The sequence below is a fragment of the Peromyscus maniculatus genome, chromosome 19 (assembly GCF_049852395.1).
Source record: "Peromyscus maniculatus bairdii isolate BWxNUB_F1_BW_parent chromosome 19, HU_Pman_BW_mat_3.1, whole genome shotgun sequence".
NCBI lineage: Eukaryota > Metazoa > Chordata > Mammalia > Rodentia > Cricetidae > Peromyscus > Peromyscus maniculatus.
In genome coordinates this window covers 64,834,062-64,906,150 of record NC_134870.1, presented here as the reverse complement: position 1 = coordinate 64,906,150, position 72,089 = coordinate 64,834,062, and the positions used below count along the sequence as shown (strand labels likewise).

The following is a 72,089-nucleotide window of genomic DNA, read 5'->3' as shown; positions in this document are numbered from 1 at the left end:
TCAATCAGTAAAGTCCATACATTTTCTCTTGTTATTAGATTTATTTTTATTTGTGTGTGCGTGTGTGCGCACACACGCACATGTGTTATGTGTGTGCAAGTGCTTGTGGAGGCCAGGAGAGGTGGAGTGGTTGTGAGCTGTCCAACACAGATGATGGGAACCAAACTCTGATCCTGGGGAAAAGCAACAAGAGCTCTTAACTGCGGAGTCATTTCTCCAGCCCCAAGTTCAGGTATTTTCAAGGCTACACGCGATTTCATGTATGAACACAAGGTCATGAACAAATATCTTATTGGTATTAGATGACTAATTGTGTACACACAGGCAAGTCCAACCTACAGCCCGTGGGCTGAATGTGGCCAAGGATAGCTGTGAATGTGACCCAATGCAAAATTGTAAACTTACTTAAAGTATTATGAGTTGGCTTTTCATGATTTCTTTACTTTTGAAATGTATTTCTTGCCCATGTACCTCCTCTCCACATGTGATCAAGCACATCTGGTGCCGTTAGGTCAAACAAACACAGGACAAACAGGAAATTATCCTTAACTGTCTTGACTGCAAGCAGAACCCTTCACCTGCAAGGTACGGTTTCCCGTCTCAGTCTCGCACTAACTTACAAGATGTATTGTTCTTGTTCCTGTTTTGGTCTCACGATACATCTAGAAAAAGAATTTATCTATTTTTTTTCCAATTCAGTAGAATATATGTCTTTAAGGTATGGCCTAATAATTTTTCTAAATTTTATTGGTATCTGTTGTGATTGTTCCCCTTTCATCTCCAAAGTTTGTTAATTTGAATCTTCTCTCTCTTTTGGTTAGTTTAGCTAGGAATTTGTCAATGTTGTTTATCTTTGGAAAGAACCAACTCTTTGTTTCATTGAGTCTTTGTATTTTTTTTTTGTTTCCATTTTATTTATTTCTGCCTTGATCTTAATGATTTCTTTCCAGCTACTTATTTGGGTTTAGCCTGCTCTCCCCCACCCCCTCCCCGGCTTAACCCATTTAGCTAGCCTATGTCCTCTGCTTGAAGAGTGGAGGTCACTAATCTTTTCTTTAATTTAATTTAATTTAATTTAATTTAATTTAATTTAATTTAATTAACTTTTTCATTTTTTAATTTTATGTATTACTCTCCAAAATTTTTCCCACACTCCTCTCCTCCCAGTTTTCCTTCTTTTCTTTCTTTTTTAAAAAGATGTGCCAGGCAGTGGTGGCACACGCCTTTAATCCCAGCACTCTGGAGGCAGAGGCAGGCGGATCTCTGTGAGTTCAAGGCCAGCCTGGTCTACAGTCTACAGAGCTAGTCCAGGACAGGCTCCAAAACTACAGAGAAACCCTGTCTTGAAAAACCAAAAAAAAAAAAAAAAAGGTTTATTATGTATACACTATCCTGCATACACACACACACACACACACACACACACACACACACACACACACACACACACGTATGCCTGCAGGCCTGAAGAGGGCACCAGATCTCATTATAGAAGGTTGTGAGCCACCATGTGGTTTCTGGGAATTGAACTCAGAACCTCTGAGAGAGCAGCCAGTGCTCTTAACCTCTGAGCCATCTCTCCAGCCCGAGGTTGCAAGTTGTCCGGGTTATTGTTAAGGGGTGGGTGTCGATTGCTGTCATTCTCTGCTTTTGTGATGTGTTTGGAATCCTCCTTCAGGGAATCCTTCCTTGTCCTAGCTTCCTTTGTGTTGCTATCTTAAAAAGGAACTTAGGGGAGGAGAGGGTTTATTTGGTTTATATTTCCGGTCACAGTTCATCACTGAGGGAAGTCAAGGCAGGAACTCAAGCTGAGACCATGAAGGAGCACTGCTTGACGGCCCACTCACTGGCTGGTGGATAGGCCTCTTATACAGCCAAGGGCTACCTGTGTAGAGAATGGGGCAACCCACAATAGGCTGGGCCCTTCTACATCCCTTCTATATCAATTAAGACAAGACAACGCTTACAGACGTGTCCATAGGTAAATCTGATAAGGACAATTACTTAATTGAGACAATTGCCCTTTGCCAGATGACTCGAGGCTGTATCAAGCTGACACTTGATGCTAACTTTGATGATGTTATTTTCATAGGGTTAATTTGTCCTCATCCTGTAGCCTCTTGATTATGCTTATTATTCTCTTCATTTCTAGGAATTTCTTCTAATATTTTCTGCAGGCCTGGATTGGTGGACATAAACATGAATTCCCTTAGCCTGTTTATATCATGGAAAGGTTTTCTTTCTCATTCAATGATGGCAGATAGTTTTGCTGGGTAGATTAGTCTGGGTTGGCATCTCTGGTCTTTTAGGGCTTGATGTACCTTACTCTTAACCTCTTCTAGATTTGAAAGTTTCCACTGTAAAGTCAGCTGTTGTTCAGATGGGCTTGCCTTCATGTGTGACTAACAGCTTCTTGGTGACATTTCTTTGTTCTGTATATTTAGTGTTTTCACTATAATATGTGGGGATTTCTTTTCAGATCCTATTTGGTATCTGTGTGCCTCTTGTGTTTGAATAGGCACCTCCTTCCTTAGTTCGGGAAATTTTTCTTCTCTGATTCTATTGAAGATTTAATCTGTGCCTTTGACCTGGAATCCTTTGTCTTCTATGCCCATAATTCATAGATTTGGTCTTTTCATAATGTTTCAAAATTTCTGCATATTCTACTTATGAGTTTAAAAAAAATCATTTTCTTTGATTAAGTGGTCCAAGTCTTTTGCCACGTCTTAAAATCCTGACATCCTGTCTTCTTTAGGATCCACTCTGTTTGTATGGCTTTCCATTGAGATTTTTTAGAATTGGGTTGATGAAATTTTCATTTCCATATACATTTCAGCTTAGATTTTCTTCAATAGTTCAATCTCTTGGTCAAAGTCTCATTTTATGCCCCGAATTGTTTTTGTTATTTCACTTAGTTGTTTCTGTTTTCTTGGACTTCAACTGGGAATTTATTCCTATCCTCTTTAATTTCATTTAAGTATTTATTAGTCTTTGAATCCTTTGCTCCATGAACACGTTTATAATTATTCTTTTAAATTCTATATCTTGAAAGTTATTTACATTGTTCTTATTACTATAGGATTGATGGTCTTTGTGGGGAACATAGTCTTTTTTTTTCCATATTGCTTATGTTTTTACAATGGGATCTGGGCCCCTGGAGATAGGTTTTTTGGTTTGTATGTTTGATATGGGTTTTAAGCCTCCTGTGTTATATGGGGGTTTGATCCTTTTTTTTTTTTTTTTAATTGTTGTTTGCTTTTGTTTTTTCTTTTTTCCTGTTCTCCTATCTTAAGTGACTTTAGATAAGGTAGTGTGTGTGTAGTTAGTCGTTCAGACTCTCAGGATGAGTGGGGAGATTCCAACTCTGTGGCTACCAGGGGTAGCTGGGGTCAAGGTGGCTGTGTGAGTACTTGGGTGAGGTCTCTGGGTAGGCATCAGGGTGGGGCCGAGGTGTCTAACTCTGATGACTGTATGAGTAATAGTTTAGGGAAGATATGGGGCAGGTGGCACGGGAGGTAGGGCTGAGGGGACATAGCACCAGCACCTGTGGGTGTGGCTGGCTGCTGGGGTTGTGCCCAGGGAAAGCAGCTCACAGAAGGAGGCAGGGCTGGGGCTGCAGGGGTGGACCAACAGAGTCCTTGACTGCTTAGGTAAATTGTTTCCTAGTAAAGTGCTATTAACCCCTTTCAGACTTCTCATTTTCCCATGAGTTGGAGGAGACATGTCCTGTTGTTTCCTCACTGTAACTACGGGTTTGTCTAGGTTTTTGCTCTTAGTTTTATCAATTTTTGCCTTCTATGGTTTTGAGGCTATGTTTGCTAAGTCTTTCAGATGAATAGACCTTTCATTATTTTACAAGTACTTCTTTACCTGTGGTGATGTTTCTTGACCTTAAGGTATTTTTTTTCCTGATACTACTAGAATCCTTTCAAATTCCTTTAGGCATTCCATTGCTATTTGTGTGTGTGTGTGTGTGTGTGTGTGTGTGTGTGTGTGTGTGTGTAATTTGAGTTTTGCTGGTCTGCATGTTTCATTAGTTAAGTCTGTTCTTTGAAAACTTCATATGTATATAATGTATTCTGATTATCTCCTCCCACCCACTCCCACTCTTGTCTTCCTCTCATACCTACCAATCCCTTTCCTGGTTTCATGACTTTTGATTTTGTTTTATGACCTGTCTAGTTTAACCAGGGCCGTATGCCTATTGGATTAGAACTATCCACTGGAGGCTAGTGGGGTTGCCATTGGGTATATAACTGAAGGCAATGACTATCCTTATCCCTGGATCTATCAGTAGTCAATAGCCCAGCAGTGAAGAGTTGGGTCCCCTGGGGCTCTCCATCACCACTGCCTGACGTCTGATGGGCCCATTCTTGTGCAAACCTAGTGTGGTTGTAGACAGCTTCTGTGATTTCATAATCACAATAGTTATGTCTTGCCCAGAAGGCGGCATCCCATAGTCCTCTGTGTGGTGGTATTGTGTTCCCCAAAATATCGTGTACCTTAATAAACTTATCTGGGGTCAGAGAACAGAAAAGCCACTAGTTAGGCAGTGATAGCACACACCTTTAATCCTAGCATTCCAGAGATAGAAATCCCTCTGGATCTCTGTGAGTTCAAGGCCACATTGGAAAAAGCCAAGCATGGTGACACACGCCTTTAATCCCAGAGAGTGGTGGTAGAAAGCAGAAAGATATATAAAGCTTGAGGACCAGAAATTAGAAGCATTTGGCTGGTTAAACATGTGGCTGGTTAAGCATTTGGGCTTTTAAGCAGCAGTTCAGCTGAGAGCCATTGGGATGAAGACACAGAAGCTTCCAGTCTGAGGAAACAGGACCAGCTGAGGAATTGGCAAGGTGAGATAGCTGTGGCTTCTTCTGTCTCTCTGATTTACCAGCATGGACCCCAATAACTCGCCTCGGGTTTGATTTTAATAATAAGAACTTTTAAGATTCATGCTACACCTCTGTCTAATCTCTAGCTCTTACATTTGTTTCCACGCTCTTCTGAAATGCTCTCAAAGCCTTAGAGGCGATATCTTGAGCAAGTTTACAGTACCGGGTGTGGGTTTCTTTCTATGATGTGGGCCTCAAATCTAATCATGGGGTGGCTTATCCCCCTAACAATAGGGCAACTATTGCCAGGGGCACTTCTTGCCTGGCAGATCGCTGCTGCAAATTCACAGGGCTCACATCTGGGTAAGATCACCGTTGCCTTTCCCCTAGCATCCTCTGTAACTCGGAAGGCTAGTCAGTAGGGAGGAGGCTTCAATCTCAGTTCAGGTTGATTTCTCTTTACCATGCAACCAAGATGTGTGGTGTCTTCAGCAATACCGTCTTGTCATCTGGCTCTCGTGGGGTAACCAAGAGGAATGGAGAGATCCTGTATTGTTTGGGGGTCTCTGGGACCTCACTGACCAACCACTCATAAGGAGGCACCTCCTCTGGTGTTGGGCCTTTCGTGTAATAACCCACAGCTTCTAAGAGCAGCTTTTTTCAGGCATGCAGGGTGTCTACTTTTAAACTTCGAAAATTATAATTTTTTTTCTTGGACTCGGCAAATACGGTAGTGAGAAGAGAGGAAGTGTGGAACATGAGTTTTCAATCTGCAACTGATTGTGAACAATCAACTGTGATAACTCACTACCTTCAGACCAGCCCCTAAGTCATGTTTTTTAACTTGGTCACAGATAGACTTCCATATGGCCTTTTCACATTCCATTCATTTTTGTTAACTCTACCCCTCCCCTCTTGTCTCCCCTATTACCCCACCCCTCCCCTTTCAACATTTCCATCCCCAGTATTCTCCCCTTCTACTTATATGTTACCTGCTTTCTACTGCTCCCCTTCCTTAAGGTCCCCCAACCCCAATGGCCTCTTTCTAGTTCCTGGCTTCCACAGGTGCTCCGGGCTGAAATGTAAAATTAGAGATTCAATGCTAGGATCCATGTAGGAGTGCGACCAGGTGGCATTTGTTTTTCTGTGTTTGGGTTATCTTCCTCAGCAGAACACTTTCCAGTTCCATTTACCTGCAGTAATTACAATTCTGTTTTTTGTTACAGAGGAGTAAAATTCCATTGTGTACATGTGCCACATTTTCATTTTCCATTTCTTAGCTGCTGTGACTGGAGCAGCAATGAACATGGACGAGCAAGTATCTCTGTAATTGGAAGCAGAGTTATTTTGGTATATGCCATCTGTGTGAACAGCAGCGTCCTTGGGCTCTTGATACTGATCTACCAATGTCTGCTGTCCAGAGATCTTGACTTGCTCAGTCATTTTCCACTCTTCTGTTGGCTCTCTGATGCCTCCAATGACAGTTATTATTAATTTAGCTTCCCTAGTTGTTGAAACTGTTACCATCCGCTTATTCTCTCATTAATAGAAGTAGAAATTTAGGACTAACTGTACTCTATCTGCAGAAGAGCAGGTATAGAGTATTGCTGCTAACAGAGTAGCCTAACCCATGTGACTCAGCAGGACCTGGCAGCACAGCCCTGTAATACCAACTACGAGGAAGGCTGAGACAGGAAGATCACAAGTTCAAGACCTTCCTGGTCAACTTAGTGAGATCCTGTCATAAAAGGAAAAAAAAAAGAATAAAAGTAGGATATGACATAGCTTAGTGATCAGGTGCTTGCTCAAGATGCATGAGGCCATAATTTATTATATAGGTTCAATCCTGTCTTCATTAAGGTTTCTATTGCTGTGAAGAGACACCATGACCACAGCAACTGTTAAAAAAGAAAACATTGAGGTGGCTTACAGGTTCAGAGGTTCAGTCGATTATCATCATGGCGGGGATGGTGCTGGAGGAGCGGAGAGTTTTACATCTTGATCTGCAGGTAACAGGAAGTGAGCTGAGACGCTGGGTGTGGCTTGAGCATCTGTGAGACCTTAAAGCCCTACTCTATAGTGACACACTTCCTCCAACAAGGCCATACCCACTCCAACGAAGTCACACCTCCTAATAGCACCATTCCCTAGGAGCTTATGGGGCCAATTACATTCAAACTACAACAAATCCCCATTACTGGGGCAGGAAAGTCCCAGCCACAGTGTCTGGGAAAGGTGATTCAGAGACCCAGCACAACCCTGCATCAGAGGTTGAAGGTGTGTTGTTAACTAGGCTTGGGAACTTCATATATTGCTCATCTGTGTAACGAGTCTTTTTCTGTCCCACCGGCCAGCTCCCAAATAACTACATGGAGACTTATTATGAAATCTTGGCCTTAGTTTAGGCTTGTCCCACTAGTTCTTATAATTTAAATTAACCCATTTATATTAATCTATGTTTTGCCTTGTGGCTTTTTACCTTTCTTTCATTTTGTATGTCCTGCTCCCTCCATGTCTCGTCCTCTGACGTGTGCCTGGATTCATCTCCTACTTCCTTTCTCTCTGCCTGGAAGTGTCACCTAGAACTCCCATCTAGCTATTGGCTGTTCAGCTCTTTATTAAACCAATCACAGTAACATATCTTCACCCAGTGTACAAACATCCCACATCTGAGTAAACATAACCTAAAAAAGTAAACATAACTCAAAAGAGCACCTGAGGTGACCCGTGCCAGCCTGAGCAGAATTTGGATCATGCCCAGGGGCACTGACACTAAGCTAGTGTGAGTGCTTAGGGATGGTTCAACAGCCTGGGCCTCAGAGATAGGAGTCTAGACCAGAGATCAACAGCCAACCTGCCTTTGTTTAGGGCTGGGGACTAGTGAGTGATTTCCAAACCCAGAAGGTCTGATCCCTGATTCTAGACTTCCAGCCTCCAGAATGGTGAGGAAATGAATTCCTGTCATTTAGGCACAAGGGCACAAGGATGAGGGGAGGGTGGTGGTCAAAGACTCATTGCTGACAGGAAGGATGGTGCAAATTCTGTTCCGGCTGGCAACTGCACTCACGTGCTCCTGAAGTATCCACCTTCTGACAGACAGACAGACAGACACACACACACACATGCATGCACGCACGCACACACACACGCCTTTTCCTTTGCTCCATTTGTTTCTAAGTGGGGCTGCTTCACTTACAGTATCTTCCTTTACCAACTGCATCCTAGTGAGTTCAGCAACTTCTCGTCCTAGGAGACAGAAAGCCCAGATCTCTGAGATTGCTGTCTGTGGGGACCCAGCATCTGACATCTCTGCTCCACGGCTGGAGGCCCAGGAGACTGTCGACCAGACTTGAGTGCTCATCTCCTTATGGGCAGCAGGGCTGGCCTGGCACTGTGTGTTGTACACTTACTCATGGACATCACTGTTGTGGAATAATCCTTTTATACACTGTGGAGATGTGTCACTCGGACTGGCTTAATAAGAAGCTGAATGCCCAATAGCTAGGCAGGATTTTCAGGGCAGAGAGAATACTGGGAAGAAGGAGGAGTCGCCAGCCAAGTGCAGAGGAAGCATGACATGTAGGAAATAAGGTAACAAGCAGGAGCCATGTGGTAGCATGTAAATTAATAGAAATGGGTTAATTTAAGTTATAAGAGCTAGTTAGAAACAAGCCTAAGCTATTGACTGAACTTTTATAATTAGTAATAATTCTCCATGTCATTATTGGGGAGGCAGTGGTCTTGTTGAAAACATCCAATTACACATCACAGTTTCTGCTTATGAGCCTGTTGGGCTGCTTCTGCTTCTAAGGAGGATTGGTTCCTGGGAAATCTGAGCAGCAACCCCAACAAGGTCATGACCTTCCCTCCAGCTGTGCCATCCCAGACCTAATCTCAGGGATCTTCCAGTCCCCTGGCTTGAGAGGCCAGGGATCAGGGGACTTCGTGCCTGCGCTCCAAAGTTGTGAAACAGTTAAGTGTCTTAGTGTTCTATTGCTGTGAGGAGACACCATGACCACGGTGACTCTTATAAAAGAAATCGTTTGACTGGGGGCTGGCTTACAGTTTCAAAGGTTTAGTTCATTATCTTGGTGGGAAGCATGGCAGCATGCAGGCAGATGTGGTGCTGGGGGGAGGGGGGGTTTAAAGAGTTCTACATCCTGATTCACAGGCAGCAGGGATTGAGAGAGAGAGAGAGAGAAAAAGAGAGAGAGAGAGAGAGAGAGAGAGAGAGAGAGAGAGAGAGAGAGAGAGACACTGGGATTGGCTTGGGCTTTTGAAACCTCCAAGTCCACCCCAGTGACACACTTCCTCCTCCAACAAGGCCATGTCTCCTAATCCTTTCAAACAGTGCCACTTCCTGGTGACCAACTATTCAAATCTATGAGCCTATGGGGGCCATTTGTATTCAAACCACCTTGTTGCCATGGCAATGACCTCACCTGGTTATGGTGCCTTTAGCGTATCTGCAGCTCTTTAGGGAAACCTGTGTGTGTGTGTGTGTGTGTGTGTGTGTGTGTGTGTGTGTGTGTGTTCACATATAAACCATAAATCAGCTAGTCATTAGTTTGTGCACATATATAAAATTCACTTCGTCTTTATTGACCACAGCAGTAAAATCAGAACACTTCAAGCAGAAAGAATGATCAGAGACAGTGGTAGACAAACCCCCCCTGGGCCCCCCTGGCTGCTTCTTCCCTAACTTCCACCTTTGCCTCTTTCTGCCCTCTGCATCTGCTTCCAGGCAGCTCCGGGCAAGTGTGGTGGCAGCACACCTCCCTAGCATCCTTCCCTTTGCTAGTTCTCAGCCTCCAAATACTTCAAAATCCTTCCAGCAGTCACCATTGTCATCAATAATTGTAGATGTGTGATTCAAGTACAAAAAGTGATTTTTCAAACTGAGTCACGCACAGGACTCTTAACAAAGGAAACCAGAGTGCCGGAGCTGATGTAAATTATTTTGCTTATCACATTAAACATGAACATTGTTTGATATAAACACATATGACATCAACACCACACAAAATTGTGTAAGCTATGTGCTTCAACAGCTCTTATATAACTCTAAAACCCCAGTAAGTCTAGTAGTGAACAACCAAGGTCCCCACAAAACAGCCCAACCTGGTCAGCACCTTAATAAGAGCTGTTAGACTGTTTTCATAATCTACACTCTGTGAAGACACCATCCTGAAGGGATGATGCCTGTCTTCACTGTGACCTCACTGGAGAATGACATCAGCGCGGCGTTTGTAAGTGAAGTAGTCTGCTCTATTCTTTAGAATTAACTGAATTAAAGAAGTGGGGGCTGAATCTGGTGTCCAGGCTGGTCTTGGACGAGGATCACCCAATCCTCCTGCCTTGGATTCCCAAGTATCTGGGGTGCCTGAACCGCTGCCTGCTCTTTCTCAAAGATCAGCACTATGTGGGCCCGACGTCTCCAGAAGTAGTTTGTGAGATGGCTTTGCAAGTGATGGGAACATGTTCACATTGGTCTTTAAGACTGTCACCGGACTCAAACTGAAATTGTCACAGAGACTCTGTGTGGTGTTCTCGGGCTGTTTGTAGACCGAAGTCTGTAAAGCAAGCGTGTGTATTTTTCTGCCTTTCCCTGTGGGAACTGCTTTGGCTCTTCCTGCCGGGCCTGTCTCTAGTTACTCTAAACACCCTAGGGAGCCGAGGTCCCCTAAGGATCACAGGCCTGTTTTTGTTCTGCATTTCCTGGGTGGGGCTGGGCCCACACAATGCCCAGGTGGACCCCAAACACAAAAGGGCCTGCTCAAGGGTGGCTCCTGATCAGCATGCTCCTTGTCTGTGGCTAACCCCAGAGTTGCTTGGGGGTGGTGAGGGGGGAGCCTCAGTTCCCCAGCTGCTCCTGACTGGGATCCTGGTTGCTCACCGTGACTCCACCTGAGGAAAAAAAAAAATTAGCAGTTCAGTCCTTGGAAGAAATTAGCAACTCAAAGGACTGGGCATAGCAACTGAATGTGACAGGAAATGGGATTTCAGAAATGCCACAAGAGTCCCCATACTGCCTCAGAGTCTCAGTCCCCAACTGATGTCTGGGCCACTGGTAGGAACCAAAGCTGATGACTCCGGGCAGGGGTCCAGTAGCTGCTTACGCCACACCTGCCTCAGGCGAGACTCTGTACTTCTGGGTTCAGTTCTCACTGGTGAAGACCTCATGGAGGAGAAAGGGACACAAGACCCCACAACCCTGAACCCAGCAACCTTCTTTGTGACTATGCAGCCATGGGTGCTGTGGGATGATCCTTCTGTATGCTGTGAATATGTATTACCCCTCACTGGTTAATAACCAAGATGTTTGGCTAATAGCAAGGCAGGATAAAGTTAGGCGGGACAATCAAACTGAGGACTGGGATGAAAGAGGGTGGAGTTGACTGAGATGAGCGAGCCACCCGAAACGCAAGATGTCAGAGGACAGGTAAAGCCACAGACCATGTGGCATTCCACAGATGAATAGAAACGGGTTCATTTAAATGGAAGAGCTAGTTTGCAATAAGCCTGAGCTATCAGCTGAGCATTTTATAATTAATATAAGCCTTTGTATAGTTTATCTGGGCCTGGGCCGTAGGGACAGAAAAACTCGGCCTCTGTGTACACATGGGCAGATTGTCCTGATGAAGCACATCCCTTTAGAGGCCCCTACATGGTTTTTAGGGGAAAGGAGTAGGCAGCTGATGTAAGCAAGATGATCTTTGAGGTCATGAGAAGGAAAGACTAATCCATCTGTGAGGACTAGTGTTTCACTGCAGAGCTGAGAAAGCCCTGCACCCTGGAGCTCTAGATTGTCACATGGTGCAAGGCTCTGGGGAGCAGGGCACCATGGATGTGTGCATGGCTGTGTGAGCAAACTGCGGCTGAAATGTCCCCACCAAAGGGGATTTAAAGATTTAGTCATCTATTTTTAGATGAACCAACTCTCTTAGCTGGGTGGTGGTGGCGTACACTTTTAATCCCAGCACTCAGGAGGCAGAAGCAGGAGGATCTCTGAATTTTCAGTCAGCTCTAGTTTACATGGTGAATTCCAGGACAGCCAGGGCTACACAGAGTAACCCTACCTGGAAAAAAAAAAACAAAAAAACAAAAAACAAAAAATGAAAAGAAAAAAACAAACAAACAAATAAAGCACTGTTGAAACTAAACTTGGACTAAAGATCACACTAATACAGAAATTGCAGTGTGGAGCCCCAAATGGCAGGCATGTTGTTGGAGGGCTTCTCTCCAGGTTCCACCAAGCCCCGCAGTTCCACAATCCATGTATAAAATAATCACTCAGACGCTTATATTACTTATAAAATGTATGGCTGTGGCAGGCTTCTTGTTAACTGTTCTTTTATCTTAAATTAACCCATTTTTATAAATCTATACATGTTGCTTGTCCTGGCGGTGGCTGCAGTGTCTCTCCTTCTTCCTGTTCCCCTAATTCTCCTCTCTCCTTGTCCCGCCTATACTTCCTGTCTGGTCACTGGCCATCAGTGTTTTATTTATATAGAGCGATATCCACAGCACAGGCAGTAAAAACTCTTTAATCAGCAGTGATGGTGGGATTTGGTCAAAACTGAAATAATTCAAGACCATCAAAATATGGTTTCACACCTGTAAAATGTGGGGCAAAAGGTTGTCAGAATAAAAATGGAGTCATGTAAGTCAACCCTAACAAAAAAATAAAGCTGGAAGGCTATAAAGTGAGGGTTACGAATGTGCTCTCAGAGATGAACAAGGCATTGAAAAGTGTTCTTCTTTGTCTCAACCTTCCAGCCGAAGGGCCCGATCCCGGGCAGTAGGTCTCTCTGGCTTCAGGTGAATCGGAGTCAACAGAAGGCTTGTTTCACTTTCCGACCACTGGACAGGAGGTGAGCATCGGTGCTTTTTAAAAACAAGCTCCTAAGAGATGCTTTGGCCGCCTGGCAATGACCACAGTCTGAATGGGCGGAAGAGACACAGAGGCGAAATATCCACTGTCTCAAAGGAAAAGGCCAGGGTCCAGCTTCAAGTTCACGTTAGAGGCAGACACCCTGGCCTTGAATGTGGCCATGACACAGTCTATAGAAAGGGTGGAATTATAATAGAAGTGCTATGACTGACTGTGAGCAGGGGTGGTGGACACAGTGATGAAGAGCCTACCTACTGGCCTAACAACCACTGGACTGTGTGGCCCTGAGACATCTGAGGGCATCCTCTGGGTGGCCCCTCTCTGTGGCCCCTCGATATTTCTGAGTTGATTTTCTTTTTATCTTTGCAGTGCTAAGTAGTATCTTCAGCCCTATTTATTGTGGGTGTTTTGAGACAGAGTCTGAGTCTCACTTCGTAGTCCAGACTGGCCTAGAATCCATCCTGCTGTCTTTTCTTTTTTCTCTTGGCGGGGGCACGGGTGGCAGGGGGTGGGAGTGGGCCGCAGATTTATTTTGACCGGCTCAGTCTTAAGATAATTTGCAACATAAAAACAAAAGTCCCAAACCATATGACCTCTGATCCTTGTGTTGCCTTCTTGGGACGGAGAGGCTCAGTGCAGGCTTGTTCGTGTGGAGGAGCTGGGGGTTGTCGCTGAGAAAGCAGGTTGTGAGGGAGCATGGGCAAGTGGATGGTGGGGAGATCTGTGAGACCGCTGTGGGGCGGGCTTCCTCTACACCGCTTGTCAGGGCTTCAATCAGCCATCCTATGCCAAGGTCAGGAGCCAGAGGCTGAGCCAGGAGGTGGTTTGGATAAGCATGTGGATGGGAAGAAGGCATGTGTCAGCAGGAAGACCCTTCCCATCTCTGCCCCAAACCACCTTTTACAAGAGGCTCTTGAGAATCATGTCATACAACATGGGATGCAAGCACAGTGGAAGGATGCCCAGCTCAGACAAGGCAGTGAGATGGACAGCATCTCATGCTCATGCACATCCATGTTCACCCTGGCTACTTCTGAAGGGCCTCCTGTGGTGTCAGGAGTTTGCACCTTTTTGCATTGACTTTTGATGAAAAAAATACCAGAATTACAGACCTTGCCTGTAGGCTGTAGATTTTCAGGGACGATTGCAAGCAGCTTCTTCCTGGGCCCAGCATAGTCACATCTGGTGCTCCAGCCTAGGCAGTATGGAAGTCTCTGCTCATTGCTGTGCATGGTGCCCGAGAGTATTGTCATTAGTGTTTATTATGGAGCTTCCTGCAAAGGGCCAGGAGAGCCATGTGGGAATAACAAATTGTAGATGGTCTACACTGCCCTATGATCAGTGAGCTTGCTCAACTCCTCTGCTCTGTGAGACAGATTGCTGTAGTGGGACGTTTTCATTGAGACTGTTGGCTCTCCAATAATGACACAGAGACTTATTAGTTATAAAAGCTCGGCCAATAGCTTAGGCTTGTTTCTAACTAGTTTTTATAACTCAAATTAACCCATATACTTTAATCTACATTCTTCTGTGTAATTCAGTTACCTTTACTCTGTATTCTCCATGCTATTTCCTCTCCACCTGGCTGGGGACTCGGCCTTCTTCTTCCCAGAATTCTCTCTGCCCTGAAAAATTCTGCCCAGCTATTGGCCGTTTAGCTCATTATTAAACCAATCACAGTTGACATGTCTTCACACAGTGTAAAGAGATATTCTACAACTGAGTGCTGCTGACTGCAGATGGTCATGAATGTGGGGTACATGTGGAAAACAGCTGGGCCCACTGTACACACCCTTGCATCCTTATTGTATGCTGATTCAACGTGAACACACCCCAGAAAACCTTTGTAGGTTGCTCTACTGCAAGTTAAACTCGGGGCATCTGATGGATGAATTGGCATTAACGTAGTTAGTTGTCCATCCCCCCCCCCCCCCAACACACAGTGCTGTCTGCCTGTGATACCACTAATGAATAAACAAATACAAACACAGGCTTTCCTGTGGTTGTTCATCCAGAAGGACCTGTCTCTGGTGATTCCACGGACACCGTGCTGCTGGGAATATGAATCAGGAAGTTAGCTGGGTGTGGTGGCGCACGTCTTTGATCCCAGTGTCCAGGAAGCAGAGGCAGGCAGATCTTTTGTGAGTTTGAGGCCAGCCTGGTCTATATAAGCAAGCTACAGGACAGACCCTGTCTCAGAGAGAGAGAGAGAGAGAGAGAGAGAGAGAGAGAGAGAGAGAGAGAGAGAGAGAGAGAGAGAGAGAGAGAGAAGAGAGAGAGAAAAGAAAAGAAAAGAAAAGAAAAGAAAAGAAAAGAAAAGAAAAGAAAAGAAAAAGAAAAAGAAAAAAGAAAAAAGAAAAAGGAATTTGAGTTTAGATGTGGATACAAACCTTCCTCCTCTGCTCTGCCTTGAGTGAGTCACTTTGGCTTTTGAGCCATAGGTTTCCACCTGTAAAATGGTGATAACATGTCTTATTCATTCAGGGCAACTATGTGAGATGGGCATGAGGGTCTCTTATCGAGAATGCAGAGAACTAGGAGTTGCTCAGACGTCCACAGTTTTGGGGGTTCTAGAATATTTCCATAGACCTTCTTAGGTGTGCGTCACTCATTTGGAAATCTGAAGTCTAAACACTTCAAAATCTGAAACTTGCAGAGTGCCATGGTTCAAATACCTCAAACATTACAGCGGTGTGGAACAATCTGACCTTTCAGCCTTCCTGTGGTGAGGAAGGATCCTCACAAGTGGATGTGTGGGGAGGAAGAGGGGTGAGTGTGGGCGCAGCTAGGGGCAGGGCTGAGCTAACCTCTGGTTCATCGTCAGCTGACCCGTGGATGCCGGCATGGGAGCCTCTGTTCTCATGAGGTCTGAACGGCTTCCGTGGGTACCTCAAATGCAGTGGCTGCAAAAAATGGCACAATGGGCAGCCACTGTCTTCTAGACAGTCCCAGGACACAGCAGGTAGCATTAGCCAGTCAATACCCCACCCCCAGGTGTGGGGCACCCTGTGGTGTGTGTGTGTGTGTGTGTGTGTGTGTGTGTGTGTGTGTTTCTTTTCCTTCTCAGTTTCCCCTCTTAATCTGTCATTAACATTTTACCCTCAAAGCCAAGCTACTGACAGAAGACACTTAGGCCAGAGCCTGTTCAAATGGGGCCTTACGACTGGATGGTGCTAAGTTTTGTACTTAGAAACTGTTGAGAAAACTCAGTCATTTGTGACATACACGTGTCTTTACTAAATTCACACCCTGGCGTCACTGGCCGGTCGTGCAGCCTGTGGCCACTTTTGTGCCACACAGACTGCTCATGCTTTGACCCTTGGTGATAAAAATGTCTGCTTATCTCTGAGTTCCAGATACCCTGCCTTTCGGAATCACCTGTTTTAATTTTAATTCACACTCATGCCTTGAGCAACAGAGACCGGAGCTCACGCCCATGAGCTTTTTTGGAGGGCCTAAGCTTCCCGTGGCCCTCCTTTGCAGGAGCGTGCACCGGGTCCTGCCTTCTGATTTCAGCTCCAGCTGGCTGACAGTGGGCCTTTAAGCCAAATGGCCACCGGAGATCTGGACTCCTGAGCTCACAAAGGAAGACAATAGCTAGCCAATGTTTTGAGAAGGAAAGGGCCACTCCAACACGAAGATTGGCCGATTCTACAGCATTCTGCTAAAAATCTAGTTCTTCTCTCCAATTTTCAGTTTGACCAAATTACTATAGACTTTTGCATTTGTGGAAGCGATGCCTGAAGCAATTTAAGACTATTTCACCTGCCAAATTACAAAGCTGATAATTTCCTCATACTCCAGTAAAGCTGGGGATGGTTCTGTGTCGCCTCGGGGCAGCTAGCTGCTCTTTCCTGGTTATGACTGACACAGGACCTACACAATACCTGAAACATCCTTTGTAAATAAAGGCTCCATGTTCCCGCTGCTGGTCCCCTCTAAAGTCTCAAGTGGGGAAATGTCATTAACGAATGACATGGATCTAATGTATTAACCACCAGGGACTCTGGCTTACAGGGGCCGTTTCTAGAAACTAACAGGTCTTTAAATATAAACCCCTGGGAGTTGCTTGTTTTTATGGCAGTCACAGCTTCTAGAAACTGCTGATTCCAGTAGCACCCAATGCCCACAAGTCACCCGAGCAGGCCAGTGCCCTGGAAAAGACAGCAATTGCATATTATATGGACACCGAAGCAAGTTGCAGTTTGAATGGCAGCCACGCCCTGCAACAAACAGATGCAAAGCATGCAACAAGCGCCTTCAGAAGCGGCACTGGGTTCTGTTTCCGCCCTACTCACAGAGCACACGTGCTCCTAAAAACGCAGGCCCACATCTGAGCCCACGCCATAGATGTTGCAACAAATTGCATCACCTAGATTTCTCATTGTTTATAATGACCTATATTGGCTGTGCAAATTGGCTGCTTGTGCCCGTTCAAAACCCCCTCCTGCTCTGTCCCATATCGCTCTGTGCCGGTGGTATCACACAGCTGCCCAGCAGGGTGGGATTCAGTCTCCATCAGAAGAATGCGTGGAAGTCTTTTTCCTCAACCCCAGAGGAGGGCTGAGTGGGAGGTGAGGACCCAGGTAGCTGAAGATGGAGTCCTTATCATGTGTTTGACTGAATGTGTTTCATTCTTTAGGCTGAATGCTGGGTCTAGCTGACAAACGTCATTGGGAGGGATCAATGGATGAGGTGGCTGGGTGGCAAGGAGAGGGCCGGATGAGGTGAGGTGGCCGGCGGCGAAGTCCTTTCCTGAGGATACAGGAGGAAAGAGATGTCAAAGTGACTATCCCCGGAGTCTCCCCTGCCTGTTCAAGCGAGCTGTGGTTGGCGTTGAAGTAAGGGCTGCAGGTTAGACCAGCTAGTACCCACCATGGCCAGAATCTCCAGAAAATGTATTTGGCCAAACTGTTCTCATTATTGGTTCTGGCAGTCAAGTGTCTGGACTGGGGGCTGAGGACCGCTCTTTTCTCTGCTGTCTCTACCTGGTGACTCTCCAGATTTAATAAAGGTTCCTCAGTCAGTGCATTCTTTCCTCTGAAAAGGCCTGCAGTTCCACCCTGGTTACGCATAGGGCTTAGCTGGCTGCCCTGCATGAGACTAACACATTCCCCTGATCTGTGTGGAGGCCAATGACCTCGCAGGCCCGAGCAGTTTCAACCCTGTTTCCTCCTCATGGCAGCTAGTCCGAATATGTGTCATCCGACCAAATCCCTTGGAAAGCCTTGAGGGTGACAAAGCATAGGGTGTCTCCTAGTGGCACTGGTGTGGGGCCAAGACCACCCTAAAAGACCCCCCCTTTATTACTGTTTTGATCCTGCTAAGGGGACCATGCCGAGTGTTCCAGATAATAAGACACTGTGTATGGCCATAGCACATAGGAGGGGCTCAGGGATGGAGGATGACAGGGACCAACATTCTGGAGTCTGATACAATGAACAACCCAGAACAGACAGTATTTTGTGAATGAGTTAGTTCACGTCCAAGGGGCATTGTTTAACCATATTTAATATAAGCTGTGAACTTGGAATTAAATGCTGAAACATTCTGAAAAAAGGTAGAGTGCAGGTCGGCTCTGGGGGTGACTATGGCCTCGGCTTGCTACTGAGTACCACAGGTTTGGGGGGTCTCAGTTCGGGAAATGTCTGTTTCCTCCCTACTCCATCTTTAAAGCGAGGTGACTGCTCTATGGATTGGTAGGAAAGTCCCTACTAACACTGCCCAGAGTGGAATGAAACGATAAGACAGAACCCTCACCCCCAGGAGCTCCAGGCCTGAGGATGGAGAAGGCTCTCTCTCCCTGTCCTGGGCTTTTCCATCTCCTGCGGATGACTGGCAGGGTCTCCATTTGTGCTGCCTTTCTGATCAAAACAAAACGTTTCAGCAGAGTGCCTTCCGACCCCTTGACTTGTTTCTAGAAGCAACTGGCCCTGGGGCTAGAGGAACCCGATCTAGTGATTCTAGTACTGGGCAGCCAGAGCCCTAGACAAACAACTATCACTCCTGTGAGGCTAGCTAGCCAGTGTCCTCCTGTGACCCAGCAGCTAGAGGAAACAGTAGGAGAGCTTTTTGAGAGCTTGTCCCAACAGCCTCCAGGACCACAGGAGGGATGAGCATCTTCTCTGGCATGGGTTTTACTCTTGAAAGGGTGTGTGGGGAGTTAGCAAATAAAGGTAGTTTTTTAAAAAAAAAAAATGTGCAGAAAATAGTTCTTAGTGATTACGAAACACATTACCTTCAGAGACATTTCAGGCTTTTGGCGGAAAGCAGGCTGGGAGAGGTGAACCACCTTTCCCACAGTGCAGTAGAGCCCTGGCTGAGCCCTCCGGAGGCAGAAGCCAGTCTGTCTCAAGTGTTCCCAGGTGACTCCATTGCTCGGGAATACTGGGCAGCAGCATCTCAAGGTTGTGTCTGCCACTGTAAGCAGGTGAGAGGTTGAGCACACTCCCTCAGCACGGGGTCTTTCCAGTAAGACAAAGAGAGTTCCTCAAGACCTGAGTGAGAGGGACAAATCCATGGGGAGCTTTGCTGGGTCACTCTCTCGTTAAGCTCAAAGCGCTAGGGGATAAGCCCACAGGGTTTAGGTCCAAATGGTCTTGGTGCTGTCCAAAGACTCCCATTGAGGGGTCCCTTTCCATCACCTGCCAATGAGGAACACACAAGGCTGTCAGAGTAAGTATACTCCCGGGACTTACCAAGGCCAAAAGATGGCTGCACTAACGACCTCAGGTCCTCTACTGGGAAAGGGCCAAAGGGAAAATCAGAGAAAAAGGAGGCTTCCTGGAGAAGTGCGGGTGTCCCAAGTCTTTAAATGAAATCTTGGGATCTAAGGAAAACAGATTCACGGGAAATAGATTCATATATAGAATATTTAGTGGGGTGCTCAATTCTTGTTTGTTCTGTAAGCAATGAATCTTTTACCAAACAGATTGAGGAAACCTGATACTGCTTAGGAGGGAGTCTTCCAGATGGCCCTTGGTGGTTGGAAGGCATGTCCTTAGGGCACCATGGCCAGGCATCCCAGCAGCAAGCTGCTCTTGGGCATCTGGGACATGAAAGAGGCGGATTGTAAAGCAGACCTCAGGCTCAGGCTTATGGACTGCAGCATGTCCAGGAAGCAAGCTGCCCAGGGCAGGAAGGAGTGTGGAGCCCTGCGAAGGCCACACCCGTCGGAATCCCGCAGGTATGGACTCAAACTCCCACACTGTATGTCAGTGGGGCAGCTCATTTATTTATTTATTTATTTATTTATTTATTTATTTATTTATTTATTTATTTACAGAGTCAGATTAGGGGTGGCCGCATATGAAACATTTAGTGGCAAGCTTAATTCAAATACTTAAGAGTGGCAGATATTTTAGCTCATTGCAAAGGTCTTCAGACTCACTTGCCCTAGTACCTAGGATCTGTTCAGGGCAACGGGTCAAGTCAGGTCTGTATTTTCCATTTGATTTAAAAGCAAAGGTTAGTGAGAAGGGACACATTTACCCTTGAGGGTGTAACTGGCGATGTCAGAAGTCAACAGTGTCTATGTACTGCTGACATCCAGTGAGTAGAAGGCAGGAAATGCTGGTAACCCCCTACCTACACTGTACAGGAGAGTCCCTGCTCACCCCTGCCCTGACAAAGCACCCAGCCTCAAACAAAATCTGGGCTTTGACCAGAAGAGGAAGTGGAAGCAAACAGCCTCCTAAGTGTGGGATCTGGCAGCATCTGAAGATGAGACATCAACCACCCAAGGCTTTTCAGGATTATCAGTGGCAATTCAAGGAACTTTAAAGACAGAAGACTCAATGAAGACTGACTCCTCAGTGGATGGACTTAGCAGCCTTTCGGTGAGATGATGCTCTAGTTTGGACATAAAATGCCCCTGAAGGCTTCTGTGTTGAAGGCTTGGTCTCCAGCTAGTTGTACTACGGAGGTGAATGGACACGAGGGCACGAACTTCACCAGCGGATAAAACCATGGGTGAGTTCATGGCTGAATGGTCTGTTAAAGGTGGAGGCATGGTGGGGAGAAGCTGGCACTTGGAGTGTGCCTTTGAAGGGTACCATCTTCTCTGCAGTTCCTTAAGTCTCTACTTCCTGTCTACTAATGAGCTGAGCCCATTTCGCTCACCACATACCATTTGCCAATGGTATTCTGCCTCAACACAGGCTCCTAACAGAACCAAGTGATGGAGAACTCTGGCACCCAATCGAAACAAATCTTTCTTCCTGTCACCTCAGGTATTTTAAAAACATCATCTTATGTGTCTGGGTGTTTTGTCTGCATGTGTGTATGCACTAAATGCATGCCGGGTGCCTGCTGCTCTTGGGAGGCCAGAGAGGGCATCACAGCTTCTGCAAATGAAACCATAGGCTGATATGAGCCATTGTGTGGGTACTGGGAATCGAACTCCGGGTCTCCGGAAGAGTAGCAAGTGCTCTTAATCACATCTCCGACCCCAATCTCAAATATCTTGTCACAGCAACAGAAACTAAGTTTACAAAGATGTGAAAAACAGTGGAAATGGGAGGATGAAATAGAAAATCAGCAGAGACTGAAATGGGCAGTCAGGGAAAACGGGGGCATCACAGAGCAGTGAAGTGGAGACTCACTTTTTACTGGAGAATTCCTCTCTAGGAGGAGGCACACTACTTATGAAAGCCCTGGAGTATGGAGTGGAAGCTTGAACAGCTCTGGAAAAAGACAACCAAGCTACCTGGCTAGGCCACAGTTTGTACATGTATACTTTAAAGAGAAAGTAAAAAAAAATCCTGATTCCAGCACAACTTTGGCTGATTCTGACATTTCACTTTAATAGCTAGTGAGTTACAAATCAATTCCGAAACAAGACTTGGTCCCTCAATGTAGGTCAAACCCTTCATGGTCATTAACGTCTTGAGAATACAAATGAACCCTATCTTATTGAAGTATGTTGTTTATCTTTTGATTGATATTTCCAGGAATTAAGAAAGTAAGAATTAAAATGAAAAAATACTTAGTTTAGCAATAAAGGAGACATTGTCAATGGAATCTTTGGAAAAAGCACTTAGACTTCAGGGATTTTAATTTTTACGGATTTAAATTTTTACTTTAAGCCAATTACTTAAATTCTTAACCCAGCTTTATTCTCTGCAAAATGGAGATAACAGTGCCTACACTCTGAAGACCATGGTTAATTAAAAAAAAAATTATGCACAGGAGGTTCACTTTGTATTATGGTGGCCACGTGGCTAGAGGCAGTTCCTGAAACTCAAGGCTTTTTTTTTTTTTTTTCACTCTATTGTTTTTTAGGTACAAAGAGACAAACCAGAACTAGGCGGCTAGCTGGGTAGAACCAATTAGCTGCTTCTTCGCGGTAGATACCCTCTAAGGGAGGCAGGAAAAGGAAACCTGAATTACAAGGAACGCCTAAGCCTGAAGGAGATGGAACTCTATCACTGTGTCTTAGGAGATTTGTAGGCCTAGCTCAGAAGCAACCTAGGCACAACTATCAGGACTTGGAAAGCATGGGAAATGACTAAGAACTCAGATGTACTCCAAAAGGTGGGACTATACTCTTTGCTGGTCAACTTCAAATTAAAAACCTCTGAGTGAAAGATATGCTCTAAGTGGTTCCATCCTCTGCTTGGAGAGGGTTGCACCAAAGTGTGTCCAAATGGTAGTAATGGTAGAAGGGATGTCCATAGATGCTATTCCTGAGGAAGGTTTTAAAAGGCAAGTCCCTTGGAGAGAGATTATACAAAGGGCAAGAAGTGAAATCACCTAATGCAAGCCTTGATTACAAGCTCTGACATGAAGATGTGATAACAAGAACCAGGAATCGCCTGCTTGGAAAAAAGATGACTGTAAGTCATCTCACTGCAAGTCTCTCATCTAAGTATGAGAGCTTCTCTCGCTGTTTAAATGCAATCAGGAGAGGTTACTGAGAACAGTCTAGGAAAGCACGTTTTTGGAGACAGCCTTCTCAAATTCACATGATAGCAGCTCTTGAAATATGAATTCGGTGAACCTTCATCCTTATGCTGAATGATAACCCCGGGCAGGTAAGGATCTGTCTAGCTTCTAGGTAAGATTTTCCAGAGTTCCCATACAGCATTTCCACCGGCGAGGGCACACATGTGTGGAGCAACATGCTGGTTGTTGCCATTTAATCCAAACATAATCAAGGGATCATTCAGAGTCCCATCTTGGGTTTTTGTTGTTGTTATTGTTGCCTAGATACAGACAAAGTCCTGAAGGTAGCAAAGGCTATTTCAAGTAAGTAGCTTTAAAGGCTGGGGCACAGTCTGGTGGTAGTACTTGCCTAACATGTATGAGTCCATTCTCATGAGCGAATGAAACCAAACCAAAAGGACACTTAAATTCCCAGTACTCAAGAGGCAGAAGTAGAGTCTGAGGCTAGCCTGGGCTATGCACAAAGAGGTGGGGGTGGAGTAATGTTAAGAGCCATTTCTAACACCCATATGACTACTTATACATAAACTTCCTTGCATCAAAGCAAGTTTTTGCAATCAACATGAAAGAAACAAGGAGCATATCTACTTTTTCTGTGGTTTTAAGTAGTCTTCCGGAAAATTTCCCCTGTGAATATAAACAACTTCTTAGCAAGTATGGGCTATTGACTAGCTCTATTGATTAGAGATGGCATGGGCACAGCTAAAGCATATATTGAGGTCATATAATTACACTTTATTATCTAATAAACTTCAGACTTTCAACCAAAGTAACTTACAAATGTTTATTAGAATTAGCTAACTATGAAATTATCAGGAATTTTTTCCCTCCTTGAGATTGTTTATTTTAAATTGTACATATCTGGCCGGGTGGTTGTGGTGCACGCCTTTAATCCCAGTACTCGGGAGGCAGAGCCAGGCAGATCTCTGAGTTCAAGGCCGCCTAGTCTACAGAAAGGCACCAAAACTACACAGAGAAACCCTGTCTGGGTGTGTGTGTGTGTGTTGGGAGCGGGGGAGGAGATAAAACTGCATGCATCCGTAATACCCAGTAGCACGTCTGACTCAAAGCAGACCTCAAACTATTTCATTTGTGTCTTGGTAATTTCCTTAAGATTGTGGGGAGAAACCAGGTCAAAATTCCACTGACTTTCATCTTGGGAAATGTCACGAAGTTATGAGCCTTAATGCTTTAAAATGGGAATACCTACAATTTAATTCCAGTTTAAAGTAATTATTCTCTTGCAGTCTCAGAATCACATAATGAAACTCAAAATTTCACTTTTGAATACAGGCAAGAAATTGTTAAATTACAATACTTTGGGATAAGTTAACAGAACCTCCATCAGTCTAAGCTGTCCTACATTTTAAGGATTTATTATTCAACCCTCAAGATGGTCTGACTGCAGATGGCTCCAAACCTAACCTATATGTATGTATGTATGCATATATGTATGTATGTATGTATGTCCATGGTATGTGTGTGAAAAGGGGAAGTATTTGTGAGGGCTGGGGAGACAGGAAAATGCATTTTATACATATACAAAATTGTCAAAAAACAATGTCGGGGATTGGACCTAGGGCTTTATATATCCTAGGCCAGTGCTCTACCATTTAAGGAACTTGTTACTAAGTGAGTTTTAGTTTGCTGTAGTTGAGTCTAGCTCAGTATTTCTCCTTGAGCCGTCTATAGTAAAGCAGTAAAATAGGAAGAAGGTATCCATCCACACACTGCTTTGACAAATGTGAGATTTAATCTTAAGGGCATCCAAAGGCAGCTGGAAAAGTAATTCTGTAATTCCTTTGTCCTTGGGTTACAAACACCTCGTTTACCAGGAGACATGAATGGGGATCTAAAGTCACAAGGGCCTAGGGATATGTGGTTTCGTGCCTTTTCTTTTGCTTAATCTCCATCTTTGACCAAAGAATTTTGATATTTTAAATCTCTGACCATTTTCCTCCCTACTGAAGTGCTCTGGCACTGCACAATGGTACCCTTTAAAATTGAGAAAACACAAGTGAGTACAAAGGTAGCAGAGATCTCTATGTAGCCCTGGCCAGGCTCAAAAGCAGAGATCTTCCCGAATGCTGGGATTAAAGGTGTGCACCACTACAGCCCAGTAGCAGAGATCTCAATGGCAGGAAAATTCAATTACCTTCTAACTTTTGATAATTCCACATGACCAGCTTAAGTAGAAAGTTACTAAGAGATACTCAAATGGCAAGGTATTCTTAGTATGTATTAAAAGCCTAATCTCATTAGGCTTTCCAATGCCCCATTTCCCAGTTACTTAATGACTAACAGCAAATGGCTGAGGTATAGAGTAGTCCTTATGGGCATTACTGCAATCATTAAATTGTAGAAATGTATTGACATGGAAAAGATACAACATATTATGACTACTTTTAACCCCTTGATGTTTCTAAGGTTTTTGAATGAGAAAAATAGAAATTTAAAGGAGAGGAGGGCAGGTAGCAGATGGAGCAGCAGTGTCTAGCTCTGGAGGAAAATCCGTCAAACTCAGCTCCTAATGTCATTATGTCCACTATTTCTGTTTTCCAAATCCATTTATTCTAGTCTTTTACACTTTTGTTAAATACTTACTTTGTATAGAGGTTACTGATAAGATCTTGATAGAAGTGTGTAATTCAAAATTTCAATGTTTAGCTTCTTCCCACCCAGGTTGTAAAAATGGAAATAAAGTTCTCAACAAGGTTTGCTGGCAGCCTGACTATTCATGCTGTAGACTAACCAGAATGAGGTGGAAATCCCAGGTAACATGAGCCTCTTTCTCAGCACTTATCAGTTTTGATGGCACTGATTCTAACCAGTTCAAACTAACCCTGGCAAGAAAAGCCTTTATTCTTATATACAATTTGTTCTTGCCCATCAATCTACACATTCTAGTCTTCTAGCAGTCTGTCAAAAACTTACAATGAAAAGACTTCCTATGGTGGTGTTAAACCTCTACAGATTGAGTAGAATTTAATTACTTTAAATCAATCTTAAAGATTTGTAGAGAACCACAGAGGTTTCCTATTGAGAACTTACTAAGGGTCCGAGAATCTGAGCAGGCTTTACCCAGCAGGGATGCATAAGGGGATGATTTGACCATGGGCGTGGTTACCAGATGTTTGGGTCTACACTTAGCTGAAGGGACCGCTGGGTTTTGATCCAGGTCCTCCCGAAGCTATCCTGTGTTTCTGTCTCCTGCCGCTATCTAACTAAAAGTTTCTTATCCCTCTCTCCTCCTCATTGGAACCCTTTAAAAGGTGGGAGCTGGCTTCCCATAAAGATTCCTTTATTCTTTTTAACCAAATAGTAAAAATCGACTTCAACCTAATCAGTTTTGCAAATGGTGTTACTATTCTTGTCAACCACATGTGGTCTTTGGGAAGGCAGTTTTGATCAAAGGTTTCAGAGCTGTACTTTCAGGCTGGGGTGATGACCAGACGAAGGGGGCCTGCTGTCTGTGCAAGAATCAAGAGCCCATGTGAAAGTCATGAGCAGCAGTGTGTACCTGCAATGCCAGTTCTGAGAGTACAGTGTGGCAGGCCCAGACAGGGGGATCGCTGGAGCTCTATGGCCAGCCAGTCTACCAGAATCAATGAGCTCCAGGTTCAGTAAGAGACCCTGTCTCATAAACTAAGGGAGACAGTAACAGAAGAGGTAAATGTGGACTAGAAATGACGTATTTTAACATCAGGAGCACGTGTGCATGCAGACACTGACTGACAGACAGACACACTTTCTCTCATGACACTACAACCAAGAGCATAAGTTAGAGAATAGGAAAATTTGGGGGAAAATTGCATTGTTAAGTAGTTCCCTTTGTGTAAGACTAAATAATAATAGTTATATGAAAAACACCAAGGAGAATACATTCAAGTTAATGGAAACAAGTCTTTATTAAGTAACTTTTAATATCAGAAAAATAAAACTCTTATAATTCTCTTTACAGCAAATATATAATATCAGTGCTTTGGCCATCTTAAGTTAAAGGCCCTTTATCATAAAATATATGGTTTTAAACTTTACTCAAATGGAATTTATAATCCCTATGACTTCCCTACATATACATAACAAAAGAGTGTAGTAAAATTAGCAAATACTAAACTATATTGATAATTTATCATTCTTAGTCTGTGGTTTTTAGAAACAGTACACGCACCTAATATATGTCGATTCCTTGGCTTATTAGTTGCAGTGTACAATGCAACAAAATACAAAACACATGCTTGGTGACATTCGTCCATATCTACAAGACGGCAGCTAGAGATTAGGATTCAATACTGACAATTAACTATCCTACAAGCAATTAGCATTACATCATAATATGCCATCAAGGCAACTTTTTTTATACTGAAAAATCAAAATAAAAACCGTTATTTGTAAACTTTATACGAAATGTAACTCTTCAAGTGGAAATAAAAAATAAAATTTGTCTATTTACTATTGAATACACATAAGATTTCAATTTTTGTTATACTGAGAAAAAAAGCTCTTTTGTGTTGGGAAAATAACGCTTCAAAAAATAATTAGTAGAAAAACCCACCAGTATAATGTTTTGTCCTTTCAATGCCAGCAAATTTGGGGACATACTGAGGATGAAGTTAAAACATCCACAGGTGAAATGTACAAGTGTGTTTTAAAGAAATCTTTCTTTGTGATTGGAAATAGGTTTGAAATGAAGTAAACTGATTGGAGGTTGTCACAGCTGCTTTCATGAATTATGCCAAGGGCATTATTATCTCCCTCCCCATCCCCTACATTACTAAAAAATAAAAATATATTTATAATGTGCAAGACAATATGGATTGAACATAAAATGTTTCACATTTTGATCTACAGTCTAAATATTAATAGCTTGATCAGACTAATGAATGGAATGTTCGCATTCTCAAAATTTTCAGCCAATATAGGTGCATCCCAAAGCCCATCCTGAAATGGGAAAACCCAGGCGGCTATTTCCACATTCAACAAGGGAGGCAATGGGTAGGAATTCACAATCAAAGACAATTGTATTCCTGATCCACTGAACATACCAGCCTTGAGCACTCTGGGCGAGATGAAAGTCAATGTAGCAGTTTTTGTCCCAAATTATAACCAGTGATCTAGTAAACTGCCATCAGCCCTATTATTACTAATAAGTAATCACAATGCTTTAAAAAGTTACTTGCAATCCTGCAGAATTAGGCAGAAGTTGTTGTGAAATAAAAAACAAACCTGTTGTGTCAAAACTGGCAGTGTAAAGAAGGCAGCACTGGAAGTGTCAGTCGTCTGTAATGCCAGGCACCCTCCATAAACTCTTAATGTGGCGAGGCTTTGGGACCCACTGACTACAATCTCGGATGGATACATCTTGCTCATAGCTTACACAGCCAAGCAGAACTTCAGCTTTAACAACTCTTATACAAGCTATGTCTCTGAGTCTACAAGATAGTATTAATAATCCAAACCAAACTAATAGACAAGAGACCACTTAGGTTTAGTGTTACCATAGCAGCCTTTTATAAGTGTACTAACAACTTTAGCCTAATCCCAATAAAGCCTGCTAACAGTCATAAGAATTCATTAGGAAGTTTACTGGGGGTCCCATTATACCCATGCCTTTATGAGTCCATATAGAGCTATAGTATTTATGTATATATATATAGTTAAGAGTGAATTTGGATTGCCTGAGTAACAGCTGTCTGGCAAACTGGACATGATGGCGTTCTCTTTTCACAGATCTTGTTGGCACATTCCATGCAGAAGAGGTTGTGGCCACATGGAACTAGGGCAGCAATAACTTCATTTTCAAAGCAAATCACACAGTCGTGCTTTCTTCTTGATTCTGGAGGTGAGCTAGAGGTGGAGCCACCATTGGAAGAGGAGTAACTATTGGTACCATTAGAAAAAGCAGGGATGTATATTGGAAGGCCAACATGGTTGCCTGTACTAGGTGGGTCGCTCCTGACCCTCCGAGCAAGTGGGTGTTCTATGCTCTCAGGAAATGTAGGAGACAGACGAGGAGTTGATGGCTGACTTCCTCTACGCTGAGTCTTCATGTTACCAGAAGGATCACTCCCAAAGCCAGAGAGTGGGTTAACTGGTTCAAATGGAGTCCAGATAGTTTGAGCAGATGTTGGTAAAGAGTCAAAGGCAGGAGAGTCTACTGCAAGATCCTCTGAGCCTACAGATGGTAGTGTATCTCCAAACCAAAAGTTTCCTGTGCTAAATGGGCTTGTTGGACTAAAGTCAGCTAGCCTATTGCTTCCAAAATAGGAATCAGTGGAACCACTTCCTAGAGAACTAGAACTGTCATTTCGATAGTTGGACATCATTCTTGCACGGCTAGGAGGAACTGGATTGGAAGAGAGCCATGCAGAGCCAAGAGTGCCACCTTCAAAGCTCACATCGGTACCGTTATAATGGAAATCATTTTCTTCGTTGAGCTCTATGTAGTTTCCTGTGCGCATGGCGATATGCATTTCTATTTCTTCCCGTGCTCGATCAACATTTTCGGGCATCCCTGTCACTTCAAAGACCGGCTCCTTATCTCTGCTTGGAGTTACTATGTATGTGTGGGTCTGCTGCTGAATTCTCTTAATTGTTGCTCCTTTTGGTCCAACTACTAGCCCTACCACACGATAGGGGACCCTGACTTGGACCGTGGTTTGACCAGGCAGATTAGGACTACAGGACAACCCTCCCAGCGCAGGGCCATTTTTGTTTCGAGATGCACGAATCATAGAGAAGTGCTCTGCAGCCGAGAGGATTTCTCTTTTGGCCATGGCAACATCTTCTTTCCGTCCAGTGACAACAAAAATGGGCTCTTCACCACGAACAGGTGTCTTGATATACGTGTTTGTCTTGGCTCTCAGTGCTTTAATTTTACAACCTGTTAAAAGAAAACGTTTCAGAATTAGTATCTACTTTAAAAGTATTTTAAAGACAAACCATGAAAAGTTCTTTTCAAACTAAATGCCCTTTAGAGTATAGTTCTTAAGAGTCTCTGTCATATCTTAACACTAAATGATGACATTTCCCCAATTCCATGCAATACTGCCGGAGATGGATGTGTACTCGTCTTGCATTCTTTCTTTTGGGAAGAGAGGGAACCTCTACTGGGCGGTTACAACTCAGAAGTCTAGCTTGTTCTTTATTAGTTACTTGGAAAGATGTACAAAGTATTCTATATAGGAAAACTATACCATCAGTAAGACTGAGTTTTATAATACTAGTGACTTTCTACTTTGCAAAAATGTTGGCGGCAAGAAAAATATTAAATGTAATTGAGATAGTTAACATTGTCTTGCACTAACTGGACTCAGTGTTATTAAAATATTATAAGAATATTTGTTGTTTCATTTAACCCACTGAGAACTCTAAGTTCTGGACCATTACCTCATTTTACTAAGAAAACAAAACTGAAGCTTAGAAAAATTACATAACTTGTTTACGTTCACACATCAGTGGTAGAGCCAGAGTTAAGCTGTGTGTGATGTAGAAATCTATGCTATTTTATTTCAAGAATTTTAATTTTCAAATACTCTATGACTTTCACTTGATTATTTTATTGCTTTAACATGACTCCTTTGTAAAATTCTATTGAAACCAACATTCATGGCTAGTGGCTATCTTTCTTCAGATCCCAGTTAAATTCTTGGCTTATTAAAGAACAATTATTTATTGCTATCTAATTTATGATAGTTGTATTCAAGCAAATAAATCTTACAAATTAAAAACTAATCTGAATGTTTTAAAAAATTAAGGAGGAGTGACATGGGAAAATAAGCTGTTTTTTTTTTTTTTTTAAATATATGGAGGCAACCACAAAAAGTGCAGGATTAAAAAAAGTAATACAGAATGATTTTTGTGCCTGATGTAAAGTTCTTGATGCATTTAAAGAAACAAATATTGAAGACCCACGGAAAATGGCTAGAGGAATACCAGCTCCAAACCCAAACTCAAAGCTTTGGTCTCAACCCCTAAGTGTACCTAAGTTAAAATAAAATATGGAGGACACGTTTAATTTTTCAAAATTCTTAACTTTAAATCAATTGTTTTTGAGTGACCACAGAATTAGTGCCAATTATGCAGGATACATAAGTCTCCAAACTGTCAAATATACAACTATGGCTTAAATGTCTGGAATTAGTTTTCAAAGAAATTAAGCAGATTCCAAGAATAAATTAATTTTCATGATTACATCATACAATTATTTTCTCAAAAAAATAAATAAATAAAGAAGGCGGTGTTACTGAAGATAGCCACAGTTTGGCAGGCCTTTTTCGTAAGTCTCCCTTTCCTCTCTTGTCCCTGACAAGTCATTAATGGGTAAAAACCAAGGCTTTCTATAATTAGATATACAATTGAGCCCACACACCTACAATACATATCTACAACCCCAAACTTCACCTTACTTGAGTTATTTTTCTTTATTTTCTCTAATAGGACGATGCTTTCTCAATATAGCATGGGTTATATATAGGGTCACTTCTTTGTGCAGAGTTCCTGATACACTGAAGTCGAAACAATATGGCACACAAAGCATTTCCTCAGCTAGTTCCTGACCTTTTCACTTGCATTCTTCCTACGCCCATTCCTCCACTCTTTTAAACTCTATAGTATACTTCAACCTATGGCACATTCACCCTTCCCGGTTTCCATAACTGAAATCTTCCCTCTTTAGTTCTTCAGTCCCAGCTCTGTTTTGTTTAACTCCTATTAACTGTCTGGGTTTGGTTTAGGTACCTTGTCCTCAAGGATGTTCCTTCTCTCCTATGGCTGCCCTTTAAATTATCAAAGCACTGGGAAATTGAATATCCATCTATATATGCTACTGGGTTGCCATGTAATATTTGTGGAAAGGAAGACTGCTAATTTTCTGTATTAGAACACTGGGCCTTTTTAATGTTATTTTGGACCCCAAAGTCCCCTTTAATGCCTGCCTTTCAAGATTTTCATCTTCTGGTCCCATACTGCTAGTCTCATGTCCATGCAAATTAAATGATAGCATATTTAAAACAGCTTAACCTACTATGGAACTTGAATCCTAACCACAAATTAATCAAGGTCCCTGTTCCTCCTTCTAACAACTATATAACTTACAAAGAAATGGCTGCCTTTTTCATACTGGGTCCTAGGTACATTACCATGAAAACCCAGGCTCAGATTCTCTGAAAACAAAATGTATTGAAGTGTCACTGGGTGTGACATAAAGATGAAGCATTCTTCCTCAAAGAGCTTTCCCTGGTATCTTATTATTTTTTCCTTCATTTTATTAAACTTTCAGAAATCTCATAGTTCAAGAGAACAAGGAAAATTAAGAACTATACTAGTAGACAAAGAAGAAACAAACCACACTCCTAACAGCAGGGCCCAAAACAAATATTTAAGAAAAGCATTTAATTTAGTACAATAGGGTTATCGGGGTAGGAGATAGTTTGGTGGGATCTATCCAGAAATCACAAGTAAACATATTACTATGAAACATGAAAACTTTTCTAAGTGCTACAGTAAGACTACATCTACAATCAACTATATTAAAACCAAATTGGTGATGGTTACTTTTGAGTAAAAGATGAGTTATATTTGTTTTTAATGTACAATAAAATGAACTGGGCGATCACAGCAAATCTTCTGTCTCTACACAGTTAAATCTTCCTCATAGTAGATGCTGCTTGGGGTTGAGAATTGAGATCACATCTCCTGGACAACATGTGACCTACAGAGATGCCTAAGAAAATCTGAAAGGCAAAATACTAGCTGGTCATCCTCTATACTCAAGAGTATCATTCAGTTACTTGAGTTTACACTCCAGGCTACAACTTGGTAGGAAGGCAGCCTCCTAAAAGCCTCATTCCTCCTGGGTTGCAGACATGGCTTAGTAGGTAAGAGCCCTTTGCTGCACAAGCACGAAGACCTAAGTTCGAATCCCCAGTGCCATGGGAAAAGCCACCACAGGTGTACTTGTAACCCCAGTACTACTTGAGGGTGACTTTGACAGGAGGATCTCTGGAGTTTGCCGGCTATGAGCCTAGCTGCAGGTTCAGGAAAGAGATTGTATCTCAAGGAACAAGGCTCCAGCACATACACATGAGTACGTAACACATACATACTGAAAAATAAAACCTCATTCCCAGTAACAGGCAGTCCTGGTTCAGCCTGCAGAAAAACACGGGCAATTTCTATTAAATGCAAAGTATTTTTAGAGTCTGTTTGTCTCCTTTCAATCTTTTCTAGTATCAATCAACAGAAAATTAGGACCCCTTTCTAAATAACTACTGCAGAGGGCTGGGAGAATAGCCTAGTGGTATAGTGCTTGCCCAGCAGGCAGGAGGCTCTTGGGTTCAATTCCTAGCACTGTAACACACACCCCAACCAAAAGAGAAAAAACAAACAAACAAACAACCCAAAAACAAAACATCTGGTGAGACAGTAATTTAAGTAATGTCAGTTCTAGCTTACAGGTACAACACTTATTTGACCTATGGTTGGTACTAAAAACAGGTGTTTAATGTGTAGTCAGTGAAAAAATAAGACACTTTAGCTCTGAATCACCTCTGAGATAGGAAAACCATTGCCCACAAAGGGTAATGTACTTTGGTTTTGCAGAGCAGGGAAAGGAGGTAAAACAATCAAGCAAACAAAGGCAGTTAAGACCAAGCCTTTTAAGCCACTGCCAATAGAAACAGAGGTAAGCACTTCTCTCCCTAAATTTTAAGACAGTTCAACATAGACTGCAGGAAACCTCTGTCATCACAACATGGCTTCTATATAACATAAGGATACTGAGTTACAAATAACATGGTTTCTACAATCACATTGTGAAGGTGGGGACCGCTTGAAGAGGTAGTTTTCAAAAGGTGACATTAACTTAAGGAGAAGTAACAATTTTATAACTTCTTTGTAGGTAGAGAGGAAAAGAAAGCTTTATGGAGTATTTCATCTTAAATGTTAGAAAATTCAGATACTTTAAATAAATGGAGAAACTGGCAACTCCAGATGCTACAAAACAGAAGCAACAAGGTACTGATAAATTGTGGTATATTTAAAAAATAGTTGTTGCATGGAAAAAAGCCATAAAAAATAGCTAAAAAATTAAAATGTTTACAACTCATCTCATAAATGCCTAATTTCTCTTTTGCACCCCCATTATTTTTCCACTATAAACACAACCCCCAAAAGACAAACAGATAAAAGAAACGACATACAGCAAAGCAAACAAATTGCTTTTAAGATGTAATTGTGTGTGTGTGTGTGTGTGTGTGTGTGTGTGTGTGTGTGTGTTTGGTTTTGTTTTTCAAGATAGTGTTTCTCTTGTCCAGCCCCAGCTGGCCCTGAACTCAGAGATCCACCTGCCTCTGCCTCCTGAGTGCTGGGATTACAGGTGTGCACCACCACTGCCTGGCTAGATGGAAATTCTTCTTTCTGCAGTAACTAATCCAGTTTTCCCACCTACAGCTGTCAATGTCAACATTACAATACTGAAAAGTGGGACGGAGAGACCATATTTAGTTGGTCAAGGTGGACAATTTGCAGAGAGCAGTTTGTGTATCAAAATTATCCTGTACCCACATAATCGCATTTGTAGAGGTGATCCTAGTGTAAGTGCAAGATGCTCTCAGTATTTTATTCCTTATTATTTGTGTAAGCATGAGGCTAAGACAGTTGTAGAATGGAATATAATGTATTCATAAAATTGACTTGGAGGGACAGGGTAAGAGACTTTTCATTGTGATTTCAAATCAAATAAATATGAATAGAATATATGAATAATACTTTACTTTTGTTTAAGACTTTTAGCTACCACTGCTGTGATTATTTTAAGTTATATATCAGCAGGATAAATAATTTCATAATCTGAAAGTCAAACTCAGTTTTGCAACTCTTAAATGTACTGACTACTACTTGTTTTCTTATATCTATAGATAAAGCCAGCATGTATTAAAGTTTTATTGATGGTAGTTACAGGGTGGAAACTTGGACCAGAAGCTTATGGGTCAAGAACTAGAGCACTAACAAATTTCAGAGCTGCAACTTCAACTTAGTTTGAAGTAAATTCCCTGCAATAAAGCCCCTAGCTTACCTTGTTGGTATCTGAACCCATTTTCCCTTTCTATCATTGAGATTAGGGCTGTTTTAGGCTAAAACTCTCCAACTTCAGCCACAACTTGTCCCCTCCCTCCTTTGTATAGCCAAACATTCTATCTCGTTTCTCAAGGTTAAGAGACCTCTTCCAAAGAAAGGGCGGATGACATCAGGTGTCCTGATCTATCATACTTCACCTTCTTCCCTTGAGACGAGTTTCTCACTGAACTGGAGCTAGGCTGGGAGCCATGCTGAGTTTTGGGATCTATTCAGGTCCTTATGGTTACACAGCAAGAGTTCTAACCCACTGAGCATACTCTCCAGCCCTGCTATAGTATTCCAACACTATTACTAATGACCATAAATGGTGTTTTCCAATGACATAAACATAGATATCTATCCATACACACACACACACACACACACACACACACACACACACACACACACACACACACACACACACGCACGCACATAAAATATACATTTGTTACAAAAATATCACACAGGTTTCAACAGAGTGAAAAATCAAAATCATGGTAGGACCTGGTTTTTTTTTTCCTCTTCAAATTTCTTTCCTGGAAGCTCTAGAAGGTATGATTCCCTAAAGATTTATGTTGGTTGAAATTTGCAGGCAAATGGATGGAACTAGAAAAAAATCATCCTGAGTGAGGTAACCCAAACCCAGAAAGACAGTCATGGTATGTACTCACTCATAAGTGGATTTTAGACATAAAATAAAGTACAATCAGACCACAACCCATAGAACCATGGAGGCTATATATATAGCATGGAGGCCCCTAGGACGACTGTGGCTTATAATAAATTTCGGTTTTACTTAATTATTGAAAAAAAAATAGCCAAATGAATGGAAACACATGAACTATGAACCAAAGGCTGAGGGGCCCCCAGCTGGATCAGGCCCTCTGAATAGGTGAGACAGCTGATTGGCTTGATCAGTTTGGGAGGCAACTAGGCAGTGGGTCCTGTGCTCATTGCATGAGTTGGCTGTTTGAAACCTGGACCTTATGCAGGGACACTTGGCTCAGTCTGAGAGGAAGGGACTGGACCTGCCTGGACTGAGTCTACCAGGTTGATCGCAATCCTCGGGGGAGGATTTGCCCTGGAGGAGGTGGGAATGGGGGGTAGGCTGGGAGTAAGGGGAGGGGGTGGGGGTGAGGGAGAATAGGGGAACCTGATATGTAGAACTGAATGGTATTGTAAAATAAAATAAAATAAAAGATTTATGTTGGTGGCAGAATTCAGGTGTTTATGGTTCTAGAGCCATCCACATTCTTCAGTCAGCAGTCAAGTTTATATCTCTCTTCCTCAGCCAGAGTTCACACCTGGCCAAGAAATTTTCTGCTTTTAGGGACTCATTTTATTTCAACTGGGCCTACCAGATAATCCCAGACCCCATTCACACAGCTAAATCCATGTCCTTAAGCACATTTGCAACATGCCAAGTGAAGCAAACACTTAAATTCAATTGTTTCTTTGGTGCTGATGGTCGGTTAGGGTTAAAAATCTTTGGATGTGTGAAGTTCTGCTAATTATATTACTCCTTCCTTTCTTCTAAGCCCCCAGCTTTTAAAGGATGTATTGGTTCAAGGGAATTTTAAACTCAATGGAGGAATAGTAATAAAATTGCCTCTACTGGCCAAGGAGAGGTATGGAGATTTATAAAACATTGAAGGGATAGTGTTACTAATCAAACAGGAAGAAAAGAAACATACTATAAGCTAACTACTGATACGGACTCCACATACTGATACGAATGTGGCTCTATCTAGGTGAGTAGCTTAGTGGGAGATCAACAAAAGCTGTTTGTTCTCTGGATCTATCTGAAGGGGTGTGTCAGTCAAGGTGTTCCTAGCTAAATCACTTCTTCGGCACCAAGAGCAGTTCATTCATCCTGAACTTTAGTTCACTTTAATGCTGAGCTTAACCATTTAAATGTTAAACTCCCCCTAAAGTAAAGTACAGGGTCTACTTCCAGCAGTATGAGAAACTTGGTTATTTCTGACTTCAAGGAGCTCATGTCCCAAGGGATACAAGCAATGGTTGCTTTAATGAACACAGGCTTACAGAGCAGTGGGAACACTCAGAAGTAGATTAGTTTTACTGCTTTAAAACACATGAAGGAAGGCTTTAAGGGCCTAGGAGATAGATGGTGAAGAGCCTGTTACACATGTACGATAGGAGAACCTCAGTGAGTACCCCTGAGGCTAGCTAGCAAGCTAATCTAGATGAATCAGTGAACTCCAGGTTCACAGAGAGATTTTTGTCTCAAAAGATAAGGCAGAGAGTGACTGAAGACAAAACCTAACATTGACCTCTGTCCTCTACACACAAGCACAGGCCAAACTCAAAGACATTTGACAAGAAGCTTGAAGTAGTTTTGCCAAGCAGGGAGGAAGTACAAAAGCAGGAAACTGGAGTGCACAGCGGTACAGTAGAGACATTAAAACTAGTTCAGCATTTTGAGAGCTTCAGGTGACTAGAGAGGGAGAAGTTTTCAAGTCAGATAAGGGACTTAATCTTCCATGGACAAAAGATTCGGGGAAAGATGATTAGTTACAGAGCTGGAAGGGAAGACTGACTTATCTGGAATGAAAGGTCATCACAATAATCAGCAGAAAAAGGAGAACGTGATAGCATGCAAGCCGGAGGTAGAACTATTTGCATTCTGAATCTTGTGTATCTGGTGTTCCTGATTTTTTTTAAAACAAGGATGAGTTTTATACAGAAATTGCACTCATTGTATTTTCCAAATATTTAATAAATTAGTGTATGTATAGTGATTTAAGAAAACTTATGCCTTAAAAACAAACCCCACGGGCGGTGGTGGTGCACGCCTTTAATCCCAGCACTCAGGAGGCAGAGGCAGGCAGATCTTTGTAAGTTCGAGGACAGCCTGGTCTATGGAATGAGATCCAGGAAAGGCGCAAAGCTGCACAGAGAAACCCTGTCTCGAAAAACAAGGAAAACAAAAACAACAACAACAACAAAAAAAAAACCCCACAAACCCCAGAACCATGCCCATGTTCATTTCTGATAATCTTCTGCAAATATTGGGAAATTATGCATACATCATGTAATAAAAATGGGAAGGAGATTAAACTTGAATAGCTTACTTAACTTTTGAGAAAAATAGCAACTCCTTGGTCTTAATGTAAATTCATTTTCCTCCTAATATTAAATGGCAAAAACTAATTACTTTTAGTCTCTCTCATCTTCTATAAGTGCATGCTGTTCCATTTCTGTTCAGATCTTTTCTTAAATAACTTGGGATACCTTCCTAGCATACATACCATACTTTCTCCCTGCAATTAACACAACGGAACCTTGAGAAGTAGAAACTATCTGTACGGCTTTATGAACTAAATTTAAGAAACAGAGATGGGAAGACAGCTATTGGAAAAGTGCTGTGGTGCGAACAGACAACTGAGTTCAACCCTCAAAACCTACATCAAAAGCCAGATGTGTTGGTGTGCACTTGTAATCTCAGAGATAGATGCCTGGGGCTGTTGTCCAGCCAGCCTAGTCTGAGCAGCAAACTCCAAGCCAATGAGAGAGACTGGATCAAAATCCAGGTAGGGACTGAAGAACTAGCACAATGGTTAAGAGTGCTTGCAGCTGTCCCAGAGGACCCTAGTTTGGTTCCTAGCACTAATATTAGACATTTACAACCAACTGTAATTCCAATTCCAGGGGATCTGATACTCCTTACCAGGTACACACACACACACACACACACACACACACACACACACACACACACACACACACACAACCAAACAAACAAACAAACAAACCCAAAAAATAAAAATTTATCTTCAACGTCAAACCCAACCAAAGTAGATGTTCCTGAGGAATGATGGCATTCATGGCTGACCTTTGGTCTTCACAAGGAAGTTCACCAACATGAAACACAATCCACATACATAAACAATGGATTAACTCAGTGCCATAGCTACCACATTGAAATAGTTTATAGTCTAGTTCAAAGAAAATACATGCAACAAAACTCCTGATAGTCTGCAGAACAGGATTCTAAATGACCATGACTGACCTGTTGCTTCCTCGTTAGGATCCAATCAATCTCTGGGTCTTTCTTAAAGCTTACTTTTTGTATCAAATTCCTCCTATAGGAAATATCTTCATCATTCTCTAAAGTCAAAAACACTGGGACAATCAAATTCACATATGTGTGTCTAGTCTTTCCTCAAGGAAGAGTTAGTGAAGATTGAAAATGTAAGAATGTATGGACAAACTATCATGAATCAGTGAACTTAAAACATGCCATGAAGCCTCTATCTACCTCTTTGTCATGTGAGAGCAACTAGTATTAAAGATAGTTTCCTCACTTAGTTGTGAGGAAAAATTAAAATACTATATTAAAAAGCTTACTGGAATGGGTTATATAGCTGAGTGGTAAAGTATACGCTTGCCATGTCCAAGGCCCTGGGTTCACCCTACCACCCTTCCCCCTAAGCTAATCATAACTCCTGTTTCAGCATTTAGAATTTAGAACCATTTCCCACTATTTCTCACGCCGAGTAAACTCAGCTAATACCAGAGAGACTGGAACTGGCTTTGAAAAAATAATTTCTAAAGCACTCCAGCTTCCTAAAACCTCTCTTATAGACACATTTTCACTTATTCTTCATAGAGTGTTTTGGGAAGAGCAGGAAAAGAACTTTGAGGGATAGGATATCTTAGCTGCTATGTTAGATCTCAGACTCAAACTTCCTTAGTTTCACACTTTTCACGGCTCCCCACTCTTTTCCTTTAAAAACAACACTATTTAACATAAGATAGTACAATTAACAAGGGGAGCCACAGTATTTGATTTTATAAAGTCCTTTTCCTCTTACAATGATAAGACTATTCAAAAGTTCCTTTCACACTGTAAGAACTCAATTTCAGTATTATATATTCAAAGTCTGGTGAACATTAATTAGCTAAGTCCTAAGAGAGTGTCTCTATGCTCGATGTGTATGTGGTGTGTGTGTGTGTGTGTGTGTTATGTATGTGTACCCGTGAAAAGACCTGAAGTCAAATCCCCAGCATCCACAAAACCCAGATATGGCTGCCTGTGCATATAACTCAGTGCTGTGTGGAGTGGAGATAGGTGGATTCCAGGAGCTTACTCTTAAGTGAGCCAGCCTAACCAAAATGGGGAGCTTCAGGTTCAGTGGAAGACTCCATCTCATAAAATCAAGAGCTGAAAGGGGAAGACATCCAACATCTTTCTGTGGCTTCTGCAAACAAGTGCACACACTCACACAGCCCTAACTCCTAGAGACACATTAGGTTGAAAAAATGTTAAGGTATTACACACTGCAAAGTCAGGACAAAACGTGCAGTCAATCTAACTGATGACTGAAATCCCATTTACTTCTGTATGAATTAGGAGCTCTTTTTGGACAAAGCTGAGATTATGAACTCTATGATATCATCTAGTTTTGCACATTAAGAAAACAAGTTAATGCCGGGCGGTGGTGGCGCACGCCTTTAATCCCAGCACTCGGGAGGCAGAGCCAGGCGGATCTCTGTGAGTTCGAGGCCAGCCTGGGCTACCAAGTGAGCTCCAGGAAAGGCACAAAGCTACACAGAGAAACCCTGTCTCAAAAAAACAAACAAAAAAACAAAAAACAAAAAACAAAAAGAAAACAAGTTAAAAAAAAGAACAATGACCCCCTCCCCCCAAAAAAAACACCTAAATCTTTAGATTATTTTTTATTATTATTTATGGGTGAGTGTATGCACACATTTTGTGCACAGACACTCAAGGTCAGAAGAGGGCATCAGAAGTCTTTGAGCTGGAATTACAGGTATTTGTGAACCGTTGAATGTGAGTGCTAGGATTTTCACCCTTGTCTTCATTATAGAGCAGCAAGTGCTCTTATTAGCTGAGCCATCTTTCCACTCCCAAATTAGTGATTCTAAAATTCACCCTTAAGTATGTTAGAGAAGTTCAAATATTTAATGAAAAAAAAGTTCCATTTGGCCTTTAAGCTGCAACAGCCAGAAGACGATGTAAATTAGTTTCCTTGCTAGAGCCCTGATGTTCATACCCCGTAGAAAATGGTAATAGAATTCTCAGAATTACCAGGCTGGGGATGTAGTTCTCAGTGGTAGAGAACTTGTCTAGCATGCATGAGTTCCTGGGTTAGAGATCTCCAACACCACTAATAAACCAAAACAATAAAAGTTTTAAGTGGACTCAGTTATCTGTAAGATTCTCTTCTAGTCTACTTAACCCTTTGCTGGAAGTACATACTATAAACTTGAAAGATCTGGTATCTTTTAGGTAAAACACTAAAATGACAATTTTAGATTTCATCTAAAATTTGCACAGAAGATAAGAGTTGTCCCAAGTCCCTGGCAACAGCGATGAAGTTAACATAAAGAGGAGAAGGCAAGGGTGAAGAGTGTTATAGGGAAACAATGTTCACGATCAAATCCTTTATGCCTAATTTCAACTACACCTGCAATTTTCAGTAACAAATTCTCTATTATTTTAAAGCTAAGTCTTACTATTTCGTGTGTGGTCAAATAAGGCTTTCCTTACATGCAATAATTTGTCGTCTTCTGTTTACTAGACAAAGGCAATAACTATACACACACAACTGTCCTAAATTCAAACACTAGCATGAAAGATTCTATATACTGAAGATTAACGTAAAATTCTCAGTCGGTCACAGACAACTATTCACACAGCATTATTCTATGCATACATTTAATTTCTTTGGGTTTGGTAATTCTAGTACTAGAAAATTACTAGCTGGGTGTGATAATATGCCTGCAATCCCAGCACTCATAAGGCGGGGGCAGAAATCTGGAGTTTGACTTGAGGCAAGCCTGAACATGGAGACTTTCCGTCAAACAAAAATAGAAAAAGCAAGTAGCTTAAAGGCTTAATTATCAGATTGAATTTTGCAAATCTCTTTATATTAACTAGTAGTATGGTAAGTTAAAAGCTGAGGCAGGAGGCTAACCTTGGGCTACATAGTGAGAAGCCATCAAAAAGAAAAAAAAAAAAAATCAATACAAGTTTTACCATGATCTATTTACCTATTTGGTGTTTCCTAAAGTAGCACCCTCCCTTTTTTCTCTCTCCTTTTTTTCTTTTTTGATGGTGCTGGAGATGGAACCCAGGGCCTCCTGGCCTATATCCCTAGAAACTTTTTTTTTCTTTTTAACTGCAAATATACTTGGTTTTTTCCCCAAAATTTCCTGAGTTTAAGTTACTAATGGTGGAAATCACACTGTTTAAAACTGGCCTAAATCTATCTACTAAGTATACAGATTATCATTTAGAAATCCAAGTTGGACATCTGCAAAATGCCTATAACCACCTAATAGATGACACTGGTAAAATATCCAGCAGTACTTAGCCAAGGGGTCAAAGCCAACCACCTTCTCCAGAAAAAAGAATTTATATATATATATATATATATATATACACACACACACACACACACACACACACATACATACATACACACACACACATATATATAACTATATATAAAAAATTCTTTAGCAAAATACATACGTACTTTTGGATGGGAAATCTATGCACAGCAAGACCAAGTTTTCTGTTTCTTCTCATCAAACACTACTGATAAAAATTTGAAACAAGAGGAAGCCCCCTGCCCCCATACTAATACACACTGTCACTGGAGATCAGCGGTAACAAGATCTTTAATCAATGAGGGAGTTTTCTAAATGGTCTAGCTCAGTGACATCTAGAGTATAAGAATATGGGCATACAAATAAAAACAAAGAACCCATTTTTATTTTACCTTGTTAAAATTTTTGTATGATGTACATTATTTCAGCATACATTATTTATACACTACTGTGTATATACTGTATATTGGGGATACAAAGTTAAGGGTTTTTTTTTTTTGGACAGAATGTACAATTAAATAAAGACTTTTTGGGGTTGGGGATTTAGCTCAGTGGTAGAGCACTTGCCTAGCAAGTGCAAGGCCCTGGGTTCGGTCCTCAGCTGGGGGGGGGGGGGGTACTTTTCTAGACCTATAAGGTTAAAGAACATATACTAAAAATTAAAGTCGTTAAAAATAGCTGAAAATGAACACTGATCTTAAACTCAATTTACAGCATTTAATTAGTTGATAGTGTAGTAAAAAATGGATCCAAGCTGGGCGGTGGTGGCGCACGTCTTTAATCCCAGCACTCAGGAGGCAGAGCCAGGCGGATCTCTGTGAGTTCTAGCCTGGTCTACAGAGCTAGTGCGGGAAAGGCTCCAAAGCTACAGAGAAACCCTGTGTTGAAAAAACCAAAACAAACAAACAAACAAAACAAAAAACCTGTTGATGTCAATCAAACCTGTCAACCACAATTAATGTCTTACAGGCACTACACTTAAAAACAGATATTCTGTATTTACAAAACAAGATTTTACAATGCTTTCAATATGAGTACATCTGTGCATGCCACGCAGAGGCTGGAGGTTGATGATGGGTGCCTTCCTTTATGGCTCTTCCCCTTGTTTGAGAAAGGGTCTCCTGCTGAATCTGGAGCCCAGTGACTGGTTAGCAAGTGTCAGGTCCTTCTGTGTCAGTCTCACAAAGCGGGGATTACAGCTGTATGGCACCAGATCTAGCTTTGATATGGTGCTATTGGAGTCTGAACTTCGTGCCTGTGGAGTAAGCCATCTTCTCAGCTTTAGACTTATTTTGATGTCTATATTTTAAAATTTCTTTTATTATTACTATCTCTCTAGTTCCTAATTTATCTTATTAATATAGTTTATTGAGTATAATCAATACATTTTATTACAATATTAACAATATTGTTAATTTCACAAAATGCAACACTTAAACACGACAACAGTAACAAGACCAATTTAACAGTGTACAAGGGCCATACGCTCCTGGAAGTAAATAGGAGGTCATATGCTCTGCCAGTTTTCATCACTATTATAAGTGGTCTGGGGAGACGAGGGATGAAGAGATGGCTCAGTGGTTAAGAGCACACACTGCTCTTCCAGGATTCCAGTTCAGTTCCTGGCACCCACATCTGGTAGCTGTGGCTCCAAGTCCAGGGGGATCTGACTATAGTCTCTGCAAGCACCTGCACTTAAGTACACATACACAGACCATGGTTCTAAAAGAACCATGGTCTTGGGGCTGGAGAGATGGCTCAACAGTTGCAGAGGACCTGGGTTCAGTTCCCAGCACTATATGGTGGCTTATAATCATCTTTTAACTCCAGTTGCAAGGGACCCTACACCCTCCTTCTGACCTCTGTAGGCACCAGGCACACATGTGGTGCATATACACACATGAAGGCAAAACACTCATGAACATTGAAAAAAAAATTGGTCTGGGGATACATGTAGAGGCACATGTTTGTGAGCCCAGCAGCCAGGCTATATGATGAAACCTGTCCAACCATAAACAAAACAAATGCAATGTATGTTTTTTGAAAGACAACAGAACTAGGGGCTATCTGCGAGTGCTGCTAGCTATGTATGACTCAGAATTCCATTCATCCTATATTCTTTGCTGCAGAGCTGAAGTTATGAATGTCTCCATCTGTGACATAGTTATTTCCAAAACCAATTAAGAGATGTCAAATAGAAAATTGTGACTTCAGGTAATGAATAACATGGCAGGAATGGCTAATTCTTAAGGATGAACATTTAGCTCTTCCAGAACAAACAAAAACTCAAAATGATTTATTTTTTTAAACTCACTTTTTAAAAACCCACTTAGAACAGGTACTCTCACAAGGAGAAATTTTCACACAGTAAACGGATGTGGACATTAGAAGCAACTTGGTTCTCTATAGGAGTGAGCAAATACAGGTTTTATTACCATGCTGCTAGGGTGTGGGGGTGGTAAAGGGGGTCAATGATCCACTAGTTGAATGGAGCAAAACAGGAAAAGGGCAAGACTTTCTGCCCTTAAGATAAGATAGAGGAAGATGACATACTTTTAACAGTACCGGCAACTCTGGGAAATATTAAGTGCAAGAACAGTCAGCAATTTGTCTCCATGTTCTAAGACACAGATTCCTATTTCCTTATTAACCAATAAGCACAGCCCTAAGAAGAAAAACTAAGACATTTATCATGTAATAGCACAAAATAAAAACGTGCAACTTAAATCTGTATAAATACTACCAATTCACTGTTAAGGTGCTTAAGGATGTAAAGAACAAAAGTTCACGTTAAACTAAACCTACCAAGATATGTTATTGTCATGTGGTAAAACTAGCAAGCAAATGTTCTTTTCCTTTGCTACTGTAGACAAACACATGAACACCGAATTAAGCCATGTTGAGGTGTTTTCCCAGTATGCCATTCAAATTTCTATATTCCACAGCCTAAATAATTACTTTCCAGGCCCCTTCCATCACCCCAGTTCACCAGATCCTAATCACTAACAAAATTTGGGTGATTTTCTCATCACCATCTAGCAGGTACTCCTCCACCCTTTCCTTATGTTGTTCAATACTTTGTTTGCTAAACTGCATTCTCTAAGGGTCATGTTCTCACGTGTGAGATTTGTTTGCCTTAGTGTAGTTAGTGCCACTACCGTCACATTACTGTAGAGCCATTCTATTAAATTGTTCGTTTCTGATAAAGAGCAGAAAGTCTGTCTGAACCAACCTCAAATTCTCAGCTTATTCATTATCATAAAGTCACTATCGGCAAAATCAAGCACTCAATGATTTTAAATGAAAAGCCACCTCATTCTGCATCTATAAATAAAATGCATTTTTATTTCATGTACATAAACAGTTTTCTCATGGGCTATTATCCTGATCAGCTCCTACAACTGGCAAGCGAGGCATGTGAAACTGATTAGTCAATCTGAAACAAGCTATTTTACAAGCTATTTTGTGTGCAGACATCACAGAGGCGTTTCTTACCAAAATCCTAGCCAAGAAGCAGGCCACCTCTTACATGTGAAGTCACCGACTCAACAATCTCTTATTTATGTGTACTTTAGACCACTTGGGAAAATGAGATCATCATCAGCAGTGCCATCATCTCTGACCTCAACAGGAGGCATATATCAAGCAGGCTACCCCGTGCGGTATCACGGCGGCAGCAGGTAGTATGTCCCCTTTTCGTAAAAGGGGCAAAGCTTCACTTGAGCACAGAGAACGTTCCCTAAAAATGTCGGATACAGAGGTACTCTGTGCATCCATCCCCTTCCCCCACCTTCACAAACCTACTCCTGGAATCTGAGACATAGGTCCTTTGTCTGAACAATGTGGGAGGAGTCTGTCTGCAGACCGGGTGTTCTAGCAAGTGAAGAAGAAAATTTATCGAAAACTGCACAAAAGCATAAAGTTCCTTAATTACCTACATGTCCAGTTTTCCCTTCATCGTACCAGCTAAAGTGTTCCAAATGATTGACAGTATCCCTTTTTGAGAAAAGTGTCCACTGAGTACCTAAGACCAACAGAGTTGGGGTGCACTTCTAAAGCCAGAAGTAGCGGAGGAGGGAGGTGGCGACGGGGCCACTTGAACATCGCTTCCCTCCCGGATAGGTTCTCAGGACACGCTGCCTCCATGTCGCTCTACTTCTCATCTGCACAAGCTGTTCTAAGGAAGGATGATCCTTTTCACAGGCCACCCGGCTACACAAACTTGCAATCTCGAAGCTTTCGGGAGACAATACCGTACCCACAACTTCTGACCTGACCTTTTACCACCTTACTGAGGTTTCTGGTGCCAGGCCAGCCTGCTGTTCCATGAACACACCGAGTAAAAAGTCAACACTACTAGACGGGGTGGCCCGAGAAACTTAACACTTCCCGTCAGGCCGAAGGAGCGGAACGGCGTGGGTTTTTGCAAGGTGACCCATCTCCCCCTCCGCGACCCCCGCGGTCCCTCCCCAGGCCCCTTTCTCGGCGGACTTGGGGCAAACTCTCCGGGTTCCTTCTTCCGCCGCACGCTCTCGTCTTTTTCGTCTCCCACCCACGCCTAGGGCCGTGCCCAGAGGAACCTCGGCGCACTCACCCTGGCGTCCGACAATCTCGGCGACATGCTCGGAACTGGGCACGGGAACGCACTCGGTGGTGTTGACGCTCTTCCTCCGCAGCAGGGCCGCTTGCTCCCCGTTCAGAGCGGCGGCGGCAGCGGCCCCTCCGCCGCCGGGGCCGTAGGCGTGGGACAGCATCGCCGCCATCATGCCCTGGGCATCGTCCCCTCCGTACAGCACCCCCGCCGCCGCCGCCGCCGCCGCGGCCGCCGCCTCCCGGGCATCGAAGCCGGCGGTCGGCAACAGCACCGACCCCAGGGGCCCGCCCGGGATCGGCTGGGTCTGGGAGGCGGTGGCCGCGGGCGGCGACAGCAGCAGCAGCGACGGCCGGTCCTCCTCCTCCTCCTCGGCCTCCTCCAGCTCCTCCTCCTCCAGCAGGTCTCCGTCCAGCTCCGCTTCCTCCCCCTCCTCCTCCTCCTCGTCCTCCTCCAGCTCCAGCTCCGCCGTCTCGGAGGTGGCCGGGCGGCCGGGCGGCGAGGCTTCCTCCGGAGCCAGCCCGGCCGCCCGCCGGGCCTGGCACTGCGCCGCCGCTGCCGCCGCGGCCCTGAGCGCCGGGGCGCCGGGCTCCGCCGGGCTGGGGTCGTCGAGGCCTAGCGCGGCCAGGCGTTCCCTCAGCAGCAGCCCGTCCCCCTCGAGCTCCGGGCCTCCCGCGGGCGGCAGCGGCGGCGGCGGCGGCAGCGGAGGCGGCTGCGGCAGGGGGGCCGGGGCCGCCGCCAGGGCCAGGGCCGCGGAGCTGCCGCTCGGCATCGCGGCGGCGCGCTGTCAGTGGCGGCGGCGGCGGCGGCGGCAGCGGGCGCGTCAGGCGCGGCGGGCGGCGGGCCCCATGGCGGACAGGGCCCGGGCCCTGCTCAGCGCGCAAACACCTTTCCTCGGGGGAGGAGGCGGCGGCGGGCGGCGGCGGCGGCGGCGGCGCCCGCGCCCCGGGCTGAGCAGCGCCAGGGCCGCCGGAGCGCGCGAGGGCGGGGTGGAGGGGCCTGGGGGAAGGAGCCGAGGTAGGTAACTAGGTGGGTGGGTGGGGACGGCAGCGGGCTCCCCTCTCAGGGTTTCTTTTGTTTCATGGCCTTCACCAGCCCCCGGCGCGCGCGCGCGGCGGCGGCGGCGGCGGCGGCCGTGGCGACGCCCCCACGCCGCTCTCCGAAGGAAGCCGGCGCGCTCCGATTGGCTGCTTTTTAATCTCCGGGAGCCCGCCCTCTCGCCCCGCAGCCTTCTAGTTCCTTTTTTCCCTCGGGCCCCGCCCCCGCCCTCTCCTCGGGCCCCGCCCCCGCCGCACCCCGGGCCGCTCTGATTGGACGGCGGGAACGAGCCGGTCTTCGAAGCCGGCTCCTTCCGTCCCCTCCCCCGCGCCCCGCCCTCCTCTTCCCCCCCCCCACGCCCCGCCCCGAGGGCGCACGAGGGGAGTCACTGTGATTGTTCGATTCAGACGCCACTCTTTGTGACGTGCCCGGTGTGCCTGGAAAGGGGCGGGAGGAAGGCGGCCGAGCCGGGTGGAGGGGGCGGGGCGGGGGGAACGTGTCTGCGCAGGCGCGTGCGGCTTAAGCACACATTTGGGTGCCATCGCCGCTTCTTCCCTGCGCCTGTGGCCCATCGGGGATGATGGGGAGGGGTGTTAGGGGAGGCGCTGGGTGCAAAGACCGGCTCTGGGGGCTGCAGGCGTGGGCCGCTGGGCGGTGTGCGGAAGCGGCTGCCCGTCGGGCTGAGGGCTGCGGAGCCGTCGGGGGTGGGAGACCGGCGTGGCCTCCTAAGCCACTCGCGGGGGTGGCTTCCTGAGCCGCGTGGCTCCGGGGCCTTCTCGGCCTCTCCCCGGGACTGCTCCTCCCTCGGGCTCGGGTTGGCCGCCCACGCCCGGCCGGCCAAGCTGCCCTAGCGGCGACGGTTCCTTAATCGCGAGCCGGGAGAGCCGAATTGAAGTCCTCGGGGCTTTGCAGAGGAAATGAGTTGGGTGTGTCCTGCTGGACGCTCTTGCCACACCTTACCTCCAGGCTCTTCCCCTCCCGTCCGTGCCAGGTTATCCTTAACCTCCCGCGTGGTCCCGGTGAGAGAATTTCAAGCAACAATGGAACCCGGAAGTTTCTAGTGGCCCCATCAAAGTAGAAAGAAACAGTTTTAATGCAACACCTACTTCAGTGCGTCCCAAATATTGCCGTTTCCAACTTGGAAGCAATATACAATTACAGTATTTTATTTCCCCCAACCCCCGTGCTAAATCTCTGAGAACAGTGCATTTTCCATCTATGGAAAGGCGATTGTCGATTCATTTTGCTTCACACCAGCCACGTTTCAGACACATTTTGCCACAAAACCCTCCAGATCTCCTTTTTCGTTTTTGTTTTTTGAGACAGGGTTTTGGTGCCTTGTCCTGGAGCTCACTCTGTAAACCAGGCTGGCCTTGAACGCACTCCCGAGTGCTGGGATTAAAGGCGTGCACCACCACCACCTGGTCTCTTGAGTTTTGAAGTGTAACTTCAACTCAGCTCTGTATCATGTTACCTAAAGTTTGTTGTAACTGTTGTAGTATCTTGGCCCCACCACCACAACAGTACCAAAAAAAAAAAAAAAAAAAGCTAAACTTTGGCTTCCGTTAACTGTTTTGTGCCTAAAAAGCCTTTTGCAGAAGCCTCTTCCCATCTCCTCCAATCAAAAAAGCTGGAGCATTTTAGCTAATACTGCACCTTCCCTGTTCCCGTCAAACTCAGCTATCATGTATGCTTGTTTATAGCTGTAGCTGTGGAGTGTGGATTCCCAGCCATGGCTGTACATAAACAAAGGTCTGAAAGAAACATAGTATCTGCGCGGTGGCACACACCTGCAATCACAGCTCTCAGAGAAGGCGTTCTGGATTGCCTCAAGGTCTAGCCAAGTTTTTAAACAGAGTGGCCACCCCCACTCAGACAGAAAGAGGGATAGTCTTAATATTTTGATCTAGTACACCTGGGCTGGGGGCCCAGCTGGATTTCTAGAAGTCAGGCAGGTGGTTCTCAAGTCGGGGTGGGGTTGAAAACACCGTTCTGGAGTTTGGTTGGGTTTATAGAAGTCTTACTTTTTTCTTCTTTTTTTCGAGACAGGGTTTCTCTGTGTAGCTTTGGAGGCTGTCCTAGATCTCGCTCTGTAGACCAGGCTGGCTTCGAACTCACCGAGATCCTCCTGGCTCTGCCTCCCAAGTGCTGGGATTAAAGGCGTGCGCCACCACCGCCCGGCTAAGTCTTACTATTAATTTTATGAAATGTGATCTTACCTACTTTTCCAGTTAGGTAGAATCGTCATTGGTTTACTACAACGGAGATTTACCTGAAGGGCATATTTCCTGGTGTTTTAATTAAAGGGACCGGATCTTTTAAAACGAATCAGTGAGTAGCCAGTGGCTAGTCATTCACATGTAGACTACACACTGTTTACTGCCTGATGGTTCCGCTTATTTGGGCAGGATTTTTACAAAAGCATGTCAAAGTATACCAGGGGAGAAAGCCAGATAAAACACGCAGTGGATATATTGGTCACCGGAAAGGAATATATAGTAGACTGCAAATAGAAACTCTTGGCAGCCTGTCTTTTTGTGAATTGTCTCAAATCCTCTCCCCCAGGATCCAACGCAAAAGCTACAGCAGGAGTGCTAGTCCACCACTGCGAGGTGGAAGGGACAGATTCTCGTACATTAGGTCCACAACGATGAGGTTCACTTAAGATTTTTTTAAAAAGACGCTAAGTGGTTTAATTTAGGTGTTCATAATACAAAAATTGCTTTCTATTTCACTTTCATATTATAAATGAGGTTTCATGTGTCCCCATACACAAATATATGCATCCATGCATTAATTTATATGTGATCAATATTGTGATTTATGAACAAGGCAGGAGATATTGAAACTTACCAACCTTCCCATTTGGGCCTAAAGTTATTGTCTTGTATTAAATCTTGCTTATGAAGCAACTTCTAGATTTTCTTTTGCTATGAATATGTGACTGGGCTTTTCATTTAAATCCACCAAACAAACCAGTCCCTTCTGCCCCTCCCCAGCCATGCATCTCTAACTTTGCATCTGAATATGATTTCCCTTTTATTGCTTAGCTGCCGATTATGATGCAGTTTGATACAATGGGCCGCTGTTCTAAGGCTCTTTGAAACTATAAACCCTATTTACCCATGAGCAGGCTGATTGTTGAACCTAGCCTTTTAAATCTAATCATTTTAATATTAAGACTGAATCATTACAAACTAAACAAAACTCAAGATGTCTGTCCTTGTAGGAAAGCAGCTAACAGGAAGTTTGAAGCTGCCCTGTGGACGGCTACCAGTGCATTGCTAAATCGGAGACTTGCTTTCCTGGTAGCCGAAACTAAACACACACTTTTTTTTAAAAAAGGCAAGATGAGTTTCTGTAGGATAGTGATCAGTGGTACCTGGCTGCAAAAGCTCCCCCTCACTGAGGGAGTCCTTAACCTGTGGGGTGTATGCTTCCTTGGGTGGCATCAAAATATAAGACTAGAATAGCCACTGGTGCTTCGAGAGTCATATTTCCTGAGGATGGTTTATTCTGCCTTGGATTTCAGGCTCTGAAGGTGCTTAAAGTTGTCCCAGAAACATGCTCAATCTCTGTTGTATTACAGAAACTCGCCTTTGATACACCACACTTGCACTTGCCACACTGTCTCATTCTTAGCCAGTAAGCTCTCTGTACTCAATGTCTGCTTCTTCACTATACACTGCAGTCTAGCCATGGCTCTTCAGGCGCCACTGGAACTATTTTGTTTTTTACCAGATCCTTAAGTTGTTGGGTTTTTTTGTTTTGTTTTGTTTTGTTTTTTGTTCTTTTCAGGTCTCATGAAGCACAGAATGGCCTCGGGCGTGTTCAGTAGCAAGGATGATTTTGAACCCCTTATTCACCTGCTCCCACTTTGTGAGCGCAGAAAACACAGTTATGTGCCACACCCAGTTTATGCAGAAACTGTCCTTGGCATTGAACCAAGGGCTTTGTGCTTAGGCAAACATCTATTAACTGAGCCACGTTCCCAGTCCTCAGTGAGTGCTTTTACCATTATGGAGCTTAATCTCCCCATGCGGGACTTGATCTTTCTTTTGGCTTTCCCCAAAGCATTTCTCCATTCTTCTGTTTTTACTCCTGTTTCCACAGCATGCCTTCGGTTACTTGGAAGGTACACATCACATGTTAGCATGCACTCAGGATCTCCCTTAGGTTTGCTTTCTGCTCATGCCATCCTTTCCACATAAAAGATTTGCTCCATTCCCAAGATTCAGAACTGACAATTCTTAGATCTCCCAGATGTTTGTTACAGCGGAAAAACAAAAACAAAAACAAACAAAAAAGCCAAATGCAGTCTTCTAGTTTGAAATATTGTATAATTTTTGTATAGTTATCTTACCTAATATACCAGGCTAAAACCCCTTGCTTGTAAAAAAAAAAAAAAAGAGTGAGAATATTAATGATTTCTGAGGGTTAACGAAGAAAGAAGCAGGACTAGGTGCAGCAGGATGGATTTCTATGACAGTGAAAATACTCTAGAGACGTGGGCAGAAACTGTACATCTCTCGAGTGGTTTAATAATGCAGAGCTATAAAAATGCTATTTCAGCTGGGCAGTGGTGGTACACGACTTTAATCCCAGCACTCAGGAGGGCAGAGCCAGGTGGATCTCTGTGAGTTCGAGGCCAGCCTGGACTACCAAGTGAGTTCCAGGAAAGGCGCAAAGCTACACAGGGAAACCCTGTCTGGAAAAACCAAAAAAAAAAAAAAAAAAAAAGAAAGAAAGAAAGAAACTATTTCAGATAAAAAATAGACTAAGATAATATATTTTCTTGACTATGAGTTCACCTAACAGACCTTAAAACATACATGAAAATTAAAATGTGACAAAATTAAAAGGAGAAATAAATCCATAATTGTAGTTGAAGACTTGAGCATGTCTCAGTAATTAGTAGAATTACTACTAAATACACAGATGAATAACATTAACAAAACTAATCAAGCCATCCAACCAGCCAACAGGATTTAATTGATATTTACATACTGCTTCACAAAAAACAGACTATAAATTCAAGTACCCATTGTAAAATCCACATATGTAAACCTTATCTGAATTATAAAAACAAACCTCAATAAACCCAAGAATCAAGATTATGTGGAATATTAACTGGCTGTAATAAAATCAAGCTAGAACTCAATAATGGAAAGAGAATAAGAAAAATATTAAATGCATACATAGAAATTATGGAGCACATTTATAAGTAACCCGTAGGTCATCGAGATGTCTCATGGGAAATAAAAAAGTACATTAATTTGGACAAAAATAAAAAACAGCTCTGAAAGTTAATTTTAATTGTGAATTGAACACAGGCTAGAACCACCTGGGGAGAGAGTTTCGGGGAGGGCTTGTTTGAAGCAGGCTGACCAGTAGGCATGTCTGTGAGGGGTTGTCTTATGTTACTGATAGGGAAAGACCTGGCCTCAAACTCCATGGTGCTGTTCCTTGGGTAGGGTCCTGGACTATAAAGAAGGAGAAAGTGAGCTGTGACCTGGCTGGCGTGGACATATTTATTCTTTCTCTGCTCTTGTCATGGCTGTGACTGAGCTGCTTCCAGTTCCTGTCTCCTCCCTTCCCTGAACTGAGGGAATGTAACTTGAATCATGAACCAAAGGAACCCTCTTTCCTCCAAGTTGTTTTTGTCAGGGTATTTTATCACAGCAACAGGAAGCAAAACCAAGAAAATGTATGCAACAGAGCTTAGAAGTTTGTGGCATTAAATATATTAGAGAAAAGAGGCCTCAAAAAAAAAAACTGGAAAATGAACAGAAATATAAACACAAGAGAAGATAGAAGGTATTAATAAAAAGCAGGAATAAATGAAATTCAAAACAAGGGAAACAGCAGAAAATCAATGCCAATTTTTCTTAGAAAAAAAATCAATAAAATCGACAAAGCTTTATCAAGATTTGCCAAAGAGGAGACACAAATTGCCAATATTAACAATGAAATGGAGATAGTCAGTGTAGATTCTGCAGCCATTAAAGAGTTAAAAGGAGAACACCACAGACAACTTTAGTTCTTAATTTCCACAACCTGGAAGATGTAGACATTTTCCTTGCAGCCTACAAACTGCCAATATTCAAGTAAGATGAAATATACAGTCTGATGAAATGGAACTCACAATGGAAAAGCTCTCATAAAAGATGGCTTCACGTTTCACTGGAGAATGTTACTAATTATTTAAAGAAAAGTTAATACCAATTTTATGGTCTCATAGAAAAGAGAAGAGAGAACACTTCTCGTTTTATGAATCTGGTACCTATAGCAAAACCAGACAAAGACAAAACAAAGTTACAAATCAAAATCTTTCATGCAAACAGACACAGAAATCTCAACAAAATATTACCAAACCAAAGAGGGTTTATTTCAGATATTTGAAGCTACCTAATAAAGTCCATCAAGGTACCAAGTGTGGCAGAGGATGCCTATGATCCCAGCTACTTGAGAGGTTGAGGTAGGAGAACCACAAGTTTGAGGGCAACCAGGGAGCTTAAACAAGATCCTCTTTTAAAATAAAAATATAAAGGTCTAAGGGTGTAGTTCAGTGATAGAATGCTTAGCATTCACAAGATTCTGCGTTTAATCTCTACTAACACACATACACACACAGTCTATCAAAAGAAAAGACAAAAACATGTAATGTATAGAAATATTCACTACAGCAATATTTATAGTAATTAAAAAGCAAAAACAAATCAAAAGCCCACAAACTAATAAATGAATAAAATGTGGCATATTTATATAATAGAATATTATTTATCTATACAAAAGAATGAAATACTTCTATAGATACAATGCACATAAATGTTAGATATACTTTGCTAAGTGAAATAAGTCATAAAAGGCCACCTATCATGATTCCGTTTCCATCAAATTTCACATTAAGTAAATGGAATCAGAAGAAGAGAACACTCCACGGCTGGAGAGGAGGAGAAAGGGGAATAACTGCTCTTAGGTACAAAGTTCTTTTGGACAGTGGATATGTTCTAGAATTGATGGTGATGGTTCCAAACCTTGGAAATACACTGAAGTACAGAATTGTGCACTTTAATGGATGAATTTTAACTTAAAAAGTCCATCAGTGTAGGGGCCAGCAAGATAGTTTGCTGGGAAAGGCGTTTGTTGCTATGGCTGATGACCTGCGTTTAATCCCTGGGACCCAAATGGTAGGGGGAGAAAATGGACTCTCACATGTGGTCCTCTGACCTGTACACAAGTGCCACAGCACACATGTGCCTACAAACACACTACACACATACATACACATACACACACAGAGAGACACAGAGACAGAGACAGACAGAGAGCAGAGGAGAGAGGAGACTAAATTAAAAATATAATAAGGTCAAACAATATGCTCAGTAGTCTAAAGAGGAAGCCATATATATCAATTGATATAGGAAAAACCATGTGACAAAATCCATTCATGATAAAATCTTTCAGACTTGGAATAGAGGGGAAATTCTAGAGGACTGAGATTATCTACGAAAGGACCCGCTGGGGCTGGGAAGATGACTCAGTTGGTAAAGCCTCTCCCTGCCTTGCAAGCTCCAGGACCTGGGTTTGATTCCTGGCATACATGAAGAATGAGCTATGCGTGGTGGTGGGTACTTGTAATCCCAGTGCTGAGGACAGGCAGGGCCCTTGCATGACTGGCCAACTAACCTAGAAAACTTGCTGTGTTCCAGGCCAGTAAGAGACATATCTCAAAAAGATGGACAGAGCTGGAGGAACAATACCCGAGGTTGTCCTCTGGCCTGCACATGCACAAATACACCCATGCATGCATACATTCTATCCTGGTTAGTTTTAGGTCAACACAAGCTAAAGTCCTCTGAGAGGAGGGACTCTCAGTTGAAAAAAACGCCTCCAAATAGATCAGGCTGTACCCAAGGGAAGTCTGAGGGCATTTTCTTAATTAGTGATTAGTGGAGGAGGGCCCAGCCCATTGTGGGTGGGGACACAACTGAGCTGGTGATCTGGGGCTTCTCTAAGAAAGCAGGCTAAAGCCAAGCAGTGGTGACACATGACACATGCCTTTAATCCCAGCACTCGAGAGGCAGAGGCAGGCGGATCTCTGTGAGTTCAAGGCCAGCCTGGTCTACAGAGTGAGATCCAGGACAGCCTCCAAAGCTACCCTGTCTCGAAAAACAAAAACAAAAACAACAACAAAAAACAAAACAAAACAAAAAAAAACCCAGAGAACAAAAACACAAAATTAACAGATGACTTACTTTTTTTTTTTTTTTTTTTTTTTTTTTTTGGTTTTTTTTTTTTTTTGGTTTTTCGAGACAGGGTTTCTCTGTGTAGCTTTGCGCCTTTCCTGGAACTCGCTTTGGAGACCAGGCTGGCCTCGAACTCACGGAGATCCGCCTGCCTCTGCCTCCCGAGTGCTGGGATTAAAGGCATGCGCCACCACCGCCCGGCGACTTACTTTTATTCAAAAGAAAAATCAACACCTCACATGAACAAAAAAAAAAAAAAGCAGCACTCCTCTGAGGCCTCTGCCCTAGCTCCTGCTTCCAGGACCCTGCCCCAACTTCCTTTGATGCTGAACTGTGATATGGAGATGTATGCCAAACAAACCCTTTCCTTCCAAGTTGCTTTTGGTCACAGTGTTTTATAGCAACAAACTTCACACACACACATACACACACACACACACACACATATGCGTGCGTGCGCGTACTCCCCCTGCATGCCACAAAGATCTACAGCTAACACTGTAGCTAAGAGTAAAAAAATATCTTTTCTCCTAAGAATGGGACCTGGCAGGAATACATATATCCTTACCACTCTCACTGACACAGTAAGAGAGTTTTAATAATTATGCAAGGAAAGAGATAGACATACACATTGGCATGAGAATACTACTCCTTTAGATGGACTTTCCTAATATATGTAGAAATTTAATTAATTAAGAATCTAAAGGGAGGGACAATCTCAATTCCAAAAGTTAAGAATTTTGAAGTAAAAGAGGGAAAATTAATGCAATTGATTACCAAATCTGAAGGGAACTGATGTAAAATACTCAATGTAAATGATTAGTTGTCGTAATACAAAAATACTGTAAAATAAAGCAGCATATCAGAATGGCTACGATCAAAAACACCAATGACAGCCAATGTTGGAGAGGATGTGGAGCAAAGGGAACACTCCTCCACTGTTGGTGGGAATGTAAACTTGTACAACCACTGTGGAAATCAGTATGGCAGTTTCTCAGAAAATTAGGAATCGAACTACCTCAAGACCCAGCCATCCCACTCTTGGGCATATACCCAAGGAATGCTGATTCATACCATAAAGATACATGCTCAGCTATGTTCATAGCAGCACTATTTGTAATAGCCAGAACCTGGAAACAACCTAGATGCCCATCAACAGAAGAATGGATGGAAAAAATGTGGTACATATACACAATGGAGTACTACTCAGCAGAGAAAAACAATGAAAGCATGAAATTTGCAGGCAAATGGATGGAACTAGAAAAAATCATCCTGAGTGAGGTATCCCAAACTCAGAAAGACAGTCATGGTATGTACTCACTCATAAGTGGATTCTAGATATAAAATAAAGAACAATCAGACCACAGCCCATAGAACCATAGAGGCTATATATATAGTATGGAGGTCCCTAGGACGACGGTGGCTTATAATAAATTTCGGTTCTACTCAATTATTGAAAAAAAAATAGCCAAATGAATGGAAACACATGAACTATGAACCAAAGGCTGAGGGGCCTCTAGCTGGATCAGGCCCTCTGAATAGGTGAGACAGTTGAATGGCTTGATCAGTTTGGGAGGCAACTAGGCAGTGGGACCAAGTCCTGTGCTCATTGCATGAGTTGGCTGTTTGAAACCTGGAGCTTATGCAGGGACACTTGGCTCAGTCTGGGAGGAAGGGACTGGACCTGCCTGGACTGAGTCTACCAGGTTGATTGCAGTCCTCGGGGGAGGATTTGCCCTGGAGGAGGTGGAAATGGGGGGTAGGCTGGGGGTAAGGGGAGGGTGTGGGAGGGGGGAGAATAGGGGAACCCGTGGCTGATATGTAGAACTGAATGGTATTGTAAAATAAAATAAAAGAAAGAAAAAAATAAATAAAGCAGCATATAGTCACAGAAATGTTAAGAAAAGTAGAAAATTGTCTAAATAAGGCATTAAGCCTGTTGAAATAGAAATAAGTTATGGCAATATATAAAAGAACATACACTATATAAAACATACAATATATAAAAGAACATACACTATATAAAACATACAATATATGAAAGAACATACACCATATAAAACATACAATATATGAAAGGATATATACTATATAAAACATACAATATATAAAAGAACAAAAATTAGTATGAAAAGCTAAGGAAGGTAATGAAGATTGCAAGAAGCAAGGAAGGAGGAAAACACTGACATCAGTCTGAATATAAATAAATTGTAGTTGGTGGAGAGCCAAGAAAAATGTCTTTACATGATTCAAAGGAGGCCTGACAAATAAACATGATACATTTTAAACCTACATTAAAAAATGCTAGATTACCCTCAAGACACCTGGCCCATCAACACAATGTAATATTACTTTCTTTACTCTTTGTTCTTTTGGATTCTCTCAGCTGACTTGAGATTCTTTACTCTCCTGTGTTCTCTACTTCTAATTATCTCCTCCAGTTTTTAATATTTAACCATTGTGAAATGATAGTTCCTCTCTTTTTTAAACAGTCTCATGTAGCCAAGGCTAGCCTTGAACTCATTACGTAGCTGAGGATATCCCCTTAAGTCCTGGTCCTCCTGCCTTCATCTCCCAAGGGCATCACCATATTCAGCAAGTTTTTTTTTTTTTTTTTTTTTTTTTTTTTTTTTTTTTTTAAACTTCCGAGGCTTACCAATTCAGTTCAGCATTTTTACCAAATTATCAGTTTGCTAGAATAACCTAATCCATAGAATATATTTTTTACTGAGACCATGGAGAAGATTAACCTAAGGGAACTGGATGCTTTTTAGTTTGATGAATTACTTACCTGGTCTGTGCCTCACTTACTTATCAAGCGGATTAATCTTTAGCCTTTGCTTTGTCCCAGTTGCTGTTCTAAGTATTTGGAATAAACTAGTGGGTGAAGAAGAGCTCCTTTATCTCATACACTCTACAAGGAAGACGCAGAAACTGAACAGTGAATAAAGTACTCCTGAGTTAGGAGGTGAGAGGTATCATATCTATGTATAGATGGCTAGAGATGCAGATATGCGTCTCCAACCACAACTTAAGAGTCTGATAGAGGGAGGGAATACCAGCCACAGTGGCTTTGCCAGGCTGCACTTCTGAGCATGGTGACCGAGAAGGTGATGCCTGCATGCAGGTTTAGCAGTTAGGAAATTTAGTCACGAGACTGACTGGAGAGTAAGTGAGCACTCCCATAATGGTGGCCCTGTAGGATTTTAGCTTTAGTCTGTGTGAAATGAGATGCCATCCTTGAGTCTCTGTTTGTTTGTCTGTTTGTTTTCGAGACAGGGTTTCTCTGTGTAGTTTTGGTGCCTGTCCTGGATCTTGCTCTGTACACCAGGCTGGCCTCGAACTCACAGAGATCCGCCTGGCTCTGCCTCCCGAGTGCTGGGATTAAAGGCGTGTGCCACCACCGCCGGGCTGTCCTTGAATCTTGCGTTGAGATGTGACATTACAAAGGTGTTGAGGATTGATTGTAGGAAGCAGGAATAGAAGCAGATGGCTGGAAGCGGATTCAGGAGCTAAGGTTTAAAATGAAGAGGGGGCCCAGGGTCAAAACTGCAAGTTACCTATGTTGCAGTAAGTACGGAAGCTGGGGTCAGAGGGGAGATTAAAGGTGAAAACAGCAACGTTGAGAGCACAGAGGAAGAGAAATAAGGAGCCTTAGGGCTGGATACGAGATAATCAAACTGAGCAGATAAGAGGAGGGACGGACGTTACTTTGGGCCGTGATAGCAGTTCAGCTGTCTCCCCCTTCCTCAAGCCCCCGAGGAGCAAATAGAAAGCACCACTGTCTTTTCATATATTCCTGCTTCTAATGCAGCTAGCGGTTACAGGGCGAACTGTAAGTAAGGATGGCTTCTAACAAGAGGCCTCCACCTGTTCCAGGGAAGATACCACAGAGCATCCTGTAGACGGGAGCTCTAAGAACAATAGATATGTCGTGGTAGCTGTGAGGATGCAGAGTTTAGTGTGTTTAACAGTACTTGGAATACCTGCAAGGCCAGAGATAGCAACACCTAGAGCTAATAGCATGGAGACAGTCAGGGTCGACAGCTAACAAAGTACAAGTCAGAGATAGACGTGTGTGTGGGGTCTTCAGTCACCCCTAACTGGATGGGCTGCACGTGGTTGGGCGAGGGGACAGCCATAGAGTGTGTATGCCCTCCATTAGCTTGGCTCATGATATTGCAGAGAATTCAATGATCTCAAATTTACCACAGCCTTTGTCCGGTTTCTGCATGTAAAGAGTTTTGTGTTTGTGTTCTCTTTTGAGGAATCCTTCCAATTTCAGGAATTTCTCTCACTTTTCCTTAATTTCTTATTTTTTCCCCTCAATTTCTCCCTTTTCTGTAAATAAGTCTTAATAAATTTTGCTCTGTTGCTTCTGCACAAAAGTCTGCATCTCTGATCTTCATTGGTTTGAGGCAAGGAACTCAGGGTCACAGGCTCAGGTTGACCTTTGATGACCGATGCGTGTCTTGCCCCTCAGGACTCTGGGTCAATCACAGCTGGGGCAAGAAAGATCCTGGAGTACTAAAAACGCCAGCAGCAAAGCTCCAGGCAGTGGACACGGTTTTGAAGACAGCCATGTGATGATAAGATCGTTTGCCTGCTCACCGGGAAGGTATTACCGTCAGTGGGAGGGGCTGTCGGCAGCCTGATTCAGGGTCAGGTATTTCTATGGTTTCAAGAGTTTCGTGACGATTGGTGCCCTCTGTTTGTAGTTTGAATTCAAAGATGTCATCTCCGATTTGGTATTTCTCACCATCTATGGTCTCAGTTCCCTGTTTCTCCTTTACAACTTTCTGGGCAGGAAGGCCAGTCTGATTTTGGCACTCTCCCTCCCCAAAATTGTCCCTCGGGGCATGTCTTTGAGAGAATGTGTGATTCTTATCTGGAAAATTAAATTTCCCCTTTTTCTTCAAATGAATGTTTCCTTTTTTTTTTTTCCCTCATAAAAATTGTGTGTGGGGACTGGAGAGATGGCTCAACAGTTAAGAATGCTTGCTGCTCTTGCCTGAACCAGAGTTTTGTTCTCAGAACCCATGTTGAGGTGCTCACAGCTGTAGTGATATAGTGTACCCTAATAAATTTGCCTGGGGATCAGAGGACAGAGCCAGCCACTAGATTAGACATAGAGGCCAGACAGTGGTGCCACACACGCCTTTAAACCTATCACTCAGAAGGCAGAGGTCTGTCTGGAGCTCTGTGAGTTCAAGGCCACACTGGAAACAGCCAGGCAGTGGTAGCACACACCTGTAATCCCAGGAAGTGATGGCAGGATGGAGAAAGTTATATAAGGTGTGAGGAAACAGGAACTAAGGCAGTTCAGCTGAGACCCTCTGGGGTGAGGACTTGGAGGCTTTCAGTCTGAGGATTGGTGGAGTTGGCAAGGTGAGGTTAACTGTGGCTTGCTCTGCTTCTCTGATCTTTTAGCTTTCACCCCAATATCTGGTTCTGCGTTTTTATTATAACACTGTTTAAGATTTGAGCAACACACAGCGACCTGTAACTGCAGCACCAAGGGACGATAGAACCCTTTCTAGTCTTTGTGGACAGCTGCACACAGGTATACATACGCATATACGCATGCATATGCACAGATAAAAATAAATTAAAAAATATTATGTCTTGTAATTTATTTTTGGAAGAAAATTTGAAGATAATTTTGCCATATTGGAGGAGTTATTTCTCTAGGTAGAAGAAATGTGAAAACATTTCTTCTTCCAGTGTTTTGTAAAATATTTGAACCTTGACATGGTTTAAAACTTCTCTGAAGGATAAATATGTACCATATCATTCCTGTGTCAATCTTGTCTCTGGCTTATTTGTTTTGGGTCACACACAGAAGTCATCGAATCCATTGCAGATAAATGACTTTTAAAATATACCAACTGTCCACTAGGACCTGAGCTGAAGCTATTACCTTATTTTATTCAGGTCCTTGGGTAGCTGTGATACAGACAATAGTCCCCCTGGTCAGGTTTGCCGAAGCCATTGTACAGGAAAACTTCCCCAAGGCCGCATTCTTATGTCTCATTTTCAGGATGTTGGTGCCATAGGAGCAATTAAAATTTGTGAATAATGTATTTTCCCCTCTTGATAAATAATGTGGATGGCCTGCAGTCTGCTCATATTCCTGGCTAGGGATTTAACAGCCTATTGTGTTAGCAACAATATGGATGCAAATTGTAAACATTCATCATCGCCAACGTTTCATGCAATTTTCAAAACAATGTCAGTTGAAAAAGATGCTTCAACCCCACCTCCATACAAATTGCTGTTTGGATGCTTTATCCACATTTTCCAAAACCAGTTTTTTTTCCCAGTAACTTCTACTTATTGTATAAAATATTGTAAAGTCTACCAGAAAGTGAATAGTAATGGGTAAAAAACTTAATAATGTCCTGTAAAATTGATTTCCCATCTCTTTAGATTGTATGGACTATTTAAAGGTATATTACTCAAACCTCCCAGATAGTGAAATTTAGTAGTAAATCCCCTCTCTATGTTCATTAGCATGTTTATTACAAGGCAAAATGAGTTTATGTAGTGAAAACTTCCCAATGTTATCTGTAATCTTAGAATTTTATGACAATTATTATCTTTATTCATGAAAATCACTGATCCTGATTGGGAAACCCAAAGATTTGAAAGTCTTAAGATTTTTCCAGGGATGGGAGACTCTCGAATCTTGAGAAGGATGGGGGTCAGTAAACACTGGCTACCTTCTTCTAAGCCTCTGAGCTAAGCATGGGGGGAATAAGAAAATATAAGTCATGGGTTAGGCCACAAGAGACTCAAAATCTAGTTGGCAGATTGGTCAAAATGTAAAACACAGCAAGATATAGGAAATCAAAATTTAGTAAGTGGCCAGCAGATACATATATTTTAGGTTTCCTAAGAAGAAATACTATTTTCTGAGATGCAAAGATTTCATAGAAAAAGTGAAATTTGAATGAAAAATGAAAATGAGGCGGGATGAACTCTAAATAACAGTAGTCCCTTTTATTCATGGGGATGCATTCCAAGATCCCAGTAGATGCTAACACTATGTATTATGTATTTTTCTTAAACATATCTATGATGAAGTTTAACTTATGAATTAGGGACAGTAAAAGACTAGCAGTGCCTAATAAGTAGATCAATTAATACAATATTATTGCAACGGATAATTGTCAGTATCACTATTCTTGTGGAATGATGTGTAGAATTAACTGAAGAAAGGTTCACGTGTGTGTTGGGGTGAAGGGAATGCTGGACTACAATGAGATGAGGCTCGAGATAATCATACTGTAGTGGAGCACAGTAGTAAAAATGAACTTAATATTCAAAGAAGAATGAAGGGACCTAGAGAAGACATATAAATAAAATATATTCATAAATGAAATTAAAATAAAAAGGAAACCTAGAGGAAAATATGTTATAAAGAAAAAGCATCAAACTGGTAGAAGAAAATACTAATGAAAACTTGTAAAGACTACATTTTTTTTTTTCATTTTGTTTCCCAATGGCCTACCTATTTCCTGTCTTCTTAGCTTGGCGACATGCCTTTTACCCATCAATTCTGAGTACTTAATTTTGTTGGCACTGATCATTGGTCTGAAGGTAATCATATCAGAAAGTTGGGCCTGTTTCCTTACAACATTTATCTTGAGGACAAATCCCTGTGATCTTTAGATATGGAGCCAACAGGTTATCAGGCAGGAGAAAAGCTCCATTGGAGTATAAGACTATGAGGCCAAATGAAGATTAGAGGTGAAGAGAGAGACTTAGAGGTTTGGTGACAACAAGATTCGTTAAGGCCCACAGGGTTGGCAGAGGTTTTTTTTTTTTTTAAATTTCTGTAAGCTAACCACGTTTACAGTAGATTATTTTCCATTTAAGCTAGGCCGTGTAATGGAAATATCAATAGATTAGACAGCATAAGAGAAGAGTTTCTGCAGCCCAAAATATGATAATAAAAAAAAAAATCAAGCCAGGGGATGGAGAGATGGCTCAGTGGTTAAGAGAAGGGACTCTCTTCCAGAGGACCTGGGTCCAATCCCAGCACCCACATGGCAGCTCACAACTGTCTGTAGTTCCAATTCCAAAGGACCTGACAGCTGTGGCAAAACACCATTGCTCATGAAGTAAGAATAAATAAATAAATAAATCAAGCCAAAGTAATTGGGAAACATTTATAATAAATACAATTTGACAAAGGGGTAATTATTGAATGGAAAGAATTTACAAATTAGTAAGAAAATAACATTGTGAGAAAGGAGGGACACCAACAGGCCACTTGAAGAAAAATAGTCAATAAAATAAGCCTGATTGAGTATCAATCAAATATAAACCCAAACAGCAAAGGTTTTCCACCAATCATGTCTCAAAGTTTTGGAATATAGGAGATTAAAAATTGTGAATAGTAAATGTGTGAGCTATTCCACTTTTCTTGAGGTATTTCTCTATTGTATATATCAAAAGCCTTTGAAATGTCTATAATCCTTGGTTGGAAATATTCCACATTTAGGATTTATATTCTAAGGATGTAATCAGACATCCCAATGTGAATCTCTCTGTGTATAAGACTCTGGGTATATACGCAATAAGATTCACATCCAAAGATGCTCATTGTGGTGATATTTGCACTAGTAAAATTGTAAGTATTTAATTAACTGGTTAATTGAGAATTAAGAGTCATATGATGGAAAATGATGCTTGATATGCCATGCTTTGCTGATGCCCATGGGAGGCCTGTCCCTTTCTGAGTGAGTACTGAGGAGGGGTGGATAGAGGGGGTGGGGCGGAGAGGAGGTAGGGGGAGGGAGTGGGAGGAGAGAAGGGAGGGGAGGCTGCGGTTGGGATGTAAAATAAATTAATAAAAAATTAAAATGCGCCGGGCGGTGGTGGCGCACGCCTTTAATCCCAGCACTCGGGAGGCAGAGCCAGGCGGATCTCTGTGAGTTCGAGGCCAGCCTGGGCTACCAAGTGAGTTCCAGGAAAGGCGCAAAGCTACACAGAGAAACCCTGTCTCGAAAAACCAAAAAAAAAAAAAAAAAAAAAAAAAAAAATTAAAATGCATGCATTTGGACTGTACTTCTTGGCACTGGAAAAGCTCACTGTAGAGTTCTAATGCAGAATGAGTATGGGTTAAAATGACATGCTAAGGTCTCAGTTACTATTGTTTTAGTTTAGTATGCATACAGATATTAGAATGTGAAATGAAACTTCTTTTGTCTTAAACTTTTGGCCAGAGCTACGAATAACTGGTATTCATATTCATATTTTCAACAAAGGGATTAGATATAGCTCCATAGTATTCACTAGCAGAAGGCTGCAGAAGAGATTTTTCTCCCCCAGAAAGGATCATTAGTAGCTAGCTAGTGTGTAGAAATAGAGTGCTGTATGGAGTGGACCCTGGTCCTGAAGGCACTGGAGTTGTCTGAAGATGGGAAGTTGGCTGGCACTGTTTAAAATGGAGGCAGGGGTCCGGGCTGGCAGTGAGAACAGGCACTACTGTTACTTCTGGATGATGCCATGTGGATTTTCCCATAGGGAGAGAGAGATGGGATGAGAAGAAGAATGACCTCCTCCACTTTAGGTGAGTTGCATTTAGATCTGGGCTCAGAAAGTACAGTTTTACCTTGAACTTAAACCTGGATTTGCTAATGTTTGCACTGTGCAAAGCTCCAGTACCTCAAAGAGAGGAAGGTTATGGGGTCTGCCTATGTTTAAGGGCTGAGGATTTGGGGCAATGGCGGATGGTTCATGTTTGAAGGCAGTGCACATGTATGTGGGATGGGGGAGTGATGACTCATGCTTGAAGCCAGTGGGCATGTGTGTGATCGAGCCTCTTCTTTACTCTACCAGGCCTATCCTGTTAACACTGCTCCTAGAAACCTATACCAGGATTGGAAAAACTTATATATAAACAGTGTCTACAGCCACCTCTGGGTGGTGTGCTGTGGGATGGTCTGTATATCAAATAAAACACTGATTGGCCAGTGGCTAGGCAGGAAGTAGGTGGGACAAGGAGAGAGGAGAATTCTGGGAAGTGGAAGGCTGAGGCAGAGAGACACTGCAGCCACCGCCATGACCAGCAGCATGTGAAGATGCCGGTAAGCCACCAGCCACGTGGCAAGGTATAGATTTATGGAAATGGATTAATTTAAGCTATAAGAACAGTTAGCAAGAAGCCTGCCACGGCCATACAGTTTGTATGCAATATAAGTCTCTGTGTTTACTTGGTTGGGTCTGAGCGTCTGTGGGATTGGCGGGTGAGAAATATTTTCCTGACTGTGTGCAAGGCAGAAAAACTCAAGCTACAGTGGTGAGAATATGAGTATCTTTAATGCCCCCTTTACATTTTTATGCATATTTTCCATGTCCAAAATAAGTACCATAACTAAAACAAAGACAAGCAAACAAAACCAAATCAAAATGAAACAGAATTAAATGATAAAACAAGATATAAATGAAAGATATACAAGAGGTGGGTGGTGGTGATACATGCCTTTAATCCCAGCAGTCGGGAGGCAGAGGCAGGTGGATCTCAGGTGAATCTCTAAGTTCAAGGCCAGCCTGGTCTACAGAGTGAGTTCCAGGACAGCCAGATCTACACAGAGAAACCCTGTCTTGAAAAACCAAAAAGAAGAAGAAGAAGAAGAAGAAAAAAGAAACAAAGAAGAAAGAAAGGGCACCATGGATTTAAGACCCAGTAACAAGAGGGAAATCGTGCCTGCTACTGGAAACCTATCTAACTACTACTCAGTGCTAGCGAATTTGTGGTTTATGGAGGAGAATATACAACCTCTAACTTACTAAACCAACATAATCGCTAACAACTATCTAAAAACTAGTCCTTATACAGATGAGTGTAGTCCTCACCCCTCACCAGGGAAGCTTGGATGGCAACAGATGTTGACCACGAAGAAAACTACAACCAATCAAATGCAGAGTTGTCGAGTCCGGTCTCAATGGATACATCTACAAAACACTCCTGCACCTGAGGTTCAGGGAACATGGCAGAAGAAGGGGTGGAGAGAGTGTAGAGCCAGAGGACCAGGGTGTTTACTGTGAGACTCTGTCTCCCGGTAATGCCAGAAGCTACAACCCATAAACTCGCGACGCCGTGACTGACCAAACAAGGATGGTTTGAGCAAGGATGACACCAATGAACATATCACACGGGACAGGGAAAAGCCCACAGGGCCTCAGGCCTACACAAAGCCATAGGCGATGGAGGAAAGCTGGGAGAGGAGGCCTTCCCCGGGGAAGGGCACACCAACTGGTGGTTCAGGCCAAATGGTCAGCTCTGAAAACATACATACAAGTAACAGTATATGCCTCAAACAGGTTATATTAGGAATATGCATGCATATAGTATACATATATGCATGCAATAACAATTAGTGGAAAAAAAGAGGGCATGAATTTAAAGGAGACTGGAGATCTATGCACGGGAAGGTTTGGAGGGAAGAAAGGGAAGGGAGAAATGTAATTACACTATAATCTAAAAGAAAAAAATGGTCCCTCTCTCAAAAAACAAACAAACAAACAAACAAACAAATAAACACCCCAGGTCAGAAGTTCAAGAGGGAAGAGAACTGTCCCTACGTATGTGCAGTGAGCTGTCCATTGTATCTGTATTTCTGTTAGAGTGCCTTTTGTCTTTGTCCCTCATCAGTCTCCATACCGTGGTCTGTCACCCTCCTTCCTTGTGACGTCATAAGTGATATATAGACTCTGCCTGTCCAGTTCGGTTTCATCAATAGGGCCATCTTCTGAAAATGAGTTCTCCTTAGTTTTCATCTCCCCCAAGTCATTCCAAAATATCTCCTTAACTTGGGTCAAGCCAGTTTCTCCACCGTCTCTTACAAAGGACTAGGGGGACTTCGTGGGCCCTGTTAATTTTCTCATCTATTTAAATTGTTAGCATTTCCAGGAGCTCACCTTAGGTTCATTCTTCTGTGTGTGTGTGTGTGTGTGTGTGTGTGTGTGTGTGTGTGTGTGTGTGTGTTCATGAGTGATGGGACCTGCTGTGTGTTTTGTGCACATATTCTTATGTTCTATACTATATACTATATTATTTAGGACATGATTATAAAATATTATTGACTTGATGGCCCCTAAGTAATTTCCATGGACCTGTTCAATCTGATAATTTATTACCAAAGCTACTAGTTTTCTGAAACTTAAGCTGGCCCCTGTTCCTTTTCTAAATCTGATATATTTTCTAGATCATGTTTTATTTCTTAACTTCATGTTATAGGTATGTGAAAATAATTTAGCATTATAATATCTTAGAATAAAATAGATTCAGATAAAAAGAGAATCATCCAAATTTAAATCAATTTGTACTTACAATTAAAAACACTTTTATATTACTATTATCTGTTGCTGGAGGGCTTCTCTCCAGGTTCCCCAAGCCCCGCAGTTCCACAATCCACTTATAAAATAATCACTCAGACGCTTATATCACTTATAAGCTGTATGGCCGTGGCAGGCTTCTTGCTAACTGTTCTTTTATCTTAAATTAACCCATTTTTATAAATCTATACCTTGCCACGTGGCTGGTGGCTTACCGGCGTCTTTACATGCTGCTTGTCCTGGCGGTGGCTGCAGTGTCTCCCTCCTCAGCCTTCTGCTTCCCAGAATTCTCCTCTCTCCTTGTCCCACCTACTTCCTGCCTGGCAACCTACTTCCTGCCTGGTCACTGGCCATCAGTGTTTTATTTATATAGAGCAACAGCCACAGCATTTCCCCTTTTTTTCTTTTTTTAAAAAGGAAGGTTTTAACTTTAACATGGTAAAATTACATATAACAATTACCGAGCAAGAATTATAGTTACAATATTAAAGAAGATGTCCTATCTATCTTATATTTGTGAGTTTAAGGTTTTATATCTAACTTATCTTTTATCATAACCGAGGAAATTACACCTATCTAGTTTTCAACCACATCCAAGACCTGAGAAGGAACATAATGGTACCTGAGAAATGGTAGATGGATGCAAGCAACTTTTGGGAATCTTGCAAAAGTAGACCAAGACAGCTGGCAGCCTGGACAGTCACCTAATGTTTCTCAGCATTATTGGTGCATTCAAATTGGCTACAGGCCTAGAGTATCTGACAGACCATTTTAGAAGCAGGAATTCTGAGAGACCATCTTATCCTGTCTTGGCAGAGTACAGTGGTCGCTTTCCTTGTGTCCCGCTTGTCCAGAAAGGACAGCATTATATTTGTACTGTCATCCATCAAGGCAAGGGCAGTTCTTTGCCCAGTAGGCCATTTTGTGCCAAAAAGACAAACTTCCAATGGAAATGTCTTAGAAGCCCAACATTCTCTTGGGATCAACTGGTGCAGCCAGGAGCAATTGTGTCTCACGTCAACAGAATTTTAAGTTATTTAAATGCCATATTCTCTAGGTCTATGAAGTGTTTGAAGATTACCTATCTATCTGAAATATATCTATGTATACCTAGAAGACTTAACTAACATGGCTACAGATATGATTATTATAGATGACTAATTATTAATCTATTTTTTAATTATCCATTACAATTTTAAATGAGTTACATAAACATAATACCTCAAACAAGAGTAGAAATATATATATATATATATACAGTATAACAAAATTAACTTCAAGTTTGTATCAATAAACTAAAATTTATACCAATGTAAAACATTTTAAACATAAACTAAAATCTATACCAATGTAAAACATTTTAAACAAGTTGTTCTTTAAAAGTAGGTTCATTAATCTACCCTTTTATCTTATCATCTCCATATCCTCCTATATATCTACATCATATCCCCTTTTCTTTTTTAGAAAGAGATCATATTTATAATCAACCATTATCATTTAAAATTTCTTTTTGAATATCCAAACAAGCTTATTAAATTAAAAATAAAAAATATGAGAGGGGCTGACAAGTGAGTAAACCCACCTGCTGCCAGGCCTGATGACCTGGGGTTGATCCCTAGGACCGACATGGTAGAAGAGAACAGATTTCCACAATTTGTCTTCTGACCTCCGCATGCCGACTATGGCATGTGCATGCCTTCACATATATGTGTATGTACATACACATGCACACATTAAATAGAACAAAATGTCAGGGAACTTAATCACATCTCCAAGTCTGCCATCTGGGAAAATACCCTTTGCTTGACATTGATAAACAGATCCAGGGAAATCCAGGAAGAGCCTCCTGCTCTTCCATACATTTAATTTTGAAGAAAACATATAAATTTATCCTGCCTCTGCACAAGCTAAGTATTAATTAAAGTGCACATAAGAGAGAGATTATACAATGACAGGGTCTGAGGGGTTCTTTCTAATCCAAAAGAAGGGCCATATCTAGGAGGGTCGACTGTGAGCTGCCCACTTCAGACATCCGTGGTGCAGTGTATGTATGGATTGGATTTGACCTCATCAACATTAACAACAGTACTGGCCAAAATACCAATGCGGCTTTAGATTTCAAGTATTTTAAAACTCACATTTGACCATACATAGACACTCATCCCTAGGCTTAACAGATGTTTCTTAGTCTCCCCCACCCCCCCTTTTTTTTTTTTTTATCAGATCCCCCAATTCTAGACTTTGCCACACCAAGGCCTGGCTTTGGCCTGAAGAGCAGCCCATCTCTGGAGGATCCTACAACCCAGAGGTAGTTAGGCTCTTCTGACCCCAGCCCCTCTCTCCACAGGCTGGTGTGGCTTTCCTGTCACACCCTCCCTGCTCCCACATTCCTTCTTAAGTAGTAAAGCACCGTGATTTGGGCGGTTCCCTACCATTGGATTGGTAGGTTGCAGAAGGAAGGTGAAAGCCTGGCTGTTCCTGCTGGTGGTAATGGCAAAGGTATGCGCTTTATCAGAATTCAGAACTCACGTCTCCATAGAAACCATGCTATACTGTTAGGTGGGTTCTATAAGCTCACTTAGAACTCCAGATGGGGATTTGGGTCAAATGGACTCATATCAGTTCTGGGCAATCTATTTACCTCTTTAAGCCAATAGGAAAATTGTTCCTGTGTTCCAGACAGTTGTCCATTTGCTCTTCACATAGAGGGAACCCCAGAGACACAGGGTTAAACTGTCTGCTTTGGATTCCATTGAGGTGCTACACTTACTGTACCCCAACTTCTAGCCCCCAACTCTTCAGCTGTGAGGGAATCACAAGAAAGCTAGAGTGAGCACTCCAAAGGGATGTGACGGACCAGAGGGAAGCCAGACACGCAGGAGCTCTGTGGAAGGCGGTGGGGACGGAATGCTCAGGATAGGCAAGGGTGCAAGTTGCTAGAGGCCTTTTGGCTCGACCCCTAAATATTGTATAGAGTCTCATGTTCAGTGCATCCCAAAAGATTTGTGCCAGTTATTGGTGCTCTGAAGAAGGGTTGCAACAAACGGCAAGTGGTTGTGTGCTCGGAGCACACCAGGGAGCAGAGGCCAGGAGGAGGGTGTGTCCTTTTTTTTTTTTTCTTCGAGACAGGGTTTCTCTGTGTAGTTTTGGAGCCTGTCCTGGAACTCACTCTGTAGACCAGGCTGGCCTCGAACTCACAGAGATCCGCCTGGCTCTGCCTCCTGAGTGCTGGGATTAAAGACGTGTGCCACCACCGCTGCCCGGTGTAGGGTTGTCTTGTAACTGTTGATAAAGCACATTGGAAGCGTGTGTGTGTGTGTGTGTGTGTGTGTGTGTGTGTGTGTGTGTGTGTTAGCGATTTTGTGTGGGTGTGTTAGCGACTGTGTGTGTGTGTGTGTGAGAGAGAGATTTTTAAAAGTTTGTTCTTATGGCCTGTATTTGTCACTTTGTTGTTGCTGTAATAAAACACATGACTAAAGCAACTTACAGAAGAAATATGGCTTTTTGTGGGGCGGGGGTGGTGTTACAGTTCCAGAGAGTTAGGATCTGTAACAGTGAGGATAGTGTGGCAGAAAGTAGCAGACATGGTGCCTCACACCACAAGCAACACACATACACACACACACACACACACACACACACACACACACACACACACAGAGAGAGAGAGAGAAACAGACAGACAT

At 42.7% G+C, this 72,089-nt stretch overlaps 1 protein-coding gene across 1 annotated transcript; it reads right to left on the bottom strand.

Moving 5' to 3' along the window:
• Positions 1-28,161: 28,161 nt before the first annotated feature.
• Positions 28,162-47,652, bottom strand: Mex3c (mex-3 RNA binding family member C). Its single transcript, XM_006970095.4, has 2 exons — positions 46,772-47,652; positions 28,162-29,557 (listed from the first exon to the last, which is right to left on the bottom strand). Exons 1-2 carry the CDS (start codon positions 47,538-47,540, stop codon positions 28,332-28,334), a joined length of 1,995 nt encoding a protein of 664 aa, XP_006970157.2. The 5' UTR covers positions 47,541-47,652; the 3' UTR covers positions 28,162-28,331.
• Positions 47,653-72,089: the final 24,437 nt, after the last annotated feature.

Bases quoted from the DNA above. Each gene is read 5' to 3' on its own strand.
- Mex3c (XM_006970095.4), bottom strand. From the start codon at position 47,540: ATGCCGAGCGGCAGCTCCGCGGCCCTGGCCCTGGCGGCGGCCCCGGCC. The intron at 29,558-46,771 runs GTGAGTGCGCCG...TTCTTTTAACAG, and splicing joins CGAGATTGTCGGACGCCAGG to GTTGTAAAATTAAAGCACTG.